Source organism: Helianthus annuus, chromosome 13 (assembly GCF_002127325.2).
Source record: "Helianthus annuus cultivar XRQ/B chromosome 13, HanXRQr2.0-SUNRISE, whole genome shotgun sequence".
NCBI lineage: Eukaryota > Viridiplantae > Streptophyta > Magnoliopsida > Asterales > Asteraceae > Helianthus > Helianthus annuus.
In genome coordinates, this window is record NC_035445.2 from 79,023,589 (window position 1) to 79,095,677 (window position 72,089).

General features: G+C 34.7%; 3 protein-coding genes and 2 long non-coding RNA genes across 7 annotated transcripts; 2 read left to right on the top strand and 3 right to left on the bottom strand.

Moving 5' to 3' along the window:
- Positions 1-3,909: 3,909 nt before the first annotated feature.
- Positions 3,910-8,524, bottom strand: LOC110898283 (R-linalool synthase QH1, chloroplastic). The gene is made up of 7 exons (XM_022145047.2): positions 8,293-8,524; positions 7,912-8,188; positions 5,461-5,833; positions 5,162-5,380; positions 4,932-5,070; positions 4,595-4,843; positions 3,910-4,273 (listed from the first exon to the last, which is right to left on the bottom strand). The coding sequence occupies exons 1-7, from the start codon at positions 8,518-8,520 to the stop codon at positions 3,977-3,979; spliced, it is 1,782 nt and encodes a 593-aa protein (XP_022000739.2). The 5' UTR covers positions 8,521-8,524; the 3' UTR covers positions 3,910-3,976.
- A 2,390-nt stretch (positions 8,525-10,914) lies between these two features.
- Positions 10,915-14,697, top strand: LOC110898284. Of its 3 annotated transcripts, XR_002569299.2 has the most exons (6): positions 10,915-11,293; positions 11,363-11,448; positions 11,589-12,674; positions 13,762-13,877; positions 13,969-14,186; positions 14,324-14,697. It is a non-coding gene; the product is annotated as an uncharacterized LOC110898284 (long non-coding RNA). The 3 variants fall into 3 exon arrangements; XR_004877270.1 differs by having other exon boundaries at positions 11,363-12,674; XR_002569300.2 differs by lacking the exon at positions 11,363-11,448 and having other exon boundaries at positions 10,917-11,293.
- Positions 14,698-19,149: 4,452 nt separating this feature from the next.
- On the bottom strand, positions 19,150-22,360 carry LOC110902855. The gene is made up of 7 exons (XM_022149214.2): positions 21,959-22,360; positions 21,758-21,881; positions 21,100-21,324; positions 20,884-21,015; positions 20,654-20,803; positions 20,344-20,547; positions 19,150-19,249 (listed from the first exon to the last, which is right to left on the bottom strand). The coding sequence occupies exons 1-6, from the start codon at positions 22,096-22,098 to the stop codon at positions 20,467-20,469; spliced, it is 852 nt and encodes a 283-aa protein (XP_022004906.1). The 5' UTR covers positions 22,099-22,360; the 3' UTR covers positions 19,150-19,249; positions 20,344-20,466.
- LOC110901103 lies at positions 22,130-25,840 on the bottom strand. The gene is made up of 5 exons (XM_022147953.1): positions 24,126-25,840; positions 23,613-24,030; positions 22,827-23,530; positions 22,249-22,608; positions 22,130-22,169 (listed from the first exon to the last, which is right to left on the bottom strand). Exons 1-5 carry the CDS (start codon positions 25,838-25,840, stop codon positions 22,130-22,132), a joined length of 3,237 nt encoding a protein of 1,078 aa, XP_022003645.1.
- A 41,139-nt stretch (positions 25,841-66,979) lies between these two features.
- On the top strand, positions 66,980-67,943 carry LOC110901104. The gene is made up of 5 exons (XR_004877271.1): positions 66,980-67,045; positions 67,136-67,204; positions 67,607-67,666; positions 67,751-67,819; positions 67,890-67,943. It is a non-coding gene; the product is annotated as an uncharacterized LOC110901104 (long non-coding RNA).
- Positions 67,944-72,089: the final 4,146 nt, after the last annotated feature.

The following is a 72,089-nucleotide window of genomic DNA, read 5'->3' on the forward strand; positions in this document are numbered from 1 at the left end:
AATATTTACTCCTTAGACCTTTCATAGCATGTTATATATACTATAATTATCAACTTGGTGTGAACAATGATTTAATTTTTTTCTTTTGTCTTTTTGTCTTTTTGTTTTTTTGTTCTTTCGGTTTTTTTATACTTTTACTCCTAAACTTTCAGCATTAACATTTACAACCCTTTAACTTTTAAAGGATTTGTAATCCAGTTTTACATGTTTATGATTATGTACATTTGGGTATAAGTTTAAGTTGGTTTGTGTTTCGACCTAAATTTTTCCCAAGAAATAAATCGGGTCAAATATAATATGTTCTTCTGGTTATTATTATGTACGTTTTGAGATAAATTATATTTATTTATTTTTTTTTAGAAATGAGTCGAGTCAATTATAATATGTTTCCGTGCTTATTTTTATGTATGTTTTCAGTTAGCCTACTTTTGACGTAAACTTTATCGGAAAGTCGTTGCAATGCCCGGGGCAATTTACTATACTTTTCGTGCTTATTTTTTTGTACATTTTCAGAAATGACTGGTGGGTGTGGGCATGGCCAAGGGGCGTTGTTGGCCCTTTAACACCGGGTACACCACCCCAGGTTGGCGTTTTAGTGGGCGTTGTCCGCTTAGCGTGACAATAGTGCTTGGTGTGGGCGTTGGGTTGGCTGGGTGTTGATGACCTTTTGGCTAGCCGTTAGGTATAGTTGTTGGCCAACGACTATTTAAAAAAAATCTTTCAATTTTTTCCTACACAAACCTTTTATTTCTTACTCATTTTTACCATCCAAAAATTGAAAAACCACTTTCAAACTCCAATATATATATATATATATATATAGAGGCCGATTAACGTACAATACCTATTATCCTACATTATGTACGCGATGCCCTCAGCCGTACGATCTTCAATCGATCAAACGCGGGCGAAACTAATTTAAATGATTAAATTAATCATTTTAATATATCTAAATCATACCAGGAAGGTTAGAAACGTCATTGCGAGGTCATAAAACTCTGTAATTGACCGATCATAGTTCAAAATCAAACCCTAAATCAAATTCAAAACCTGAAAAAAATTTCTTCCCCAACCTCCTTTCGTTCCTTTTGGTGCGATATCGATAATAAGAACTACTGATTTGGGGAAGAAGATGAACAGTAACACACACAGATTATACACATGCGATTTGTTTTCTTGAAAAAAACAAAAAAATATTAAGACGTACGTGCGAATTCATTTTGTTTTGGATTGATATTATTAAATTCATTATTAAGTTATTCGCATGTGACTGCATTATGAATTCAATATAGTAGAATTATCATTTTCGCATGATACATGAATTCATTTTATTTGGATTTTCGCATGATATTATCAAATTCATTATTAAATTCGCATGTGACTGCATTTGGAATTCATGTTGGAATTCTCATTTGCTTTGGATTTCGCATGATATTATCAAATTCGCATGTGACCATATGCGAAAATGTTACAAAAAACCAACATGCTATTTCATCAAAATTATCACATGCGAAATTGTTACCAAAAAACAACATGCGATTTCATCAAAATTTATCACATGCGAAAATGTAACAAAAAAAACAACATGCGATTTTCAATGCGGGGAGATGATCTGACGGCTGAGATTGTAGCGTACGTAATGTATGATAAGGGCATTTGTATCGTACTCTTTACCTATATACCTATGTGTGTGTATATATATATATATATATAATGGCTTCTTCAAGTTCAAGCGATTCGTATGAGAAATTTGTTTTGTCATCCTCATTAGACGATGGGGCGGAATTATTATTATTATTATTATCAACCGTGTCGATGGTGGTGAAAGCTATTATTGGCGATGCAAATTAAGGGACTTCCCAATCCAAACGGAGGAGTATATTGTTCGTGAACGCGAAACTGAAAAAGATTTGTTGGTAAGTGATTATTTGTAACGTATGATGAAAGAATGTTTAGGCGTGGTTTTCGTATGAGTAGATATTTATTTTTAAGAATATCAAAGGATTTAGAGGATAATGGTGATTTTTTTCGACAAAGACCCGATGCGCGTGATAATTTAGGATTTACCACGTGGCAAAAGGTCACGGCCGCCCTAAGACAATTGGCTTACGACAATAGTTTCGACAAATGGACGACTATTTAAAAATGTCGGCACGAGTGGCTAGGGTAAGTCTTCACAATTTTTGTGCGAATATCATTGAACTATATATGAAAAGATACTTGAGAAAATCGCTGTTTAGTGATATGCAACAAATTTTGGAATATCACGCTACATATCATGGTCTTCCCAGGATGCTGATCGGTAGTTTAGATTGTATGAAATGGGAGTAGGAAATTTGTCCAACTACATGGCAAGGCTCTCACACAAGTGGATATCATGGAATGCTGGCTGTGATGCTTGAAGCAGTTGCATCACCTATTCATTCTGGTATGCCTGGTTTACATAACGATGCAAACATTATACACCACTCGCCCATTTTCAATGATCGAATAAATGGTACTGGACCGAAAGGAACATTTTTTGTAAATAGGGTTGAATACAAGTATGGGTATTATCTTGTTGACGGAATTTATCCTGAATATGCTGTTTTTGTGAAATCATTTTCAAGAGACAGAACCCTAGATCCTAGAAGAATAAAGTTTAACAAAGTTAAGATCGCGACACACAAAGACATCGAGCGAGCATTTGGTGTTTTGTAGAAAAGGTGGCTCATTTTAAGCATGCCATGTCGATTGTATGAAAAAAATCAAATAAGAAACGTGATGTACGTGTGCATCATTCTACACAACATGATTAAAGAGGATGAAGGCGTGCAATCGTTGAATATTATGGCGAGGAGCCCGAATCAAATAACGAAGACGTTAGTGACGAAGAAAAAACGCAAAACCAATATCAAATCGAGTCAAGACAGATAAATTCAAATCTTCGAGCTAATTTGATAGAACATGTTTCAACACTTCCTAGATTCGACTCCAATGAAGATGAAGATAAAAATGATTGATTTTTTTTTTTTTGATAATGTAATGTATTTTTGTATTGTAGTTATTTAATATGTATTTTTCAAATTACTTTACTACATTCTATGATTAATATAAAAAAAATTAGGTGCCACATGGCACCCCAACGCCGGCCTGGCCAAGCCCCTTACACACCCCACTTTTTTGGGTGTGGACTGATCGGGTTTTACATGTTTATTTTTATGCACATGTGGGGATAAATTCAAGTTGATTTACGTTTCGACGTAAATTTTTTCCCGGAAATTAATCGGATCAAATATCATATGTTCTTATGCCTATTATTATATATGCTTTCGGTTTGCCTACGTTTTGACGTAATTTTTTTTCCGAATGAGTCTGGTCAAACATAACATGTTTTTATGCATATATTTACGTACACTTTTAATTGATCTATGTTTTGACGTAGATTTTTTCGAAATGCAACTCGCCAGGCAATTTACTAGTTAGTATACAAGTTGAAGTTCAAATGGACAAGTAAGACTTAAACTTTAAATACAACCATAATACGATAAATAAAATTGGTTCATGGTGGTTTTAGGAAGTAAAAGAGAGAGACCCATACACATATATGTAAATTGTTAGATTTACATTATCTTTTTTTATTGCTTTTCTTTACACATGGTTTTGCTTAAATCATTTATAGATGCTTTCATCCAAAGATATCAACTTTGTTGGTTACACATACAAGAACTTTAAATTCGTTAGTGGCTTTTAAGTCCTGGATCAGGGCGCATCAACTGGATGGTATGGGACCGTCCGAGGGTTCCCAGGATCTGATGCGGCTGGGCGTGCAACAAGTGTTGCCCGGAATGTTGCTGCTGAGTATCAGTTTGGTGCATTCAGCAGTTACAAAAATGTCATGAATTGAAATGACAATATTGTTCACCACTTAAATCCATTAATTCAACTAAATCTTATTTATTTTATACAACGAAAATACATGTGATCTCTATGACAATTAAATCCCTTGGAGAGGATTAAACAACAATGATAATACATGCGGTTTAATCACATTTGGATGACCATGTCCGTCTCCTTTACCATACATGAACTGTGCCATCCTAACATTCGCCATTGCATAGTCAATAAACCCCCGTAGAAGCTGAGATTTAGCACTAGATCGTTCTTTGTTAAGTTTCTTCCATGTTTCCATGATTAAATTTTTGATATACTTTCTAGCTTCGTCTTCGGTAGCACCATTCTCATACATGTAACACTGGATCGACTTTGGAATATCCCCTCTTTCCATTTCATCCTTAAACAAACAAGAGAAAGAAGAAGTATGTAGAGCTATTAAAATTATCTGGCATTAACAGATTCAAAAAATTTGATTGAAATATTATGAAAGGAAAATATATATATATAAAGGATGCGGGATCCACCATTTATCGTGAGAACCACTTGTGAACACAATCAAAATAAACTTAAAACAAACATTGAACTCCACACCCAACCACCACCCAAAAACCTAAGCGCCCCCACCCCCCCCCCCCCAAAAAAAAAAAAAAAAAAAAAAAAAAACTAAACCCCCCACCCCCCAATAACAATGAGGTTATATACTAACGAAAAGACTTACCGAGGATGTCCCCAAGTCATCAGCGAGTCGGAAGATTAGCGCTGCATGATGAATTATATTCCCAGATTCTTCAAACAATTGCATGATCTCTTCGGTAGAACTGATTGATGTTGAGAAATTATTATGTATCATGACTAATGGAGTTGCTATTGATACACAAGCATTGTCCAAGTACTCTTGGAGTGTTGGCATATGTCCACTATAGTACCACTTTGCTTCTATAAGGTATGACTTGCATAAATCTGTCCACTACAATATTACCAATATCGATCCATCTCACAATAAGAAAATAAGTACACATAATATTGTAGTAATTTAACAAAGATAGATTTAGTACCGCTTTCTTTAGGTACGGAAGGATGAGGACTCCTGAATGCGTCATTGTGTTATACGCGATCTCGTTTATTGTGTTGTATAATCCAAGGAAACATATCTTCATATAATCTGGGAACTCCTGGATTGCATTGACATCCCATCTAAGAATTAGAAACCTTAATTTTCAGTTCTCAAAGGTTTTTGATTCTCATAACTTTTAGCAAAGGAAGTAAGCATATTTTTTTTTTTTACCTGCTGACAACATCTGTAAACTGTTCAAGTTCATTTGGAGTACCATACACATCATAGATATCATCAATAGCAGTAACCATGGCAATGACCTTTGTTACATTTCTCCTTCCAAGACTAAATTGAGGTAGGTAACTGTAACCTACAGTCCACAGAAAACTCTCCACCAATCTGTCACGAGCAAAGGTCAACTTCTTATCCCACCTTGTACTTTTCCACCACCTATTATCAATTTTATCTTTAATTAGTGTATACAAACAAGTTAATATATAGTTTGGGTACACATGTGCTAGAAATCATACCTTGATGCGTGTTTTAGATCTTCAATATGAACAGCTTGGACCATATTAAAATCCAATTTTGCAAGCTCGATCAACGTGGGATTCATGTCAGTTTTTTTCTCGTATAATTCGATAAACCACTTTGACTCTACCCTTGGCACTCTCCAGTGCAATGGAAGCTCCAAAGCATGACTTACCAATGATGATATACTATCATCAATGTTGTCTTGATTTTCTTTGAGATATTTTGTTGTGAAGTCTCTAGCATCATCCAATATGCTTTCATCCTCAAACGAATGATATGAAGCCTCGTACAAATTCAATATTGCCATCGTATCTTTAAGTAAGTGTGGCTTAAGATCTTGAGTCGTGTCCTTGAAGTTGCGAAATATCTCTACATGTATAGCAAAACCAAATAAACGTAATTTTAAATATGTGATTTAATATTGACCAAACTATTAGATAGTAAACTTAATTATCTTAGTTTGTAATTATTATTATTATAGGTCGTAAATATTCGAAACGTTATGATAGTGATAGCGGTTGAGAATGTCACCGGTTGACTGTTATTAACAGTTATTCCCGCTGCAAATAACCGTTGTCAACTGTCGGTTATATTAGTATATAAATAATTGATCATCTGCAACTATGATGATCACCAAGATATTTTCAATACAATATCCATTTCATGTTTCTCTGTTCCCTGTTCAAACACACACGAGTACGATAACGATGTCGATTATGATGACGGCTTCCGCTAACATGTGGTATCAGAGCGCATGGTTAGAAAACGAAGAATTAGGATCAGAATTAAGTGATCCTGGGAAGATACGGATGAAGAAGATGGAAAACAAACACGGGAAGAGGCGAGAAACAAATAGCGACTCCGATTATATGAGTCCCCGATTACACGCGATTGCAATCTTGAAACAAGAGATTGCAATAATGGAATTGCATATGAAATTGCATTAATGGAATACGAATCGGGACGTCACGAAGATAATGAAGATGCAGGCGAAGTAATGACACGGAGAGAGGAAGACGATTCCGAAAGAGATGTTTTGGCCTGTAAAGATGTTCAAAAACTGAACGATAAGATGCAGGAAGACAGGGACGGTTATTACAATAGAGAAGACGACAAGGATACGGAATCAAGAGAGAAATCGGAAATTAACCGAAAGCATCACAAGAGAAAACAAAAGGATGATGAAGATGCAAAGGAAACAGGGAATGATCATAAAGAAGAAGAGGAAGAGAACACAGGGGATAACCGGTCACCGACACCGGTTATGAAAAAAATAGACAAGAATCATAATGGATTGTTCTTCATAGATGATATGAAAATTCATGATACAAAGAAAAGGAAAATTAAAAAAGAATCTTTGATCAAAAGAAGGAAATCGGTAGCCTCTGTTTTTGATAGAAATGAAACAGTGAAACAAGAAAAAGGAATGAGAAGAACAGTGGCACAGATTAGCGACAAGCGAAGAAAAGATATTACGACAGAAACAGGACTTTTAGCGGCGGATGAAAAGATACTAGCAACAACAGATTGGAAATTAAGCGATCCCGATATCGAAAATTTCAGAACTACCTTACTCGGCATCACAAAACAATTCATGGTAGATTCATGGACGCATTATGATAAATTCAAAGAGAAGGCATTTTATCATCGACGAAGACGAGACGAGTCATTACGGATAGTAGCCAAAGACATGGGTTATGATTATGGTGATGGTGAGTTAATGAGAATAATGTATGCTATGTATTTAGATGTTCTCGTGTATTATTACAAGTTCGAGACAACCGAGCAGAATGTTCTTGAAAGAAGAACAGTAAATAGTGGTGAACCCATTAACCAAAGTCGGATTTACTCCGAGAAACAAGATATAGTTGCAGAACAGAGAGAAAGAGAAATGAGCGATGGCTGCATTCCGAAAGAAGAAGGAGAGCATTACGAGTTATTTGCTAAAAATGATTGGCATGGAATGAAGAGGCTGCAGAAAAGGAGACGTTTCGATTTCAAACAAGCAGCAAAAGCTTTGGACGAAGCCAACAAAAGCGTGCTCAAGAACTCTCTTAAACCGAATTAAGTTTAGGGGAGTGTATTAGATAGTAAACTTAATTATCTTAGTTTGTAATTATTATTATTATAGGTCGTAAATATTCGAAACGTTATGATAGTGATAGCGGTTGAGAATGTCACCGGTTGACTGTTATTAACAGTTATTCCCGCTGCAAATAACCGTTGTCAACTGTCGGTTATATTAGTATATAAATAATTGATCATCTGCAACTATGATGATCACCAAGATATTTTCAATACAATATCCATTTCATGTTTCTCTGTTCCCTGTTCAAACACACACGAGTACGATAACGATGTCGATTATGATGACGGCTTCCGCTAACACAAACTTCATGCATGCATGGAAAATAAATGACTACTATACATTCCTTATAATTTTGTACCTTGAGGAACCTGATAGCCATGTTGTCTCAGTAGTCGAAATCCAAGGGCTTTAAGCTTCAAATCCATTCTATTCCACTTGTCAGGAGTTTTGTAGTAATTCTGGTAAATCATCTCCAATAGATCTCTTATTTCATCCTCAAAATGATACGATATTCCGAGTCTTTGCAAATCATCAATCAACTCTAGGCTACTCAATGGACTTCCCACTTTGTGTATGATCATCATCATCTTCACCGCCGTCATCAAAGTGTCTGCTCTTGCCTTGTAATATTCTCCCTAAACAGTTGATCGAATATTAGGAGAAGATTCGTGATACACACACACACTACTAGAAACAGGAATTAGAATAACACATACATCAAATAAGGTTGAAATCTTACTATGTATTCACTGGAAAGTGATTGAATTTCATCCGATGACCATAATGATGGCTTATAATTAGCTGATCGTCTAGTGACGGGTTCAACCTCAGCGACAAACTTTGCATTGACTACATTTGATTTGGATCTTGATGAAAATGTTGGCTTGCGAATGCCAAATTCTCTACTTACATCCTGGCAATTTTTGTAATGGAGAGCTGAATAAGAAAAAAAGCGCATTGAAGCCATCTTGAAAGAGTAATCAAGCTTACAAGGTTTGTTTAAGTTGTTGTTATCATGCATATATGTGTGTATATATAGACAGAGAACTGATCGAGAAAGAGTTAAAACGTTCACACCGGAAACATACAGCATGGCCTGCTAGACCGCGGCATTTTGGCCCGGAAATGTTGACCGAAAGAAAATGATAAGAAAAAGTTATGATAAATAGATCAACAAACAAACTTCATGTTGTTGAGATTTATTTAATATTATATATCAACTGACTTTAAATATAACGTCATGTGTTTTAAAGAATCTCACATGTTTAATTGTGGTTAAATTATTCACTTCACATATACATACTATGTGTGTATATTTGTGTGGGTGTGAAGGATCTATACAAAACAGAAATTATTGTGAGAATACATAACAAAGACGAACCATTTATTTTCCAATCTTAGAAAAGTTTAAAAGTAAACCAACATACGTAATTGTAATGAATATTGTTTTTCCTCTCTTTCCTAAAATTTTCTGTATGTAATAAATAAAAATAATAGAGAACATGTGTGAGTTTTGTATACAAAAGAGAAATTATTGTGAGAATATAACAAAGAGAAACCATTTATTTTCCAATTTTAAAAAAGTTTAAAAGTAAAACAACAAATGTAAATGTAATGAATATTGTTTGGCATGGAGCTTTTATGAGTTTCTAGCTTTAAGCTTTTAAGAAAAATCTCATATTCAATAAAAAGCCTTGTTTGGTTGAAGGAGCCTGAATCTTTTATGTTAAGAACTTTAAGCTTTTATGTTAAGAGCTTGAAGCTTTTGGTTGAACGCTCATACTAGTAGCGTTTAGAAGGAGCTACAAGCTTTTAGTGGAAAATGATTATTTTAGCCTCTAATGATAATAAACTTTTTAATGTACAAGCTTTTTAATTTTTCAGTTATGTCCATTTTGGTCATTTTAAACATTTTATTAAAAGATCCAGCTACTCTCTGCCAAACACCAAATATATCTAAAAAGCTACAGCTACTAGCTACCAGCTACCAGCTACAACCACCAGCTACTTTTGCCAAACGTACCCTATGTGTGAGTTTTGTAGGTGTGTTAGTCTTCCTGCATTTATCTCTTATTAAATATTATTGTTTTTCTTTAAATTGGTAAATAATATGATTACATCATAAGTCATATTCATTATTGTCTTACAAAACGCCTTTGTGCTAATTTGGGTGTACATATGCGCATATTTTATTCTAGTTGCAGGGCATGTGGGATCTGTGTAGTTCGTGTGTGGCGCATGTAACGTTCCGTGTTTTCGTACTTTTTATTTTTTAGAAACTTGTATTCATATTCAATTTCAATTCTTTAATCCCGAAACTTTGATCATAAGGGAAACACATTATATACCATACTTGTTTATTCATGCATACACAATACGCATGCAATCACGAATACGCGCATTTTTATACAAAACGAAGACACATTATGTTTATACGAATTCGGATTATAATCATACTTTTTATTCTAGTTGCAGGGCATGTGGGATCTGTGTAGTTCGTGTGTGGCGCATGTAACGTTCCGTGTTTTCGTACTTTTTATTTTTTAGAAACTTGTATTCATATTCAATTTCAATTCTTTAATCCCGAAACTTTGATCATAAGGGAAACACATTATATACCATACTTGTTTATTCATGCATACACAATACGCATGCAATCACGAATACGCGCATTTTTATACAAAACGAAGACACATTATGTTTATACGAATTCGGATTATAATCATACTTATGTCACACTTATTACATGCCTAAATTGCATCTTGGAACCCTAAAATCATGTTTATCATTAAGTTAAAGGCCCTAAATAGCAAGCAATACAAGTTCAAGGGTGAAAAAAAAATATTGTTTTCTAGAATGCCTTACGGACCGCAAGCACTACGTCAAAAAAGGCCTACGGCCACACATATCTCAAAATTGCCCTGCCACACATTTGAAAAATAGTGTGACGAAAGGTCATTCATAACATTTTATAACACCTTTAGTCACACATTTTATTATTAATGTGACTATTTGATAATAGTTCAAAACCTTTAGCCACAACTTTCGAGAAAAATGTGACATTTACTAGCCAATCTAGCCACAACTTGAAAAGTGTGGCCAAATGTGACCTACTGCCATGTTAAGTTGATCGATTTTTTAACTCACGTGACGAAAACAATTATCTTCCAAACCTTTAGTCACATATTATCTAAAAAATGTGTCAAATACTAGCCATAATAGAAAAGTGTGGCAAAATATTGCTAATTGCCACAGTATAGTTTTAATGACGTAGCTAAAAGATAATACATGTGGTCACTTATGAATTTAGGTGACAAAGAATAATGTTTATTAGCCACTAAGTTTTTGTGTGTGACTAAAAGTTATCAATGGCCATTACAAAACAAAAAAACATGACCGTAACTAGTCTATAACCATTTTTTCACTCCCTGCTCATCCCTCCAGGTCCATCCGTTTCACTCTGCCTACTCATCCATCTGCTCCAGTGACTTCGTCTGCAATCAGGTAACTCTCCCCTACAAAAGAATCATAATTTTGAAATTAAAAACCTTAGGCTTACAGAGGAAGACGATGTAGAACTTTTGTATTTCTCCGAGACCAGCGATTCATGACACAATTTCACTTGCTAAGAATATGAAGATGAAGATGATGAATTATGTAGATCTGACAGCGATGAATTCTATAAAGAGAACGACACTGCATTACCAGCCGCTCTTTTGAGGTACACCGTTATTGTACAGGTTAGTGAGATGTAATTAGGCATTCGTGTTTACATTCGTGTTGTATTCCTTTGTGTAATTTGTTTCTAGGGTGGGGTCTATATAGCAGGTCTACTGATACATCTTGCCTCATATCATATATTTGAGGAATCTGTCATAATTCAACAAATCTATGGGTGTGGTAGTTAGAATATTGTAGATTACATTGAGTTTTTGTTATAATGTCGTTTTGATCTGGTATATTCCAATTCAGTTTATGTTCAATTTGATTTTTTGCATCTGGATCATACCGAATTCGGATCCCAATCTGCTACAGGATTCGCAAATGTTTCAAGATGATGGATGGTGCTGAAATTGTTTGCAGTGAGGTGGTTTATAAGGTGGAGGAGGAGAACTGTGGTTCTAGTATGAATGCAGCTGGTGGTGTTGCTACTGTTGATTATAATGTCATTAGTAATAGTAATTGTAACGGCAATGACGGTTTCGCCTGTGTATGTGAACATGAGTGTCGAGGTGAGTGCTGGTGAGTTTGGTGATGTAGGTGGTGTTAATTTTGATGGTGAATTAGAGCAGTTTAATGGTCATCTTATCTTGACGAGGTCTCGGGGGAACAGAAGACAGATGTTAAGAGCACCGAAGAAGTGGATGATACTGGTTCAGGGCTTACCGAGTCCACTCTGAACATTGTATAAAGCTCTCGTGTGACTAGTTCTGAGTTTGAGTATAACCTGCATGAACTTGATAAACAACATCAACAATTTGGACCCCATTTTTAAAACATTGTTTTCTACATGTGTTCACCCAATTTGTACCCATAGCAAACGTCTAAAGTATTTTTATATATAATTTCTTTATTTTTTCCGTAATTTTATAATTAGTCATTATAACTATTTAAAAATATATTTAATATTAATTAAAAAATTATATAAAAATGGGTTCGTTTAGGATCATGAGCCGGCTCGAGCTCGATAAGCGAAGCTCGGGCTTGGGCTCGTTTACTAAACAAGTTTGTTTTTAGGCTTGGACTCAAACTCATTTAAGCTCGGCTCTTTTCGAGCGAGCTTAAGTAGCTCGCGGGTTAGCTCGACTCGTTTGCACACCCATGGAACCACTCCGGTTTTGTTTTCAGGTTCCATTTCTCATTCATTAGATACTTTTGTTTGTATCTGATTTTTTCTAATTATCTTTTAAAATGTGGGCACCTTTTTACTTGTTGGGATGGATCATTTGGTCAGCTTTGGCTGGGTGATTACATGTGACAAAGTTCTCTGATAAAAGTATCACATTTTGCATCGAGGCATGTTTACCAAATCACGCTGGCAAAAAAAGAAATTACCGTTGAAGGCCGTGATGTGCCGAAACCTATTAAGATTTAAGACTTCCAGTGATGCCAGATTTGCAGGTAAAAAGCATCCTTGTTCTTGTTTTTGCCTAAGCCTATGGAATTGGTTTTAGTGAGTGTTGATTGTAGTCTTCTGAATAGCTTCGATTTTAGGAGATTTCTAATAGCTATTCAGGATCATAAATGAACAATAATAAATTAATATTACATGATACACATTTGAGTCTTGCTATGTTGTCAAAGACGCAAGGCGCAGGCGAGGCGCATCGGCCTCGCCCGGAGCCTAGGCGCAAGGCGCAAAAAAAGCGTGGGCTTTTTTAAGAAAAGCGCACATAGAGAAAAAAATATAAAAAATATGTTATGCTTTGAAAATAAATAAGATTCCACATATAAAATTAAAAAAAACTATTATATATGTCATTTATGATCATGGAGCTAATAGTTAGTAGCAAAAGTTTAGGACTTATATGCTGTAAGTTTTGGGTGTGTGAATAAAAGTCTCAAAAGGTGGTAAATACTTTGTCCCACATTGGTGTGGCAACAAAGTGAGTGGTTGTTTATAAGGTAAAGCCTTTACTACTCTATTGTAGCTTTATGGCATGTTTTACTACAAGTCCTACCTGCGCGCAGGAGGGGTTGCAAAAATGAGTTTTGGAGCTAGAATTTGGTTGAACTCATGTGTGCCCGCACCTGCGGACACGAATGCAGCTCCGAAAAACCCGGGCCCGCGTGAGGCAGTTTTTTATACTCGCTCAGTTTTTCTTTTCGTTTTTCCCTGTTCTTTTGCGCTGCGCCTCAGGCTTTTTGCGCGCCTTTCCTGCGGTCATAGGAGTCTTGAAACAATTTTTATTGCCAAACTTTGGTGGTTGAGTGGTTTATGATGTTTGTTTCGTTCACTTAGTAATGCAGGTGCATATACTGTATTTTAACTTACACCACCTGCTTGCCACTCACCTCATTTCTTTAAGATCAATCCAGATGTTAAAAGGTTTTGGAGCTTCTCCTTTAGTCTTATATGTTAGCCACTTTAGGATATGTTAAGTTTCATGAGTTTTTTTTATAGTTCATTTATTACTGTAAATGTGATCTAAAATAGACTTTCCATCCAAACATTTTGCAAGTGAAATGCTCATAAATTATAATCTAGGTGATACCGCTACACCTGCCCTCTGGTGATACATCAATCGAGAGAACAATACAGATAGATAGAACAAGTGATCAGATCGAGGCTAAAAACCAATGGTTAATGAAATTATGAGTGAGGTATGTCATATCTATATCTATGCATATGCGGAATATTTATTACTGGTGTATTGAAGACGATAAATAGTTAATTATTATATTTATTGTGTAGAATCGTGCAAGAAAGTCAATGGGGGCCGGATATTCTCCGCACGGTTATCAAGCCCAACCGGTGTGCCATAACAGTCGGGTTCTATAGATGAGTACATTGAAGTTGAAGAGAAACTGCTGGCCTAAAAACCAAAACCTTGGACTTTGTGCATGCTGCTAGTCTCCCCTATGCAATTGGGACCATGTATAATGGTCTAGAGCGAGCCAGTTTCTCAAAAGGTAAATCCATTCTTGTCTTAAATGGTGCTGGCAGAGTGGGATCGCTCGTGATTCAGGTTTAACAAAGTCAAGATGTTAAATGCTCATATACAGACATATTAGTGATCTATGTTTGACCCATACTTTGATTCCTTCAGGTTTACTATGCTGCTGATTGTTCATGGGGCTGGTATGTGTTATTGTTGGACACATACATCGCTTGCAAGCATACTTGCTAGCAATAACCCAACTTCTACTGTTGCATAGAATTAAACCCCAGCAGCACTAGTTCCAGCAAAGGTAAACAAGGCTTGATCTATCTTGTTTATCTATTGTCGATGTGGCATTGAGTCAGACAAGGAGCAAGAACAAGAAAGAAGCGTGAAACAGTTTTTAGTTTGTGTATTGTCATTTCCCTTTGCAACTTTTGTAGATAGCTTTTGATTACAAGTTTGTGTTTAAGTATTTAAATTGAAAACGTATGTATGGATTTGGGTTTATTATTGTTAATACTATTTGGTTTTAGGGTTTCCATGTTTGGTGCCGTTTTAATTTTACAAAAAAAAAATTGAAAATAAATTGGCTAATTACACGAAAATGGCCACATAAAATCACAATAAATATGTGTGACAAAAGGTTAGCAAATAGCCACACTTAAAATTATTGAATTTACATGTGACTATACATAATCATTCGCTACACATTTGTCGCTTTTTTAAAATCATGTGTGACTAAATGTTAGACAACAGCCACACCTAAAACTACAAATGTGTGTCTAGAAATAGTTTTTGGCCACATTTCCAGTAAATTCATGTGGCCATTGTCACCCTTTAGCCACATAAATGCTTGATTTTAGCAACCCATTCACCACATTTTTTATAGATTAATGTGGCTAATACCAACATTTTAGTGACTATATAATAGAAACAGTCACACTTACAATAAGTCATGTGGCCGTTGCTAGCCTTTAGCCACACTTAATGGGAAAAATGCTTGATTAGAACAACCATTTTTGCCACACTCTTTTTAATTGATGTGGCTAAAACAATTTTATTTGGTAATTTATGTGACTATATAGTCGTAATGGTCACACTTAAAGTAAATACATGTGACTGTTGTTATCCTTTAGCCACACTTAAGGAGGAAATGTTAGATTTTAACAAAAAATGTTGGTACCCTTTAGCCACACTTTTAAGTTCTACGGCTACTAAAAAGTGTGTGTGGCCGTATGATATCTACGATGACTAGACCTTTGGTCACACTTGACCTGAAAAAAATATGTGTGGCGAAAGACATATCGTCACACTTTTTTTGTGTGGCTGTATCCCTATTTTGGCGTAGTGAAGACAAGGAGTCTTATGGTCCGCAAGAGTGTCTGGGCGGGCAGAATTCCTACTAACTTTCGATTTAAGTCCTGTTTTCACTTTTCCAACCACCCTAACTCACAACTAACTCATTAGATCACTAAACTCTAATACCGCATTATAAATACCCCTCATCTACATATCCTAAACACTTCACACTCTCTGAAATCACTCTCTAAACCTCCCAAATCATCTCAAATCATCAAGTCCAAAACAGTGAGTTTTGGACCTTCTTCCTCTGTTTTTCTTCTAGTTTCCTTCTTCCATCCTACCTACTTGGATAACCTCTAAGAGTGTTACCACAAGTTTCCCATGGTATACCAAGTCAGTAAATCACCATTTTGAGGTCTAAAGTTAGGATTAAATTAGGAGTTTTGTTAGAACATTCATACTTATTATCTTTACTTTGATTTTGTTGATGCACCTTCTCATGTAGATGTGGCACAGTTCGGTTTGTCATGGTTCGGCGAGTTTCAAGACTACATAATTAGCATCCTCCTACTATTATACGTGGACTGCAGATATAAAATTGAACTAGACATAGTGACATCGAAACAGGCTTATTTTGGAAAGTTGTTATACATCGAAACAGAATCCTTACACAAGCCATCGAAATATATCAAAGGATAATTGAAGTGGGTATCAAGCTGTATCGAAATAGGATATATGTGTGGTCATTTATGACCATGGAAATAGACACAAGTCTATTTTGATATAACTCATGTCCATTTATTTCGATATAATGATCAAGTCCTATTTGGATGTCGATGAGTTTATTTCAAGTTTAATTCTATTTCAATCAGATGATGCAAGACTAGTGTCTTTCGATGATGATGAGCTTATTCTTGTTTCGATATGTTTCAATACAAAATGACATGTTTCGTTGTATCTCTATGTTTCGATGTAAAGGGGACCTGATTCGTTGTAAACTCACTGCTATGTGCTATAAATAGTAGTGAATCTCCCCTGTTTCATAGAAAGAGCACAGTTTCAGTAGAGAGAGTATTCTTGTAAAACCCTTTGTAACAACACTCTGCTGAAATATACATTGAGCATTAAACAGGGATATTCTAGTGTTTGTATGTGTTCTTGGCTTGAGTTGCACATAATCAAGGATTCCGCACTTGGTTTTGTGTTAAACAACAAGGATTAGGTGATCTAGATCCTCCTCTAGGGACCTACAAGTGGTATCAGAGCTTTGGCATGATTCCTTGTTGAAAATCAAGCTTTATTGTGAGATTTGAGTGGTTTTAAGTGTTTATTGAGGTGTTCTTGTTCAAAAACTAAAAACCCACTCTTTTTCATGATAAAATGGGCTAAAACTTGTTAAAATGATGTTGTTTTGTGATAGTTTTGGTTGACAACTTATTAAATCGGTTGAAGATTATCAAAATCGGCGTTTTAGTGTGTTTTAGAGGTTGAGTTTTAGAGTTTCATATTTTCCGGCGAAAAATTTGGTCGGAATTCTTGCAGGAATAGTACATTCCGGTGGGTGATTTTCATTGGTTGACCTGTATACTCCATACTGGTGGTGGTGGAGCAAAAATCTTTTTTATCCACCTGCAAGTTTCAGTTCTTGTCTTTCTGTCTTGTTCTTGCATTCTCGAAATAGATATATGTTTCGTAAACACTAAACTTTTAAAATTGAACATTTTACAACGAAACAGAAGCTTTTCAACTTATTAAGTCTATTTCGAACCAACACTCAAGTATTCCAACAAGTTTTCGAAACACACATCGAAATAGAGGTTTTAATTATTGAACTAGAAGTTGTCAAAATAGAAATTAACTTGAAGAAAAAAGACATATCAAATATTTTCAAAACATACCTTTTTTCGAAACAACACTTGCTAAAACATACCTTCTGTTTCGATGCTTTATGGCCCTTCTATTTATTCTCTATTTCGATAGATCATAGTTTTATTTCCAAAAATCAATTTCGATATCTTAATTCTTGTTTTTGTTTCTTTACACTTGAATTATCCATTTATCGAAATAGAGTTACACTTGGAATTATCCATTCTGTTTTGATAACTTTATTTTTCAGGTTCAATTTCGATAAGGATAAGCACTCTCTGGTTCTATCACTTATTTTACTTGTCATCTATTTCGTATCAAACTCAGTTTCGATTCCCACACCACTTTACACTTTGTACTTAACCTTTTTGTTTACAGTAAGTTCACAGAAGCAACACAAATTTTCTGTTCTTAGTTCTTAGTCAAGTTGACTACAAATCCTTGGGGTTGGATTCAAGAGTCAGGCACAAGTAACAATTCTCCACAAAATAGTTCTGCAACATCTTGGGTTCAGTCTCTCATGCCTTCGCAATCCGCAATGATATCCACAAGTCAATGGTCATTTGTGGCAAATCAAAACCAAAGTATACAAAGTCTTCTTTTGAGCGAAAATGAAACTGGTAGCAACACTCACCCACCAAAACTCATGCATATAAATGATTACCCGGGGTGGAAGGGAAGATTTCATACTTACGTTCTTGTTCAAAATACGGAGTTGTGGACGTGTTTTACAACTACATACAATGAAGCTCTTGAGGAAGCCAGATCGGATCCTACTTCTTTGGCTGCGATGAATGAACAAGATAAGAAAGCTTACGATCTAGAGAAGAAAGCATTTGCCATTCTTATGGTCAATGTTTTTATGGTAATAGTCAATGTTTTTAATTGTGGCTAAAAGTTATCAATAGTACTAGTGATGACAATTTAATAAACATATGATTATTAGTAGTGGATTATCACACTTAATTACAAACATGTGGCCAAATTTTACTAAGTGTCATTGTATATTTTTGATTCTTTTATTCATGTCACTACTAAAAAATTGTCTCGTTTACGACCAAGATTTTTGTCAGAGAACTGTCGGAAAACGGCGTTTCCGACCAGTTTCCGACAGAAATACGTTTGTAGGAAAAAGCCTTGTAGGAAAAGATTTCCGACAAGTATCCGACTAAATTGGCGACAAATTTCCGACAAAAAAAAGAGGTTACTATTTTCGACAAAGTACCGACCACAATTTTCCTACAGCTTTCCGAGCACCGTTTCCTACTATTTTCCGACCACCGTGTACCTACTGTTTTCCGACAACCATGTTCCTACGGTTTTCCGACAACCATGTTCCTACGGTTTTCCGACAATGTCCCAACAACAATTTTCTGACAACTTTCCGACTACTGTTTTCCTACTATTTTCCGACTACCATGTACCTACTATTTTCCGACCAGATTTTCTAACTTCTCTTCCTACCAATTTCCGACTAAAAACTTTTTAATAAAAAAAATATAAAAAAAGTAAAAAATCCAGATTTTTTTCTAATAAAAATGCAGAAAAAAATCCAATAAGAATCCTAAATACGATACCATTAGGAACTAAAGTTCGTCCACAAAATACAACATGGTTTTCCAACTACAAGTTCAACCACAATATGACACGGTTGTCAAATTACAAATTCAACCACAAAATATGACACCGTTGTCAAATTACAAGTTCTACTGCAAAAGACAACAAACAGAAACTAAACTATGGTGGAGGATTGCTAGGATTACCAAATTGTTTCATAAACTCGGCCATTTGTCGTTGCATATCTTCTCTCATTATTTGTTGTTGCATCTCTTCGACTCGGTTTTGTAACATGTCAACGTGGGATTGTTGCGCCTCTTCGAATCGTTTATTTAACCTTTCCACCTGGGATTGCAAGTTTCGCACCTATATAATTTTTAACAACAAACATAATATTAGAAAAAAAACATATATATATAGAAGTTTATAATCAAAATGGATAAGAGACCATAATCTTTGTTCGGTACAAAAAAAGAGTTTTATCCAAGTATCATCTTTTACACATCTTTTACACTATACTTACAGTTCAACTATTGTACATATATTTTGTACGGTGATCGGCCACACAAGACAAATATTATAAAAGATAATTTATCAATGTGAGAACATCTTTATTCGTCAGATAAATGATGTAAATCAATAGAATGTTTCAGATCACTTTAATATTTTTCATAATAAATTAAATATTATATATTATATATTATATATTATATATTATATAATATATACAATATGCATCCACCATGCATATATATGTAGTGAGTCCCTGTAAACCCTTTGGGTCTTCTTTCACACTAAAATGGAGTCAAGAAAAGAATCCAGTCAACCTTCCACAAAAGATGATAATTTTTTATATTTCAAGAAATATATATAGATAAATAAACCACACACACATATGTGTGTAATTTGATATCATTCATATTGTGACTTGTGTTGTTTACAAGTATATTGTTTTACATTTCTGTGTGACTTTTGCAAATGCCATTGAAGAAATTTTGTGTTGTTTTTTTTTTCACAGAAGAAAATAAATTTGCTTGTGATAAAATCTTACGAATTAAGAAACTTTTAAATGAAAATATTACCATTTGAAAAATGTTTGTAGTTCTGTTTGTTATTTTTATTTATTTTATTTTTGTTTATTTAACTCTAGTTACAGTAAGAAACGACTTTTGTTGGCCCAAACGGGTTCGGGTCAACAAAAGTAAAAAAACGACTTTTTTTGGAACGAATTTGGGTTCCATCTAACGTTTGTATGCTTTGCGCCTTAGTTCATAAAGCCCCGGCCGCGCAACGGCTTACTATATGAAAACATGTAGTTATTATAACCGTACACCATCATGTCCCGCAACGCGCGACGTTGAATACCCCTAGTTAAATTTAGAAACCCACCCCTATGCATACACATTAATAATAATAATAAATAATGATAAAAAATAAATAATAAATAATATTAATAATACCTCCTCTTGCGAGCACTGGTAGTCAGCATAAGAGGCAGACCAGGATGATGAAGACATTGTGCCGGTAATGACAAAACTACGATCCGAAGACCCGATCCCGAATCCGCTCCCTCCCTGCGCACGCTACCACAAGTCGGCATCTCCCACCGGATGCTGAGTGACGTCTTCCCCGTACTTTTCGATCATGTATCTTGCATATGTCTCCTACCATTTATATAAACAACACGGTTGTTATTATACTAAAAGGCTAATACAATATATATATATATATATATATATATATATATTAAAAATGATGCAAACAACTTACATATGCTTTTTTCGATCGCGCGGTACAAAATTCTGCCCCCGCCAAACTTTCATCATACATCCCTGCCCAAAATTTTTTCTTGGATTCTTTGGTGAGGTGGGTTGCAAGGAAGAGTTCTTTAAAAGTGGGTGGCCGACCCAATGTCCGTTCCTAAAAAAAACATATGTATGATTAATGTAATATGTGTTAAAGAAACAAGTACTAAACTTTATGAACATAATTATCTTTACCAAGATGATGCGATGCTCATCATAGCCCCTAGACCCGCCTGTATGTCGGGATATCACATCGTCGGAATCGGCTTTCTTGCGGTTGCTTTTACCTCTCTCAGACTTCTTTTGCCACTCATCTGTGTTCCAATGCTATAAAAGAATAACAATACATGTATAAATAATATAAAATGCAATAAAATATAACAATGATCACTAATGTATTAACTTGCTTACCATACATAACTCATGCCATATGTCCTCGTGCACGAAGCGCGGCGGATACTCACACATCACGCCAAAATCATATTCATTTTCCGGGATGGTATGCCCAGCAATCCTTGCCTTCTTTGCTGATTCGTCTCGGCAATCCGACATTATGTCTGGGAAACGGCGCTTTAACACATTTTCAAATCCTTCTCTAATGAATTCATCAGTTGCTTGATCCCAACTATATCGAGTCTTTAAAAGATTGAAAGTTAAAAGTGCAAACGTATAACAAATAAGACTTAAAATATAGTGATTATTACATATATCTCCCTATTTAAAACACTAATTACATATTTACCCAACCCCAAAATTAAATTGCAAATTTCCCTTTAAACAAAAAAAAAACCATCAGACCCTTCATTTAAACAAAAAAAAACCATCAGACCTTTTATTTTAGTTTAAAATAGGGATTAAAATATAAGGATTATTACATATATCCTCCTATTTCGGAAATCGAGGGTTTTGATTGGAGATTCTAGTTTAAACAATATCAGTGTCATTTGCAAATTCGATAAAGTTCTCATGTAAATAAAACTTTAGGTTGGGTATATATATAATTTATAAAGTTAACAGGGGATATATGTAATTGCCCTTAAAATATATTAATAACTAACTAATGTATTACCGTAAAGCGATCAAACATACGGTCCACATGTTCCGTAGGGACTTCTCTGTATGTTGACCAAGCTCCATCAAAACATTCATTAAATAACATTCTGATCGCCCTATGAACTTTACCATTTCCAAACCTACAATATTGAAATAATAGAATAAGTATATGTATAACACAAATAAACAACATTGGTTAAAATGTTAAAAAACATACCCCATCCCAACCCGAAAGATAACTTCCTTCTGAGAGCGACCATGAGGAGCGGCTGCAGCATTAGAGGCAAGTTGAGTACCATTTGCGTCCTCCTCTTCATGATAATCACCATCATCGGACTCGGCATGATCTCTAACCATGTTAAACCCATGTTGGGATCCCCCAGAACCCTCATGTTGAAACTCCTCCCTGTGCTGATGTCGAAATACCCCTGCATATCAGCCATAGGATCAGCGTCACCAGCACGGCTACTACTCCCAGCGTATCCGCGGCCTAATGTCCTACTATACCCAGGACTCAACTCTATAGTGTGGACGCGTCCATTACCACGACCAGAGTTTGATGCTCGCTCAGGTCCAATACCGGAGTCCGATGCCCGCCCACGTCCAGCACCGGAGTCCGTTGCCCGCCCACGTCCAGCACCGGAGTCCAATCCCCGTCCACGTCCAACACCAGAGTCCGATGCCCGTCCACGTCCAATACCGGAGTCCGATGCACTCCCACGTCCACCACCCGAGTGTGATGCCCGCCCACGTCCATGTCTGGAGTCAGATGTGCGCCCACGCCCACGCCCACGACCAGATGATACATCTCCCGGGGGAGGGACACGTCCACGACCAGTCATAATATATGATAGCACAGCTAAGACCCTACATTTAAGAAAACAAAAATGGTCAGATGAATAATATAAGAATAACAAACCAAATGATAGCAAGTATTTAGAAAGGACATACCATATGATTAACCAGCAAGTATTTAGAAAGGACATACCATATGATTAACCACAAATAATCTAAAGTGTATAATAACATATAGTGTTCCTAATGATCAAGCCAATCTTCATCCGAAGAATGGTCAGAAAAAAAACATTTCTTCATCATCAGATGTATTTTCTGTATCTTCAAATTCTTCCTCTTCAAATCCTTCATCCTCTTCATTAATCGTTTCTGTTGCCGTATTGGTATTTGTTACAAGACACAAACGTTCACTCCGTGTTACTATATCTGGTAATTCAAACCGTTCATCAATCTGAAGGACCCCATGCTCTTCCATGTTTCCATCGTTTGTGACTTGATTTACAGTTTCAGAGACTTCATATATGTGTCGGGCTTTTGTCTTGACAACCGCCCATAAATCTTTTATATCACTTTTCACGGAGGGGTATGATGTATAAAACACCTGTTCCGCTTGTGATGCCAGAACAAACGGGTCATTAATGAGAAGCCTGGACTTGGATTTCACATCAACAAGTTTATTTTTATTAACTACTACACCACGTTCGACATCAAACCAAGAGCAATAGAACAACACAAAAGTTGAACGCCCGTTTCCATAATATTGAAGCTCTAGGATCTCGTCCAATAAGCCGTAGTAGTCACACTCTTGGGAGTTATAAGCCTCCCCTCTTACGCATACACCACTGTTATTGGTCACACGTCCCTTAGCATATTCTCGGGTATGAAACGTATAACCATTTACAAAATACCCATTGTGAGACAGGGCATAATGCGATGGTTTCCTTGCTAAAACTTCCAAATGTTTAGCGTATCCACCAAATGAGCCCGTCATTACCTATATTGAAGAAGGCATACGACAATGTGTTGGTTAATGATGCATTCATATTTATCATAATGGCTTAAATAGTTTCACTTACACAAGTACTAAACCAGTCAGCAAAGTATTTATCTCTCAGATCTGAAGCCCGCTCATTTGGATATAGTCGTGGCGCCACTCTATCAAACTCAATGACATAAGGGGTAACTTCTTCACAGTTTAGTAGAACATATGTGTGCGCTTTGTGATGTTCAATCGGTGTTAGGATTCTTTGCTTGCCACCCTTTTCGTATAATCTTCTAGATGGAAAAACAAAAACACTTAGTTGAGTGTCTACACTCGAAGAGAAACAATGTTCTGGTGCGAAATTTTGCGGCTCTCGGTTATGGCTTGTCTCAGTCGTCGAGGCAAAGTATAGAGAACAGTAGGTAGCTAGTTCATTCACTAAGTGCTCCCTAACAATTGAACCCTCAACCCTTGCTTTGTTTCTAATTCTTCGTTTGATCAAGCCTAGTTTCCTACATTTAGAAATTATAAAGAATGTGTTAGGAATACCGAATAGATTCTAGAAAAAAAAACGTTTGACCTATATGTTAACAAATAGTGTGATTACCTCTCGTATTGATACATCCATCTATATTGCACCGGACCACCAAGAAAAGCTTCATCAGCTAGATGAATGACTAGGTGTTCCATAGAATCAAAGAAACTAGGAGGGAATATTCTCTCCAGCTTGCAGACAGTTTGAACAATAGTGCACTTCATTTTATACAAGTCATCCAGATGCAATGTTTTCGAGCATAAGACCCGAAAAAACATGCACAACTCTGTGACTGCCTCGTATATATCATTTGAAACAAACCCTCTGATAGCAAGTGGAAGCAACCGTTGCAGAAACACGTGACAATCATGGCTTTTGAAACTATAAAAAACGTTATCCTTTATGTTAACACGGTTCCCAATATTTGACGCATACCCATCCGGAAACTTAAGCTCTTTCATCCATGCACAAACTCGTTTAACGTCGCATTTCTGAAGAGTGTAATCTCCCCTATTTTTGGTCATCTTCCCGTTATTACCATGGATGATGTTTAAAAGAGGTCGGTCACAAAGAAGCTCAATATCTTTCCTTGCCTTTATATTGTCTTTTGATTTGTTGGTGCCCATAATTGTGTGAAATAGATTATCGAATATATTCTTCTCAATATGCATTACGTCGAGGTTGTGTCGGATCAACAATTTACGCCAATATGGAAGTTCCCAAAAAATGCTTCTCTTTACCCAATTATGTGTCTCCCCGAAACCATCGGGTTTTTCATTTTCTTTACGATAAGGGCTACCTTCGTAAACGGTCGGGATATGTCGGACAATCTGCCATATTTCCTCTCCGGTTGGCTCCGGAATAGATTTTACGTCCCTCACAATTACATCTTTCAGAAAGTTAACCCTATCTTTCCTGAAATTGTGTCTTTCTGGAAGATGTTGTCTATGACAGTCAAACCAACACGGTTTGCCTCCAAATTGAAGTTGGAATGAACCTGCTTTATCCGAGCAATAAGGACAAGCTAACTTTCCATGTGTGCTCCATCCAGATAACATTGCATAAGCAGGGAAGTCACTAATTGTCCATAGTAGTACGACTTTCATTTGGAAATTATTCATTCGATAAGCGTCATAAGTTTCAATGCCCTCTATAAACAACAATTTCAGCTCTTCTACCAAAGGTTGTAGAAAAACATCGAGATTGTGTGTAGGATTCTTCGGACCAGGAATGAGCACAGGCATTTGTATGTACTCCTTTTTTAAGGCCAACCAAGGAGGTAGGTTGTAGACTGTAATAAACACGGGCCAACATGAATACGTGGCCCCGTTTGAATTGTTTAAACTGAACCCGTCGGTACACAACCCTATGCGAACATTGCGTGTCTCATGTGCAAAATCAGGATAAAGCGAGTCAAAATGGTTCCAAGCCCGACCTTCACTAGGATGACTCATCTTTTCCGGTTGTGTGTGATGAAGTGCGTGCCAAGTCATATGCTCAGCAGTCTTCTTTGAATAGAACAATCTTTGAAGTCTTGGTCCAATAGGCATGTAAGTCATCACCAACTCAGGCACTTTGTTCCCTCTTCTCTTGTATCTATTCTCATTACATACTATACAATGATCCAGATCAGAAAATTGTCCATTGAATAGCATGCAATGGTTTTTACAAACATGAATTTGTTGTGATGGCAACTCTAGTGGCTTTAACATTTTCTTCGTCTCATAAAAGTTTCGAGGTAGCTTTTCACCATCGGGTAGACAATCTTTGATTATCGGAAGTAGCATATCATAAGACAAGTCAGAAACATTGCACTCTGAATATTCCACTGTCGAGTTTTCCTTCGCGCGGGTGATGTCGGTTCGTCTTAGATGGGAGACGAGGTTTTACTGAATATTCCACTGTCGAGTTTTCCTTCGCGCGGGTGGAGGTCGGGTTTCCGCGCATCTGGGAGAGTCAAGGGGCTGGCGACGGTCGAATAGCGGCCACAGAGCTCGGTGTCATGGTGGTTAGCATGACACATCGTTCCTTGCTATTCAAAAAAAAATTATATTACTATAATCAAATTAATATTAAACTAAATTACTAGATATGACAATTACTCATTGATCCTTGGCTACGGTAAGTTTTTATGAATTAATGTTTTTTCTTTTAACTTTTCTTTTTTATATTGGTACAACATTAATTTCGTCCGAACATTGGTACCGGTATCAATACTCTATGAACCGTTACTATTGTATAGGTGTGTGTATATGTATATGTATGTGTATATGTATGTGTATGCACCGATACAACCACATACTTATACACACATACACATACACATACATATAGACACAAGAAATACGTTTATATATACGGATTAACACCTACGCATAATTAAATATGAAAAGAATAAATGTTTTAGTCGGAAACTGGTCGGAAATTTCCGACAACTTTCCGACCAAATGTCATGTTTCGTCGGTAACTGGTCGGAAATTACCGACCATTTTCCTACACCCACATCCGTTTTTTCGGTTTTTCAACCTTCTAACATGGTTTTCTCATTACTTATTTTGTACACCTTATTTATACATGAAAAGTTCTTACTTTACCAAATCATACGTATAATTATAACCAGTCATACATGCGTGTACGCTATGGGGACCCATTACTTAAACTAGGATTTACTATTGTATAGGTGTGTGTGTATATGTATATGTATATGTATATGTATATGTATGTGTATGCACCGATACAACTACATACTTATACACACATACACATACATATAGACACAAGAAATACGTTTATATATACGGATTAACACCTACGCATAATTAAATATGAAAAGAATAAATGTTTTAGTCGGAAACTGGTCGGAAATTTCCGACAACTTTCCGACCAAATGTCATGTTTCGTCGGTAAGTGGTCGGAAATTTCCGACCATTTTCCGACACCCACATCCGTTTTTTCGGTTTTTCAACCTTCTAACATGGTTTTCTCATTACTTATTTTGTACACCTTATTTATACATGAAAAGTTCTTACTTTACCAAATCATACGTATAATTATAACCAGTCATACATGCGTGTACGCTATGGGGACCCATTACTTAAACTAGGCTTTACTATTGTATAGGTGTGTGTGTATATGTATATGTATATGTATGTGTATGCACCGATACAACTACATACTTATACACACATACACATACATATAGACACAAGAAATACGTTTATATATACGGATTAACACCTACGCATAATTAAATATGAAAAGAATAAATGTTTTAGTCGGAAACTGGTCGGAAATTTCCGACAACTTTCCGACCAAATGTCATGTTTCGTCGATAAGTGGTCGGAAATTTCCGACCATTTTCCGACACCCACATCCGTTTTTTCGGTTTTTCAACATTCTAACATGGTTTTCTCATTACTTATTTTGTACACCTTATTTATACATGAAAAGTTCTTACTTTACCAAATCATACGTATAATTATAACCAGTCATACATGTGTGTACGCTATCGGGACCCATTATTTAAACTAGGCTTTTATTGTATAGGTGTGTGTATATATGTATATGTATGTTTATGCACCGATACAACTACATACTTATACACACATACACATACACACATACACATACATATAGACACAAGAAATACGTTTATATATACGGATTAACACCTACGCATAATTAAATATGAAAAGAATAAATGTTTTAGTCGGAAACTGGTCGGAAATTTCCGACAACTTTCCGACCAAATGTCATGTTTCGTCGGTAAGTGGTCGGAAATTTCCGACCATTTTCCGACACCTACATCCGTTTTTTCGGTTTTTCAACATTCTAACATGGTTTTCTCATTACTTATTTTGTACACCTTATTTATACATGAAAAGTTCTTACTTTACCAAATCATACGTATAATTATAACCAGTCATACATGCGTGTACGCTATCGGGACCCATTACTTAAACTAGGCTTTACTATTGTATAGGTGTGTGTGTATATGTATATGTATGTGTATGCACCGATACAACTACATACTTATACACACATACATATAGACACAAGAAATACGTTTATATATACGGATTAACACCTACGCATAATTAAATATGAAAAGAATAAATGTTTTAGTCGGAAACTGGTCGGAAATTTCCGACAACTTTCCGACCTAATGTCATGTTTTGTCGGTAAGTGGTCGGAAATTTCCGACCATTTTCCGACAACCATATCCATTTTTTCGGTTTTTCAACCTTCTAACATGGTTTTTTAATTACGTATTTTGTACACCTTAGTTATATGTGTGTGTGTATACTCCGTGTCATATACATACACATACATATATATAGACACAAACAAATACATTCACATGTATACATATAGCTCAAGATAATTGAATAAGAAAATAAAGGTTTTTGTCGGAAAATTATCGGAAATTTCCGACAACTTTCCAACCAGTTTTTTTCTTTTTTTTTTATAGTTTTTTTTGTCGGAATTTAGTCGGAACTTTCCTTCAAATTTCCGACGACTATTTTCTTTGTCGGTAAGCGTTTGGAAATTGGTTGCTAATATTTGACTTTTATTCTAGTCGGAAGTTTGTCGGTAATCGGTCGAAATTTCCGACTGAATTTCTTTTGGTCGGTAATTTTGGTAGGAAATCATCAATTTTCTAGTAGTGTGTGACGAAAAACTAACAGACATTTTTAGCCATATTAAAAAGGTGTCGCCAAATATGACCAACTGCAATAGTATTTGTTTGATTTTATATGTGGCTAAATGTGTGAAATGGTGTCTTCGCCATCATCGATCAACTATATACAATCATACATTCCAACTTTCCCTTGCCAAAAATCGATCGATGATCATGGGGCGTAGAATCTGATTAGCCGGTAAAGTAGCTCCAAACTATGGTAAGTAAAATCTGATTATTGATTATGGTCTGTTGCGATATTCAACCTAAATATTAATTGTTATTTTTAAATTTTAAGGCAAAATGAGCAAATGTATTTTACATTCAAATTCCATCATAAGGGAAGCTATAAATCAAGACCAATTAACCAAGAATACGTTGGAGGTCGTGTCGATTATGTGGATTACGTCATCACTGACATCTTATGTAGTTTGCAGATAGATCGAATACTCGATGAACTTGGGTATTCATGACAGTTAAGAGTATACGATAGAGTCCCGGAGTTGTCCGTAAAGTATGACAGTCCATATCAAACTGCTAGTGAAGAGGATGTCACTGTATTGGCATTTTATGTGAATCAGTTTGATGAAATAGATGTCTTCCTAGAGAGGGTGGAGTTTTCAAGATACTATACTCAGGAATGTTTGTTCGGTGAGTGGAGGCCTCATTCCTCAAGTGTGGAATTTGCTTGTGCGAGGTGGTGATACTTTGGCAACCTGACAAATATTTTTTAATTACGTGCACATAGACTTAATTATTTGTTAGTTGAGTCCATAAAGTCTAATAATGTCCGACTAATTTCATGGGTTTGCATTTGATAATTGTTGTATCGTCTTATCCCGTATCGATAAAGGTTTAATTTATGGGCGTTGGTGAATATCCGGTAAACGTTTTTAAGTCGAAATTGTTCCAATATGTATGTTTGGAACATTAAATTGATATTTCATGTTTGGCGTGAAAAGTAGAAAAAAACACATATTACGGATATCAAGTATCAAAGTTGTATGCATATAAATATCTATATTATTATTATATACATATTTATGCCCAAATATCTGAATATCACACTTATAACTTTCACACCTTTTTTTTACAAGTCTTATTCGTTTGTCGGGTCGGGTTCTAAAGTTCGATTCACATTCTATTATTACAAATTAATTACATGTATACAAATTTAAAAAAATCAAACACGTGAATATACCTTTCAACACCCCGTTAGTAACCGAGATACAAACAAAACTGACACGCAAACGCCTCGAATTACACGCTGACCATGTCTGAGCCGTTGACCGTTGTAATTCCTGAACACCATTAGACTAGACTAGAGGGTATGGGGAGGGTCATCCCCATAAGGATGGGCCGCCACGTAGGACGCCACCTCACCATCCTCCATGGGATGGCCCTCCTAGCATTTTAAAGGGGGTGGAGGATGGGCCTACCCCACATAATTATGTTATAATTTTTTAACTTTTTTTATTAACTTGATAAAAACTTCTTAAAAATTAAATAAAATTAAAATATAAAACAACATAATTAAATCCATTTCATAACATAAAAAAATTACATTTCCTAAAAATTAAAATTACTAATCCTAGAAACGAACAACATAAAAGCGAAAAAAAATAACGATACGACTAAAAAATACGAAACAACCTACGACGTCATTCGGAAAACCTCGCGTTCATCATCCGGAACCGAGTCGAGACCAACCTCATAATCCTAAAATCCTCCGGAACCGGCCTCCATTTGTTTTCTTTCTTTAAAACGTTCGATGCTCGGAGGTGTTGGAAAGGCGTTGAATTTTTAGAGTCCCTCTTAGCCAAAGCAAGGTTGAGAATGTCCTTGTCGTTACTCCCATTAGGAGGATTAGTGTAAATTTGGTTATAAAACCCGCTAAAGGTGTTGATGGCCTTGCTCATTTTACGCCACTTGCCTGAGACGGAATCGATATCACGCATCGGGCCTTGCTCCATAATCCCGTTAAATTTTTTCCGTTATCGCCTTCCAAAAACCGATACCCGTTTGGTTGTTCCCTAAATTTAAAAAAAATGCCTTAGTAAAAATAAAAAACAACAACAACAACAACCATACCCAGTAAATCCCACAAATAGCAAAGCTACTTATAGGGTCTGGGGAGGGTGGGATGTAGACAGACCTTGCCTCTATCCATAAGGATAGAGAGGCTGCTTCCAAAGAGACCCTCGGCTCGAAAACGAACAACAAACCAACACACCAAGTCAAAGAATATAGAAATAAGAAGTCCCCCATACCAAGAAATTGATCCGAGTGACACAATATAATGTAAATCATATAATAGCATGCATACAACATCATTTGGGCATACACAGAAGAAGGCAATCATCGGAAAAGTCCCTCAAAGAGTAAGAAAAACCTACCTCCTTAAAATACACCTAAGACTTTACTGAAATATCTTCTAGAAGTCCTTAACCCTAATTCTACGCCTCCACGAAGTCCTATCTTGGACCATGTCCTCAGAAAGATGCAACTCTACTAAATCATGCCTAATATGCTCATCCCATGTCAGTTTGGGTCTGCCTCTTCCTCTCCTCCCCTCGACAGTAAGAGTTTCCACTACTCTAACTAGTGTCGTCGTTTCCCTCCGCTTCACATGCCTAAACCATCTCAATCTCCCCTCTTTAATCTTCTCCGATATACTAGCCACTCCTAATCTTTCCCTAAAAACCTCATTTCTTATCCGATCTAACCTCGTGTGTTCACACATCCACCTCAGCATCCTCATCTCTCCTACCTCCATCTTGCGCGCTTGTGTCAAATAAAAAATAAATCTTTTTAAATTTAAATTAAAAAAATAAATTTGGTTCATACCGACAATCGGGCAAGTTGAGGACTTAACCCACGCAATTGCTAGCACCTCCTCCTCTAGTTTTATCCAAGGTGTCGCCTTTGGTTTCGACTACGGTTTCAACCGCCTTCCCCTTGTTTTTTTGCGCTTTAGATTTTGAGTTGGCGATTCGGGGACGACTTCTTCATCATCGTCAAGTGGAACCGGGGGTTGCGATTGGGATGTTGGCGGTTGCGATTGGAATTGCGCGAGAGATTCAAACGAGTTGCGTTGCATCATTTGTTGGAGTGCTTGGTAATGTTGCATTTGTTGAACTTGAGACATTTATTTGAACGTGTTGGGTGATTGTTGGAAACCCGACAACGTAAATTGCGCAGACACCCATGAATGATCGATAGTCGGAGTGTAAGCGGAAGTCGAAAAAAAGTTAGCTTGATTCGGGTTCGGGTTGGGGTTGTTCGGGTTGGGATTGTTTGGGTTGAATGGATTCACAATTTTATAAAAAATAAGGAGTTTTTTTTTATAAAAAGGGATGAGAGAAGGGAGAAGTTGGAGATTTTGGATATAAAAAATGGATTGAGGTGGGGTATTTATTTAAATTGAAAAAACCTTTTTTTAATAAAGTAGCTGTTTGTAACGCTATAATTTTGAAAATGGGCCCGTTGAGCACGTCGTTGGGGAGACGCTGAAGCGGGGACGAGCCTAAGGGGGCGGTGTGGGGGTGCGGCGCCGGGCCTCGCAGGCCAAGGCCGGCCCCATACCCTCCGGTCTTAAATCACCATGATAGCCACTATCTTCAGCCTTGGTACTAATCGGAACGACCACCGAACACGTCCTAAAGATCAGGTCAATATTTACATGAACAAGGTTTAAACTAAAAAAAAAAACACTCAGTCAACGAGTCACAACGAGTCACTTACTGGAGCCCGAACTCGACAGCTGTCGTGATGTCGTTGTAGAGCCGCCACAAATAACCTCTGCCGCCTCATAGAACCATCACCACCGTAGCCCCTTTTACCTGCTACCCCCGGGGACATCCACCACAACCATCACCTACACCATCCGCCAGCGGACGACCAAGCCGCAGCGCGCCACCGTGGGTTCAAGCGGAACCCTAGATGCGTCGCTGCCCTTTATTGTCATCACAACCACCCGATGCCACCTTGCCCGCCACTAATCGTTGCTGAGTTGGAAGGACGAAATGGAAAGAAGAAGGGTGGGCCACCGGAGTGCACCACCGTGCGCTGCCGCCTACGACTGTTGTGGGTGGCTTGAAACCCATTGGTTTCATCTTCATCTTCATCTCTCGATCTCTCTAATAACCACACACACAAATGTGTGTGATATGTGGTGAAAAAATGGAGCAAAGATGTGTTTGTGTGTTTGGAGGAAATAAGGGTGGGGCTAGGGTCTGTAGAAAATGAACGGAGAATGGAGAATGAGATAGTTTTATACTTGGGTTTCGTGCAGGTGGGTTAGGTGTGTACCGTGTATATACACGACCATGTGTAACGTCATGTGTCTCTCACGTTAAAATAAATCCGATCGAATAAATCATCAAATAAATATACAATTTAAATTATATTTACGAATGTAAATAAAAACGAATATGTATAGCTTATGTATACATATATAGAGAGAGTAAGGTTAACGTACATTACGGCTTAACGTACATCACGTACGACAGGTAATTACGCACGTTCATTTTAAAATCACGCACGTTATTCAAGTCCCAATCGAATAATCAAACACAAGAACAAGAACGAATGGAATAACTCTCCAAGAACTTTTATTATAACCAAGAAAATATAACTCAAAAAACTTGATTACAATAACTCATAAACCATAACTCGGTTTATCTTCTCTTTACTCTTTATAATGTCTAACCCTACCTTAGTTTATATAGGCTTAACCTAACTTGGTGACCAAAACATTATCATATAAGCCTAACTTGGTGACCAAGACATTACCAAATATAATTATAATATAATTAGGAAACTTAACCAATTATGACCAACTTGTCAACATTGATCCCTCAAGTTCACCGACTTGTGACTTGAACTCCTTTGTCACCCTTTCACATCAACGGCTTGTGATGAGTCGGGAATTACCGCCAACAATCACCCCCTTAATTTCCGACTTGAAATAGGTAGGCTCTAACATGTCTTCTTTGTCTTGATTCTCATAGAACTCAACTTGATCTCTAGCTGTGTTTTTCGGCTCCTTCCTAGCTCGAACATTCTTGCGACCTTGTACTCGACTAGTCCTTTTTCCAAGACTCGTCCTTTGGTCATAAGAACTCGCACCACCATTGACTCGGCTGCGATCTTGAGCAAACACTAGCTTTCTTAGATCATAACACGTTCCCTTAGAATTTAGACTTATCTTGACTTGCAACATGGGTAGCGACTTCTTGAAGAAACTCGATCGGACCTGGATCTTCTTACCAATCCTATTGTCTGTCTTGATCCTCCCGATCGGTTCTTCCTTGCCAACTCTAACCTCTGTTTACTCCTCGGTCAAACCCAAACTCGTTCAACCAAAAAAAATATTCGTTGATTAAACCAACTCATTTAACGCAAAGAAAGACATTGAACCTTGTTCAATTCTGTATAAAAAAATCAACCTCCTTGTCGATTTAAAACAAATGCAAACCAATTGGCCCAGACAACCTTTCAGAATCGAACCGTCCACTAACAAATCTAATCGTCAATCCCTCACGTGAATCCGAATAAAAATAAATCTTGAATCGAACCTACTTGTTGAAATCAAATAAAAATCAAACCAAACTCTTTTTTTTTTTTTTTTTTTGTCGTGACCACGTAAAGGAAATCTTCTTATCCAATTTTGAGCAAAGTCACAAAAGTCAAATTAAAAGAAACAAGATTATGTTTCTTCTTTTATATGTGAACCCCAAGAAAAAAAAACAACAAACTGGGTTTCTTGATTTTTGTTATTTTTTCCTTCAATCGATGACAACAAAAAACAATCGAATATTGTTCTTCTTTTACTTTTGCCTTCGGTTGGTTCACTATTGAATTCTGGTACTTAACCACGAACTAACGAACTGGTCTTCGCTAATTACTCTCGTAAAAACACCAAATCCACTGTTGACCACCTCGATCAGAAACCCACTTGTTTCTGAGTTGCCGCCGCATGAACAACCTACTCGCCGCCCGCCGTCTTAACGGTACCACACCGCTGCTCCGACGAATCAGTACCGCCGATCTCGACCTTCCTAATCGCCGACCCGTTAAACTCCTTAGCCGCTGATTAAGAACCAGAGTACCTGTTTGATATCGACGATTAAACTTGGCTCTGATACCAATTCAAGTCCCAATCGAATAATCAAACACAAGAACAGGAACGAATGGAATAACTCTCCAAGAACTTTTATTATAACCAAGAAAATATAACTCAAAAAACTTGATTACAATAACTCATAAACCATAACTCGGTTTATCTTCTCTTTACTCTTTATAATGTCTAACCCTACCTTAGTTTATATAGGCTTAACCTAACTTGGTGACCAAAACATTATCATATAACCCTAACTTGGTGACCAAGACATTACCAAATATAATTATAATATAATTAGGAAACTTAACCAATTATGACCAACTTGTCAACATTGATCCCTCAAGTTCACCGACTTGTGACTTGAACTCCTTTGTCACCCTTTCACATCAACGGCTTGTGATGAGTCAGGAATTACCGCCAACAGTTATAACTCAAAAATCCAAAATCACGCATGTTATAGAACAAATCACGCACGTTGTCATACATGAAGTACGTTAAGTAATTACGATATATATTATCTATATCTTAAAATGAATGTCGGTGGACATCACATCAGTCCATCGACTTTCCTTAGTTTAATAGAGACAGTAGAAAGGCTAAATTGAAATTGAAAAGTGTTCCAGTGGTTTGCATGCTTTTTGGTGAATCTTCCTACCCGTGTTCAATCCTAGCACTCTCCGTTTCATTTCTTTTGTACTATCTTGGGTAAAGCCCAATTCTGTATCCACTAAGCCATTAATATAAGTGTAATGCAATAAATAGTGATACAATCTGTAGTAGTGACTGGTCTATGACAATTTGGGGTGGAGATACAATAGAAAGTTTATTTGGCTAAAAAGGCTAGGAAGTGATCTTGACCATCCATTTAGTTAATCAAGGGCTAAGATTAAATGATGGAAATTGAAGGGAAGAAAAGAGGCGCGTGAGTTTGTTTAGATGCATTCTAGTCAATCCAAAGCAATAGTTTCTCTCTCCTCTAATCCCCCCTCCCATTTTTTAAACGTTAATAACTCTTTCATATGACATTATTTTTTTTATAAAAATTGCACCAAAAAAACGAGTGTTTTTTTTATTTTTAAAACGAGTATACTATTGCTATATTTTCAAAAAAAAAATTAAAAACCCAGTTGCGTAAAACGCAATAGAAAAAACCCCAGTTACGTAAAACGCAATGAAAAAAAACCTAAAAATGACATTTTTCTAAAACGCAATGCACAAAAAACACAAAGAAATGTCTTATTTGTAAAACGCAATGGCCAGAAAACACAAAGAAATGTCTTATTTCTAAAATGCAATAGCCTAAAAACTCAAAAGAAAATGTACTTTCTAAAACACAATGGACTAAAAACACATAAAAATGTGTTTTACCTAAAATGCAATGCACCAAAAACACAAAGAAATGTCTTATTTCTAAAACGCAATGGCCAGAAAACACTTAAAATGTCTGTTTTCTAAAACACACTGGACTGAAAACACATAAAAAGTGTTTTACCTAAAACGCAATGCACCAAAAACACAAAGAAATGTCTTATTTGTAAAACGCAATGGCTAGAAAACACTTAAAAATGACTCACTCTAAAACGTAATTGCCTAAAAAAACAAAAGAAAGTGTTCTCTGTAAAACGCAATAGACTGAAAACACCTAAAAAAGTGTTTTACCTAAAATGCAATGCACCAAAAACACTTCAAGAATGTGTTTTTCTAAAACGCAATGGCCAAAAAACACATAAAAATGGTTTTGTTCTAAAACGCAATTGCCTTAAAACACCAAAGAAAGTGTTCTCTGTAAAACGCATTGAACCATGACAATAGTTTTGCCTGTGCTGTGAATTGTCTGTGCTGTGAACTATCTGAACCAATGCAGTTTACGAATGCAGTTTCCAGAGGCAAATTACAGAAAATTAATTTTTGTGATGCATTTTTATTACAGCTCAACCCCAGCCAGGGGCTCTGCCCCTTGGACCCCCGCGAAGATCGTAAAACGCAATGACTAAATCAAAAACCCAAATCGTAAAAATGAAATTAAAGAATTTCTTACATGGATCGAAGTGATTTCTTCAACAATTGACGAATTTTGAATGATTGAAACACTTATCAGCGCTCGAATCGAACGGATCGAGTGATTATCTTCAAAATCACCGGAAAAAAACGAGATTTTCTATGAAATTAAACTGGGTTTTCTTCAAAAAAAAAAAAAAAAAAAGCTGAAGAACACGTTGATCGGTGTTTGAATCATTGATTGATGATGAAAATCGCACTATAATGTAGTGATTATTGAGATTGAAAGTGAAGAAATGGTTGAAGATGGTGGGTTTTGAAAATGGTGGGTTTGAAAGTTACTGGGTTTTGAAATGAAGAAGAAAGGGTTGGATTGACTAAAATACCATTTTTCTTTATGTTAAATGTTGCCACATGTCCTAATCCTATTGCTTCCTACACTTCCTAGCCAAAATAAACTTCTTATTTGATCCTTTCCCTGACAATTTATTTAGCTTTTTGTTGTTGGCTAATTGTTTTTACTAAACCGTTAAATTATGGAATCAAAATTAAATTTAACTACATAAATGTAACGATTTTTATTGTTCCACTTGAATTCATTATTTAAGGTGGTTGATTTGGGGTTTAGTTTTCGTTTTAAACTTGAATTACAACTAAATAGTATTAGTATTAGTAATTGAATATCTGGGTTGAACATAAATAGAATAATATTTGAAAATTCAATAAAAATGACAGACTAAACATGTGTTGATATTAGAGTGTATATGTGTTGATATAGAGCGTATTTTGTGGTTTTTCCCCTTTGCTACTTCACTTAAATTTAAGTAAATAACCAACACATGTAACACAATTTTTTTTCATCTGCTACAGTGTGCATCAAAACCGACCAAATTCCTGCCCCTGTAACGGGCGGGTTTTATCTCCAAACTTTTCTGCTTAATAATTTGACATATCACTTTGTTTAAATTACTTTTATGACTTTACACCGCAACGTCTAAGGCATACTCTTTTTTAATCTATGTCTAATGATGTTAATATCACGAACATGACGTGTGTAACAAACTCGAAAACACGTAATGTCCCGTGCGGACAACACATCTTAATGTCATCATCGTTACATGTGTAACGAAGCCGTAAACACGATATTGCCGCCGCAACACGCGGCACGTGTCAAAATTCTAGTATATACTATATTATAATGCATGAGAGAGAGAGGGGTTTTAAGATACCCAAAAAATTAGTACTTTTATTCTCTTAATGCATAATGTACAACACTAAAATGAGGGTAAATTTGATCTTTCAAAAACTAATTACATTTTAAATCCCTCATCTTTAATAAAATATGGATGTTAAATTAGTAATTACACTTTATTACCCTATATTAAAACTAACTACCCCACGTTTATTAAACGACAATAACTTTACGTAGGTTAATTCATTTATTTTTTAAATTAGACCATAACAACGAGTATTTTATTATCTTTAATTTAAGTATGGTATTGTTATAATTGTTTTAAATAAAAAAATGATTTATTACGTAATTAACAGTGTCTTGGGCGAACAATAACTAAATCGTTAACCAAAATCAAACTGAAAACATAGAAATCGAACCGAAATCGATAATTAACTAAAAACCGATTAATGGAAAACTGAATTAACCAAACCCCAATTATCAGTTTTTTGGTACCCGATACAACTCTTTATGCATTTGGTACAACTTCATTAAGCTTTGAACCCCATCCACACTTCAAAGTTCTTAAACAGGCGGCGTACATTTAAAAATTCGAAAGTACATTTCAAATTTCAAAAGCTGCTTTACTTCCTTCTTTCTCTTTCTTTCTCAGGCCATCCGCAGTTATAAAGCCCCTTTGTGGGCGTTATGCGACACGTGTCATGCCACGTCACACAGGGGCTTTATGGGGAGTTATGTCACTAGAGCCCGTAGTCATAAAGCCTCTACCTCATCGTTACTCAATTAATTAATTTTCAATTTTTTTAATTAATTTCTAACTTTTTTAAATTAAAAACCAAGTTTTCTTCTCCAAAACTTTCAGGGACCAAATGTGTTTTAAAAACTTTAAAGGACCAAATGTGTTTTAAAAACCAAGTTTTAAAAACCAATTTAGATATTTGAGAAAATGCAGGGACCAAATGTGTCTAACTCAAAAACTTTCAAAATCAAAAACCGCTTCCTGTCTTTTTCTCCGATTTTCCGGCCAACTTTCCTGTTTTCTTCTCCGATTTTTCCAGCCAATACCGCCTTCAATTATACATACATATGTATGTATGTATATATATGTGTGTGAGTGAGCGGAAAAACTAAAAAAAATAAAATCAAACTTATCGTTCTGGCGCCACCCACCCATTTGACCCCCTAGCGCCACCCGTCGTGGTGTTAGGGGCGCTATAGGGCGCGACCAGAGAAAAAAAGCCAAACATCACGCCCCACTATAGAGGGGCTCAAGGGGAGGGTCCCGTGTTCCAAGGGGAGTGCCCCTGCTGAGCCTAAACAAGTTAAAAAAAGGTTTGGCTCAGAACTGTAAAAAATGACCTGCCTGCTGTCACTTTTAGCACTATTCTATTCTGATAATCCCTCTATTCTCATGATTCAAAATGCAGTTATTTGTGATGTTGATGAGGATGTTATTATCTATGATCGTGAAATGGAGATGACTGTTCCCATTCATGAAAAGATGTTTGACTTTGAGTAAAGTCAACAAGTTCACATGATTCGAGAGCTTCTTTCAATAATCTCAAAGATGAATCAAGAAAATATAATCAAATTAGATATTGAAGCTCAAAAGAAAGGTATATGATGGCAAAATTGGTAACTTTTAGTTTGGTCATAACCCGTAACATGCAAAATTGGTATCTTTAGAAGAACAATGCGAAAAAGTTTTGAAAGGTAAAAAAAAAAAAAAAAAAAAAAAAAAAAAAAAAAAAAAAATATTTATTTATTTTATAAATAGTTAATGTGTATATGAACAATTGCTTAAATTAACATTTAGAACAGAATGGGATGCAAGTGAAAGGGTGTGTATCTGGGATTAACTAGAAAGAAACTTTTCATCCTCACAAAAAGAGGCCATAATTTGGTTTTTACAGGTTGCATGTTTTCATTGGCTCCTTATTTGTTGATATATGTTGATGGATATGCTTGAGTGTGACTTAATTTGTGAGGAAAGCCTTTTTAAAAGTGATTGCAATTTGGATGATTTATTTTGCAAAATAATATAAAAAATAATTAATCAGTAGTTTGTTTCTTCTCTTAATATAGAGGAGGAACATAATAAGTTACATATAAGTAACTAGAGATAGAAAATGGGTGGGTTATCGTGTTGGGTAATGGGTTCGAGTTAAAATGGATAATTTATAGAGTTCTGGGAAATCTTTGGTACTAGAGAGCATTGTTGGGGGAGATTTTCTTTCTAGGGGTCTGGTTAGGTGTTTGTTTGATTTTGCTTGCAACTGTTTTTCCTCTTATTTTACATTTTTTATAATGCTGAATGCATGGATTTTTCAGGGATTGTTACAAGGAGACCTGTGGTGTTGCAGTTGCATAAGACAGGGCAGGCGATGATTATGCAGAATTTGGATACATGTAAACACATTTATTAAGTTGTTATACTATACTAAATAATAATACATATTATATTTTCACGGGTAACTTTACTAGTCAACCAGGCTCGAAAATACAGATTGTCACAGGATGTTTAAATTATTAAGGCTTAGTTTTTACGAAAGATACATTATGATTCACTCACAAAGAAACCAGTTCGATGATAAAAATGGAAATTACCGAACTTTTTAAAAACACCATATTTAAAAGGTTTTAAAAGGAGAATATATATGCAAAAAAGAACAAGAGATTCCTATGTTAGGGTAATATAAAACACCGATATGTCTAATGGTGAGAATTAAATAGGAAGTTTATTTTGACTAGGAAGGATAGAAAGCAATAGGATTATGACATGTGGCAAAATTTAAAATAAAGAGGAATGGTATTTTAGTCAATCGTATCCTTTCTTCTTTCTTCTTCTCCCCAGTAACTTCAAAACCCACCATTTTCAAAACTCGCCATCTTCAACCATTTCTTCACTTTCTATCTCAATAATCACAACATTATAGTGCGATTTTCGTCACCAATCAATGATTTAAACACCCGGTCAACGTGTTCTTCAGCTTTTTTTTTTTTTAAGAAACCCAGTTTAATTTCATACAATATCTCATTTTTTCCTGTGATGTGATTTTGAAGCAAATCACTCGATTCGTTTGATTCGATCGCTGATAAGTGTTTCTAACATTCAAATTTCGTCAATCGTTGAAGAAATCTGAAGAAATCGGCTTCGATCTATGTTAGAAATTTTTTAATTGCATTTTTACGATTTAGGTTTTTGAATTGAGTCATTGCGTTTTACGATCTTGGCGGGGGTCTGGGGCAGCGCCCCTAGGAGCAGGGTCCAAGGGACGGCAGCCCCTGTCGGGGTCCAAGGGGCAGAGCCACAGTTTTAATTTTCCAGAAATTGCCTCATTTCGAAGACAAAAATTCGTAGAAAGTTTTTGATTTCCTACTCCCTGGTTCAGACAATTCACATACAGTTTTATGTGTCCATTGCGTTTTAGGTAAACACATTTTTATGTGTTTTCAGTCCATTGCGTTTTAGAAAATACACTTTCTTTTTTGTTTTAGTCCATTGCGTTTTAGAAAAAAGACATTGTTATGTGTTTTCTGGCCATTGCGTTTTAGATAAACACATTTTTGAAGTGTTTTTAGTCCATTGCGTTTTAGGTAAAACACATTTTTATGCTTTTTCAGTCCATTGCGTTTTAGAAAATACACTTTTTTTTGTGTTTTTAAGCCATTGCGTTTTAGAAATAAGACACTTATAAGTGTTTTCTTGCCATTGCGTTTTAGAAAAAGACATTTTTGAAGTGTTTTTAGTCCATTGCGTTTTAGGTAAACACATTTTTATGTGTTTTCAGTCCATTGCGTTTTAGAAAAGTACACTTTCTTTTGTGTTTTTAGGCCATTGCGTTTTAGAAATAAGACATTTTTAAGTGTTTTCTGGCTATTGCGTTTTACAAATAAGAAATTTCTTTGTGTTTTTTGTGCATTGCGTTTTAAAAAAAGTCATTTTTTAATGTTTTTTGTCTATTGCGTTTTACGCAACTGGGTTTCTTTCCATTGCGTTTTACGCAACTGGGTTTTCAATTTTTTTTTTTTTTGAAAATATAGCAATAGTATACTCGTTTTAAAGATAAAAAAACGCTCTTTTTTATACAATTTTTATAAAAAAATAATGTCGTATGAAAAAATTATTAACGTTTAAAAAATCATGGGAAGGATCTAGATTCCTACTTTGGCCGTCTACGAGACTTGCTGTTGACGAAGGGCACAAGTCAAGATATTCAATACATCTAGGATCCGATGAAATATATCAAGATCTAAAAGAATACTATTGATGGCCTAATCTGAAGGGAGATATTGTGAGCTATGTTGGGAAATGACTAACTTGTGCAAAGGTCAAGGTTGAATACCAAAAGCCGTCTGGCTTATTACAGCAACCCGAGATCCCCATTTTGAAATGGGAACATATATCAATGGATTTCATCACAAAAACTACCACGGACCTCTCGAGGTCATGACATGATTTGGGTTATCGTCGATCGATTAACCAAGTCAGCTCACTTCTTGCCAATTCGCAAGAAAGACAGTACAGAGAAGTTAGCTGAGCTTTATCTCAAAGAAATAATAGCACGTCAAGGAGTAACTATTTCAATAATCTCGGAATCGCGATGGTCGCTTTGTGTCAAGAATATGGCAATCATTTCAGGAATCGCTTGGATCTCGTTTGGATCTAAGCACATCATTTCATCCGCAAACCGATGGACAAAGCGAACGAACCATCCAAACGTTGGAGGACATGCTTCGCGCCTGTGTGATGGATTTGGGCGGAAACTGGGATACTCATTTACCGCTGGTGGAGTTTTCCTACAATAACAGTTATCACACAAGCATTAAAGCCGCCCCATACGAAGCACTATACGGACGGAAGTGCCGATCACCGCTGTATTGGGCGGAAGCAGGAGACAAACAATTCATTGGCCCTGAACTAGTCCAAGAGACTACTGACAAGAGAGCAAAGATACTAGACCGTATCAAAGCGGCTCGTGACAGATAAAAGAGCTACACGGACAGAAGACGTAAACCATTATCCTTCAAGGTTGGAGACAAAGTCTTACTGAAAGTCTCGCCTTGGAAAGGCGTAGCTAGATTCGGGAAACGCGGAAAACTAAACCCGGGATACATTGGGCCATTCGAGATTCTAGAAAAGATCGGTACCGTCGCGTACAAGTTGAAACTGCCAGAAGAACTCAGTAATGTAGACGACACATTTCATGTGTCAAATCTCAAGAAAAGTCCGACCGTTGATACAGTTATCATTCAAGCGGATGAAATTCATGTAGACGACACACTCCAGTTTACCGAAGAACCCGTTGAGGTAGGACTGGAAATTCCACAAGACAAGGAGAAGTCGTATCAAACTAGCCAAGGTCCGCTGTAATTCACGTCACGGACCCGAGTATACCTGGGAACGTGAAGATCAGATCAACGCAAATTATCCCCACTTGTTCGAGAAGACTCCTGCAAAGGACGGCTCAACTTCAATTTCGGGACGAAATTCTTTTTAACAGGGGGAGAATGTGACAACTGGCAAATAACCAATAATTCCGTACAAACTAATCACTATTTTATTTACATAATCTCATGCATTTAGCGTAATTTAATTACGTAACTGTGTCATAAAACAGATAACAGTGTTAGGACAGGAAAACAATGCTAAAACATATGTTGGTTTTCATCGTATTGCGAAACCAATCAAACAATGTCCTAAAAAAATTGTTGGTAGAAAGTGCCACGTGCACTATTCACGGTTACACTATTCATGCCAGCAAACCGTGAAATCAGACCGAAACACTGAAAAACGACACTCGGATAACATAACTGAGTCCATTTATATAAGAAAACATTATTATGAAAACACATCTTGCAAAGAAACGAGACTTTCTGGTATAACGCCCTAACCTCAAAAATGTCCGTTTCGGCTTAAAATATAGCATTTTTAACGCGTCTGAACCTATAACAAATCATTTCCGGGACTTAGGAATAACGTTAATTGATGAAAAACATACTAAAACAATAAGATGATATCAACGGAATGTTCATAATCACAAGTTTCCGGCGTTACGTCGCTATGCACTAAACTAGTCCGGTAGCGACTCGACGAACTAGTAGGCGACATTTTTGGTCACGAAATAAGCAAACGAAGAATCTAGCGAGCTAGTTAAGCTAAATTTGGGACTCGGAATCACTTCATACAACTTTCGGATGCAAGAAAACAACTTACGGAAAATCCTTATCGGTACGACATAAAAACATCGTAGGTGAACCGGCGCTTAACCGGGAACCGTTTAAACTAGTTAAACACTATTTTTACTAGTTTAGTGAACTAATTAATAATAATTTTGGTTCCGAATCACTAATTACCCTCTAATGGCGTAATTAAACCCCTAATCACCGAACTCCGCTTAATGACTAAAACATCTATTTTTTAGTAACTTTTTATAAAAAAAAATAATGATATACCCCCCCCCCCCATGTATGGGGATTTGAAGTGGGTCCCACCCACAAGATTTTTGTTGAAAAACTAAGGATTTTATGTATGGTGAGTATGATGGAAGTAATGTTGCAACACTTGAAAAGATGTAAAGACCATCTTATCATTTCACCATTTTTCATAACAACATTCAACAACCAAAAACCTTCTTGTGAACCTCTTAACTCACGGCCACAAGAACACCCACAAGTCTCCCCATTTTCAACCAATAAACTCCACATTTTTACCCTACTCTAGCCATTACAAGAACATATAAGCATGGGTTAAGCATGAGGAGCATTTAGGGAGTTCTTGGAGGCCTAATTTTTCTCTCAATCTTCTTAAACATCAAGTGCAAAGTTGTAAGCTCTAAAACCATCATATTTAAGCTTCTTAATACTAGTATTTATTAGAAGTACAAGTTGATCATCTTGTAAATAAAAAAAAAATAATCAAAAACCCTAATCTCAAAGCTAATAATCTACTAATCTAAACTTATTATGTGGTTATTTGAGTAGATTAGTGTATCTAGTTGATGAAATCATGTTCATTACATTAATTTTATTAATATTAGTGATTTAAAGTTTATGTTTATGATGATCTTGTTAGTAGATTAATGTAGTGTTCAAGACTAGTGTTCATCTTGCCATGATGAACCAAAAAAAAATGTGATTTAAACATGGTTATGTTTAAATCTTGAAAGATCATCATCCTCACTTTCATGAACTAAATACATAATTTTTTTATTACATGAAGAAGCAAGTGTTTAAATGGATTTAAAACCTAGTTTTAAAAGTTTAGTAAAGTTTGATTTCACAAAGTTAAATGAAAAAAAAGACTTGTTTGTTATAAAAAGACACCATAAAAAGGTCTCATCTTTGTGTGAAAAGCATATATATGTAAGTTCATGAAATGTGGAGGTTATGTTGTTAAAGTTACATATTTGGAGGAAACTTGATCGATAATGGTGATTTGGTAAATTGATTATTGATTTAAACGCGTTTTTATAACGTGGGAAACGTCATAGTTTTAGGGGAAACTATGGCGAATTTTTCTAAAAATCTAATCGCGATTAAGGAGGGGATTAAAGGGTGATTAACAATGTTAAACGCGATTAGTGGTCATAAACGTCATTTTGGAAACTCTAATGAGGATATTTAAGTCTTAAATATTTAATAAGTTTATGGACTAAAACTTACTCTTTTACAAAAATAAATGGTTAAAAGTGTAACCATATATGTATATATAATTTTTGGTGAAAAAATTATATATTTTCGGAAACTTGCTAAGTGCATGTAATATGTGCTATATATGTGTATGTATTAGATACCTATAGGGTGATCAAAATAAATACACAAACATGTTCCTACATGGTCCAAGAAATGCTAGTAAAATCGGACAATTAAATAAAATGGCCGAAATGGAAATACATAACACTTGATGACGACAAATTGGGCGTATCGACATCGTGAACAAAATACTAAAAAGTCGAGTCTAAAATAACATATTTGAGACATTAAAACGAGCACATATCTAAACGATTGATAACAAGAATCCGGAAAGTCGAAAACTAAACAAATTACCAAGTATTTTTCATAGGAAAATGAACTTATTTAAAGTTTACTACTTGGTAACATTTTGGTAAAATTTGAAAGATCATGTTAATGGACTCATAAAGTTAGAATTGGGCGTATCAAAGCTAGTAATGGGCTAGGCCCAAATTCCTTAATACATGGGCTCGGCCCAATAACAATAAAACATGGGTTAGGCCCAATAACATAGATGACATGGGCTCGGCCCAATGACATGAGCAAAGGCTCAGTGACATGCGTGCACTACACGAGAACGTGTGAAGAACGAAGCCGATCACACATAAGTCAATACACATAGAATACATGAATACGCTTATGAATTCAATATGTATAGAATATATGTATATACATAACAATCGAGCGAGTGACTATCAACGCTCTAAAATACAAAGTTGTTCCAAAGATAACAAATGTGAACATAATAAAGAATTCAAGATGAACAACTTGTACGAGGTCCGAAAAACCTAGTGTCTAAAGAGATTAGTACACATGTAGGTTATTGACACGTACGGACGCTCACTTCGATATCATAGTACACGGAACGCAAACTTGTGAGTTCATGACCCCTTTTCTCTTAACTGTTTTCGGATTTATAAATCTCGGGGGTGAAATACATGTTACATATGTTTCAATGGTATGATTTGGCTATGAAATGAACTATTAGATCATGTGAGCATAGGCTGAAACTGAAATGCCAATAACTCTCATAAGAAACATGGACAAAGGTTAGATCTAACGGGTACGGCCGAGCCCCACTCATGGTCCATTTGTGACTACTTAGAGTGCTTTTGTGTCCCAGTCGAGGTGATTCGACAACGGTCAAGGGGATTTGACACAGTCAAGGTGATTTGACACTGTTAAGGTGATTTGACACAGTCAAGGTGATTTGATACAGTCGAGGGGATTCGACACAGCCGAGGGGATTCGACACTAATAATAGCCCACTCGGGTTGGGTACTCCCTATGTTTTCACATATATTAATGTCCTTGCAAAACATTAATTGATCTATTCATAGACGCTTTACATACTTGTTTTCAAAGGAATCTCTCAAATGTTTACAAGTTAATTGGAACTCATATAAAACGCATGAACTCGCTCAACTTTTGTTGACTTTTTAAAACTACATGTATTTCAGGAAACAAGTCTTGAGCCGGTGATACATGATTCGATGCAATGATTACCTTTCTTACGTCACACGCAACACGCTTCCGCAACTAGCAGGGTGTGACATCAAGATCCTACATACTAGTGTTTAATACGTTGGAGATGGAAGTTTAGATAGTTAAAACTGATTAAGTAAGAATTTTGGCAGCATAAGGCTTAGTCAACACAATTTTATTTATACTAAAAGAGTTTATATTGTTAATCACAGGAAGACAACGAGTGTGTTTGATCTCCTCTAAAATCTAACTATTCTAAAACTTATCTATCCTAATGCTAACGCATGTAACTTCTATATAGAGTCTAAAATTCATACGTTGGGAGCTTCAACGCATGACACAAGCATTAGTCAATAATTAACGTGTGATTCATACGTTGTACATCACACAACGTATGTCACATGTCAAACTCAACACTCGTCGGTTTCCTATCTAACATGTACATATATAACACACACTCTGTCTAGCCTATTCGCACAGTAATAAACACACACATATGCACTAAAAGGAGAAAAAGAGTATAAAAATGAAACCTTACAGGAACTTTGAGGGCTTCTACATTCGTGCTTCAGTTACTTGTATAACACACAACTCGGTTTTAAATAAATTTATGTCAAAACATTGTTAAAAAAAAACAAGTCGCAATTGTACATTCGAAATTTTATAAAACAATATATTTTAATAGTTTCTAGATGAAAAAAAGGTAAACGTGCCACGTTTGATAGCCTGGTTGGCCTAAAAACCAAATGGAAAGTTTAGAGTGTTTTTTTATATAATCTATATAAAGCAATATTTTCATGACCGGACCGAACGACGAACCGGTGTCCTTACCGGCCCACTGGTCGAACCGGTTGAACCGGATTTAGAACTGGATGGCGTGGTAGGTCCGAAACGATCCGGTTTCAGTTTCGGTTCGGTAAATAATAATGAGACGGGTGATTTTGAGCCAAGAATAAAGATGAACAATGAAAGATAGATAAACATAAGTTTAAAAAAAGATATTTTCATTGAATGTGAATAAACAAACTACAAGATTATCATCCACCCCGGGTGAGCTCCCCCGGGGTGGTGGCTCACAAAATGCACACTCTTAACAAATGAGGTGTAGTTCCTTATATATAGACCCTTGAGCCTTGTCCTCCAAGCAAGCCGCCTCTTGCTTAGAAAACATACTAAAATCGCTAAAACATCTGACTATTACAAATAAAAACGTCACATAATATAAACAATAAAGTCGCTAAATAACGTCGCGTTAATTGATAACATCATTCTCCATTTTGACCCAAAAATATTCCCCCGAGAATGATGCTATCAATTCTTCAAATGATCTTCAAAAATAAATCTGATGTCGTCTTCGAATCTTCACAAATCGGCTAAATACCCAAAATCTTTATTGTCGTGTTCCCCCGCAAATGTAGACCCTCCTATATCTTGTCAATCAAAGCCCGTATCTTATCAAAGATAAAATTGTAATAGGCATGTGATTGAGTTCAAACTTCAATGATAAAAATTAAATAATTAGCTTCCTTGTGAGAATCTTTAACTCTGTAAGATTGCATTGAGCTCCTGATCCACAGCTAAAGTCACCCAAGACCATAAAAATCAACGGTCCAAAAATATCATAAAATCCTTGGCCCAGTCTTTTTCGCAACCCAAAAAAATAATGAATCCCGGCCCAAACTGATCACCACTCTATGCCCACTAATACACTTTTAAAATCTGGCCCATAAAAATAATCTTGTACTCCCAGCCCAATCTTGTTTAATTTTCTAGGCCCATGAATAAAAATTTAAGATCCAGCCCATTAAAAATCTCAACCAACTCATAGCCCAAAATTTTTAATTCCCAAGCTCCAATCGAGCGTAGCAGATTCAATAAAGACTTAAAAGTGGCCTATGAGAAAATTGGATCCGTAACATGCCAGCATAAACCCAAAACAAATAACTCATACCTCATTGTTGTGGGGGGCAATTTCAAACACCAAATAAAAGAACTCTCGGATAGAAGCAAAACATGTGGCCCTAGAAAAATAAATCCAATCTCCAAACATTTGGGAAAGTTCAAACCATATGCAGCTAGAAATGATGTAATGCAATGGGGCCCATGCTCAAGCATCATCCAAATTGCTGAAAAGAAAACACACAACAACACAAAGCCCAAGAAATGCAATTATGGCCCAATCATGTATGCATCTCAACCCTAGCCCATGCAAACACAAACCTGGCCGCCATCACCCTCTTCGGAAATCAAATTCCGATCATCTTCGTTGTCGGTGTCGAGCGGCTAGCCGATTGCGATTATTTGCGGTGACCCATGTATTTTAACCCTAATTTCTTTTTAGATCTGTGGATAAATAATTCTCTGGATGAACAAAAACATCACCAGATCTGAAATAACATCAAAACACACATATTTCAATCCGTTTTACGTCTCCGGCGGTTTTCCGGTGAAGCTCCGACCAAACCGAAAACTGAAACGAGCCACCGAGGCTCTGATACCAAATGATAGGTCCATAACGATCCGATTTCAGCTTCGGTTTGGTAAAAATAATGAGACGGGTGATTTTGAGCCAAGAACAAAGATAAACAATAGAAAGATAGATAAAGATAGATTGAAAGAAAGATATTTTCATGAGAAAAATGCTCGGATAGTCCCTCTGGTTTGCTCATTTTTCACCTTTAGTCTCTCACTTTCTAAAATTACAGCTATAGTCCCCAACTTTTCCAATTTCGTTCTCGGATAGTCCCTGACGTGGATAGGGGTTAGTTTTTGGTGTTAAGTGAATGTAAAATTACTAAAATGCCCTTATTATTAAAAAAATAACGTAAATGTAAAAAAAAGAAATATATTTAAATCAAGTGGGGTCCACCTCTTCTTCGTTACAACACCACCTACAACCATCCACCTCCACCATCATCTTCAACCTCATCCACCACAACTGCCACCATCACCCTTCTAACAATTATAACCTAGCAGAACTAACAGAAGCGTTCATAAAATTTCACACCAAAAATCATAAACAAATATATAGTATAACGTTGAAATTAGGGTTGAAAAAGTCAATAAACAAGAAACATCCCGTCAAAATCCACACATTTTCGCACCTACAACACCAGAAACCTCCAAATTTGTCAATGCAAACAACTATTGGACCTCACAAAATGATTGGAACTTGTTATTTCTTTATGACTGTTAATGAAGATAAAGATGAGATTGTTGAACGATTAGATGATCGAACAAACCCAACAAATAAATTAGTTCCATCGATGAAATTGTTCCAAGAAACTTCATTCTGGTCCTAGAAACTTCGTTCTAGAAACATCAGAAGTGGTGAGATTTCAACTGGAATGGACATCTGGTACATCTGGTGAAACGAAGAATGAGAACTGGTAGAAATGAGGAACGAGCTCTTGTCGGAAAAGGAGAAAAGAGATCTAGCCGGAAACCTGCAACTCGATGGTTTCAGGTGGTGGGTTTCCAGATTTTTCCTTCAGGTGATGTGTTTTCAGGCCATGATGGGGCGGTTGTAGTAGTGGTGTGGTGATCGTGTTAGTTTTGAGCTGAAAATCGAAGAGAGGGGAGGAGATGGTAGGGTCGCTGGTTTGTGTGTGAGAGGAGTGAATGAGGTGGGGGTCGTCGGAAAACGCTAGAAGAACGATGCGAGTGGGGACGCCAGAAAATACATACGAAGGCGGTGGATAAGTGTTTTGGACCTAAATGTGATTAATTTTGGATGAAGATGAAACAAGTGGAGAGTGTAAATGAAGTTGTGGTTGCCCTTTTGTAACAGGACTAATTTGTTTTGTTTTACGTTAAGGGAATATTGGTCATTCCACACTCACTTAACTAAGAAAACTAACCTCCATTTGTGTCAGGGATCATCCGGGAACGAAATTGGAAAAGATGGGGACTATATCTGTAATTTTAGAAAGTTAAGGACTAAAGGTGAAAAATGGACAAACGACATGGACTATCCGTGCATTTTTCTCTATTTTCATTGAATGTGAATAGACAAACTACAAGATTATCATCCACCCTGGGTGAGCTCCCCCGGGGTGGTGGCTCACAAAATGCACACTCTTAACAAATGAGGTGTAGTTCCCTATATATAGACCCTTGAGCCTTATCCTCCAAGCAAGCCGCCTCTTGCTTGGAAAACATACTAAAATCGCTAAAACATCTGACTGATACAAATAAAAACGTCACATAATATAAACAATAAAGTCGCTAAATAACGTCGCGTTAATTGATAACATCATTCTCCATTTTGACCCAACATGGCGTCATATATATTATAACAATTAAATATCAAATATAAAATAAAAATTATAGAAAATTACAACTATAAAAATAAAAGGTGAAGGTGCATCTATCAATACTAATGCCAAATTATTCTACCTATCTTGTATAACTAGTTTAATACCCGTCCGGTGGACGGGTTACGTTGATGTATTATAGTAACAACATGAATAAAACTATTAAGCAAGCTGATTTGAATGATACTTGTATGCCACTATCAAAGATATTTTAGAGGCTAATCATGTAGTAGCAGGTACCATTCAAAATGAGCAATGAAAAAAACGATCCCAAACATACTCTTAGCTAACAATTACAACTCTTAGAGGTTGTTTGTTTACTTCTTAATTAAGCTCTTAATGATTCAGACCTCTTACCTCTTACTGATTCAACACTTAATGGTTCAAACTGTTTGTTTCACAAGCAGACGTCTGAATGGTTTAGACATTTGCCTCTGAACGGTTAAGGATTATACTGCCTCTTAATGATTCAGACCTCTTGTTAGTTCAACACTTAATGGTTCAAAAGTTTCCAAACAACCCCTTAGTCGCAAATTCATCCAAATAACCAATGGTTTGGTAAATTTTAATCAAGGGCAGTCCACACACAAAGTGTGTTCTATATGGAATATATTGATAAAAGTGCAGAAAACAAAATGAATATGAACATTGTAAATGAACCTGCAGGCGAATATCTCAACATAAAAGACAGGGGCCACCTTCAATAATAGGAAAACAATTGTCTTTATTAAGTAAGGCTCTGTATCATGTTACTGAGAGACAACCTCAATATGACTCCCTTCGTTTTCTTGTAATTTAGGATAAACTCTTGTATTAGATATCTTAGTTGATACAACACAAAATTTGTTCAATAGAAGTAAGATTAATAAAGATAGTCAATTGAATTTCAAAAACAAATCATATATTTAATACAAATACAAAAAATACAAGTGAAGTTGACTACACCTTTAACAACAATTGGAAGAACCATCTGCTAGAAAAATGCAAAAGAGGGTTTAATATCAACATTATAAATTTTCGGTGATGCTAAGAATATAAATCGCAAATCAAATAACCGTTGACACACAACTCTTCACGGTATTGATGTAGTCTACAAAACGTACCTGATCCCATATATGGTATTTGGAACCCATGAGATTGGCAGTTACACTCCCTACATAACTGTCAGTTGCACATCCTAATATGCATATTGTATTCTGAGCAACTATGAACTGAGGTCTTCAGTTGTGTTGTCTATGACAAGCTACAGAAGTTTCATATTGTGTCCCCTTGACCCTCACATGCTCCACAACCAAATAATTAAGCACAAAAGACACATATAAAGATATCATTATAAAAATCAAAACTTTGAAGCTTACATTAGTGTAGAGAGTGAAAAGACTTCCACTTAGCCCATTAAGATATTTTTCCTTCACAATAATACAGATACATTTTCCTATATCCACCTGAAAAGGTCCACACAATAAAGACCTGGAAAAAAAGTAACACTTTGTTTACTGTTTTCTAGAAATAAAATGATTAGCTTTGAATAATTAGGTTCTTAACACACCTGTTGGGAATTGTAGAGCATGGGGAAGCAGGTACAGATTTGGTATTTGAATAGTCCCAAATATAGTTTAGAATTGTTTTATGCAAGGTGATAAAATAGGTAATTAATCTGGATTTGCTACTGTTGTTGATATGCATATAAGTTATAAGTTGAACTTTTCCTAGACCACAACTTACCCATAAACATGTGCACACATAATTAGATTACTCAATCAACTCGTTCTAAGACCAAGTGGTATGGGGGCCGGCTTAGGCCCGGCGAGGCCCGGCGCCAGTCCCCCACACCGCTCCCCTGCTTCCGTCTCGTCCTTTCCGGCTCCCCACAGACGATTACGACGGGCCCATTTTCAAACAATATAGCCGTTGTAATGGCTAGAATTATTAAAAAAAAAAAAAAAACTTTTTCACTTTAAATATATACCCATTCTTCTTCCATTTTTATACCATTTCCTCAATATTTCTCCCATTCTCATCCATTTTTATAAAAAAAACACTCCCATTTTTATACCATTCTTTTATAAAAAAATATCTTTTCATCCACAATGGCATCTAATTCTTGGTGGTCCTCGTCTTCTTCGGACGAAGAGGAGATGTTTTTCGCAAACGCTGTGGTAAAGGCGACGCAGATTCTTTTGGAACAATGTAAACGACGGGGACGGTGACGGAGATGAAGACGAAGACGAGTAGTGTAATTTTTAAAAATTTTTAAATTATGTAGTTTTTATTTATGTTATGTAATGTATTTTATTATCTTCTTTTATGTCTTATTTTTATTTAAATTTTGAATTGTTTTTATAAAGTTAAACAAATAAAAAAGTTAAACAATAAAAATTAAACATTAAACAATAAAAGTTAAACAAATAAATAAATTAAACAATAAAAAAATATGTGGGGTAACCCCATCCTCCACCCCCCTCAAAAATGGAGGAGGCCCATCCTCCATGGGATGGTGATGTGGCGCCTACATGCCGGCCCATCCTCATGGGGATGAGCCTCCCCTTACCCACTAGTCTAAAAAATTAGATGAATGTAGGAAAAACACAATACTTCTTCCCAAACTGTACCCCAAGATTGCATACATAGGCAGCCTGTTAGTTAAAAAAGTAACAATATGAAGAGCTTATACAGGACACACCTCTGATATAACATGTATCTTCTGTGAGAAGGCCAACATTGTCTTCACCAAATGCATCCCTATAAAACAAAAATCAAATGTACCGTATAAGTAATGCCCAGTCATAAGCAATATCCTACATACCACCACTGTTTGAGAGTGGCTACCGCATTTGTTCTGTTAACACAAGCATCAATAAAAATAAATTAATTTAAGTTCTACTATATACATCCAATTAAACACAAAGTAAACAATAATTCAACATAAATACGTACACACTGAAACAACCTTAGCAGTTAATATCCTGAATAGATATAACTGAACATGATTAGGACGTAAAATTATATCATGTAATATAATAAATATTGAACAAATGTGCTAAATGAAAAAAAAAAAAACAATAGCATGAACAAAGAGTTTGGAGTCTTGATGAGTTGCTGACTTGCTTCACCTCGTGTTCTTCTTCAAAATAGCTAGTACGTGGATTAGGTAGATGACCATCACTTGGCAAAACCTTCTATTTTCATTAGATCGACTGCATAAGTCAACAACAGTTAGAACATTTCCATCATTCCATGTAGAGAAAATGAAGCCATATATAAAAATAGCTCAATCATTTAAGTAATAATGATAAGTAATAAATAAATAAATAATATATCATATTTATTCCTTTAAGTGTCTACATCGTTCACTCTTCAAATTATCAAAGTGAACATCATAATCTAACTTCGAAATTGATACTGAAAATTGAAAAACGATTTAGATTGGAAATAAACTCACCCTTGAATGATCACATCATTGGGGGAGTCATTTTTCTCATCAATCGACCATTATTTGCTAACCTCATCAATCGGCTCAAGTCTGTAATCGTATTGAGTTTGTCTTTTTACAAAAAAAAAAAAAAAAGATATTCAGTCAAGGTGTAAATAATTAAGTAAGCGACACAAACTCAACAAAAAACCTCAGATATATATATACAGACAGGAATCTTAACTTCGAATTAGATGAATTGAAACATGTATATAAAAGATTAACCTAGATCAGTGGAAGAATCGGGTTTTTTTATGTCAGTGAAAACTTACTCGGCTTTAGCGGCAGTGGAATGGAAGGTCGTCCGGGATTTAGAGACAAATCTAGTTGAAGACGTATCCATTTTCTGCAAATTTGGCTACGAATATGTGGGCATATTTGGAGAGAAATCGTGTGGTGTTTTCGCCTAATTGATTAAAGAAGAAATTGTGTGGTGTTATACAAAATTCCTGTGTAGTCTTTAGCGAGATCTTCCATCATTCTTCTACACTGTTTCAGATGCTTCTATGTGAACTAAAATCCAAATTTAGATGTGTGTGGGAGGGAGGGTAACAACTTATAACTGACCTAAAAGGCAACCCAACCCACGATCAATTTCTGTAGGAAATGTGATTTGTGGACTTGTGGAGAACATGGGCGGGAAAAAGCGGAGGCTGGGAAACTGCCCTGAACTTCCATGTCAGCAGTTTTAAAAATGGAGTTTAAATGGTGGTGGAGAATGATTTAGAAAGTGGTTATGCTTACCATAAATATATATAATACCTCCCAACTCAACTGAATTCAGAGCATTATCCAGGTTTGTAGGAGGATTGAGTTGTGGAGATCATGGTAGGAATTGATGGAGCTAACCACCCATAAGGAAACCGCTAATAACCGCTCAGAACCGCCACAATAGCGGTTAATTTTGTGAGTTTAAGTGGCTGAGATTTAATCTCAGCATGATCCGACGGTAGAGATTGATTTAAAAAGTGGTTAGACTTAATGGGAACCATATATATATGACGTATCCATTTTCTGCAAATTTGGCTACGAATATGTGGGCATATTTGGAGAGAAATCGTGTGGTGTTTTCGCCTAATTGATTAAAGAAGAAATTGTGTGGTGTTATACAAAATTCCTGTGTAGTCTTTAGCGAGATCTTCCATCATTCTTCTACACTGTTTCAGATGCTTCTATGTGAACTAAAATCCAAATTTAGATGTGTGTGGGAGGGAGGGTAACAACTTATAACTGACCTAAAAGGCAACCCAACCCACGATCAATTTCTGTAGGAAATGTGATTTGTGGACTTGTGGAGAACATGGGCGGGAAAAAGCGGAGGCTGGGAAACTGCCCTGAACTTCCATGTCAGCAGTTTTAAAAATGGAGTTTAAATGGTGGTGGAGAATGATTTAGAAAGTGGTTATGCTTACCATAAATATATATAATACCTCCCAACTCAACTGAATTCAGAGCATTATCCAGGTTTGTAGGAGGATTGAGTTGTGGAGATCATGGTAGGAATTGATGGAGCTAACCACCCATAAGGAAACCGCTAATAACCGCTCAGAACCGCCACAATAGCGGTTAATTTTGTGAGTTTAAGTGGCTGAGATTTAATCTCAGCATGATCCGACGGTAGAGATTGATTTAAAAAGTGGTTAGACTTAATGGGAACCATATATATATATAATTATAAAACAATTATAAAACAATCTTGGATGACAACAAACAAATCAAATTTGAAATTTAAATAAACTGAATTCAGCACCACAAAATGTGGTCTTCAATCCCAACGACCCACTTTCAATTGTGGGCCTTGGTCTAAACCCCTTTTAATTAAAAAATAGGGTTAGTTCATCAGTTACATGGAACGCAGCATATTTACAGCAATATTTCTTCCTCATCTCAGTGTCTCTTGTAAGCATAGTTCTTTCTTCCTCATCTCAGTGTCTCTTGTAAACATAGATCTCAGATTTGCAACCGTTGACGATTAAAGATGAAGAAGAATGGTGCAATCTGAGCCCTGTGATTTGCTGTTGATGAAGTTAATTACCATTATTTTCCGGCCCGACCTCACCTTTCACCGGATTTACGGTCTGGCCGCCGGCCACCGGTCTAGCCGGCCGGCCACTTGCTGAACGGCTTTAGCACCTTAAACCGGACCGCCTAGGACTCCGGTCGCCGGTCAAACCGGTTCGGTCCGGCCTTGAAAACACTGATATAAAGCAAATGTGATTAAGACTGTGGGGTATGGTGGGCTTGGGTTGGGGCATTTGTTGACACGTGGAATGGGAAAAAAATGGAAAAAAAAAAACTCACGCCCATGGGGTATGGTGGGGCTTGAGTTGGGAGCTTGGGTTGGGGGCATGAGTTGACACATAGCCATTGAGAGCCTGCCATGTCACCTTGCTAGCCCGCCCCACGCCCGGCTTCAAACCCACGAAAAAGGGGCCACGCCCAAACCCATGCCCACCCGGGGTGGTGGCTTGGGCGTTTTCAGCCCACCCACGCCCAAACCCCCGCCCCATACCCCGCAGTCAATTTATGAGGGATATGATAGTAAATTGCACTAACTTTTAAGACACTTAAGGGGTAAGATAGGTAATTTATTAGGCTCCTCTTTGCAATCTGAAATTCAATTCCCATCTTTGCTGTTGTTGACAACAAAGACGTGAAGATAGAAAGTCAGGATACCAACCAATGATCTCTAGATCAAGTGGTGGAAGACTTGGTCTCTTGGGAGATGCAAGTTCAACTCTCACTTGGTGCAGAGTGATGCATTGATGGGCAATGATAGGAGACCTAGAGAAACCTGTGTTAAATCCTTGAGCCAAACGGGTTTTACCAGTAACTTCATCGTGGTGCCTACGGGCGGGTGGCTTACCGGGTTTTCCCCGGAATTGGTGGTGGACCCGGGTTACTCTCGGGGTGCTCCGTTTGGTCAAGTGGGTGCCCGAGAGTGCTCGGAATTGATTATGTTGGCCGTTAAAAAAAAGAAAGTCAGGATGCCAATTGAATGGTGTGAGGAAGTTGAAACGTTCTTTGCGCGAAGAAAAGAGATGGGGTTTCAAAAACCATGGTTGTTCATGTTTGTTACATAAATGTACTGGAAAATTCAGTGGCATGTTCTTGATCTTTGAGTCCCGAATTGAAACACGGTTTTTGTCGTTTGTTAATTGGAAGTTTAAACACCCGAATTGAAACACCGTTTTTGTTGTTTGGAGCACCATTTCGAGGACTCGTATCCTCGTTTTGATCAAAAGGCGTCAATTTGTAATTCGGAAAAAGACTTAACTCCGTTAGAGATTTTTAAATAAGGACCGGTAGAGAAAAAATAGTTGAAAAGTGGGACTGCCAGGGAGAATAAAAAAGATGGGACTGACAATGGCAAATGACGTCTATTTTAGATTTTTTTGATGAAGATGTTGGACTCAACTCGTGGGTTTGTGATCTTGAACCTTGAATTAAGATATATTTGATGATATGAAAATGTGTCATCTAAAATATTAATGAAGCGCATTCAGGTATGCTCTGTCTCTTACGATCATATTGCACTACTATTATTGGACCCAATTTTTCTTTTGAACGGTAAATTTGGATCACTGACGGACCACTGGAGTATCCTCGTGCCACCAGCAGAACCACCCGATCATATCCATCTCCACTAGGCAATGCCTATACACCAATTCAGTAGGAAACCCAATAAATATGGGAGATGCCACTAGACTATAAAGCCATGTGCTTATTGGACCCAAATTGATAATTGATAATTCATTTAAAATCTTAATTTATTGTCTTTTTTGCTTTGAACTTGTAAAGCCCCTTTTCTTTTTCATGAGTGGTAAAAAAATCTTGATTATTTTGGTTTCTTTCTGTTTAGAAAAGAATATATTTTTTCGATTATCGATTAATTGCCGTATATTCTACATGAGTTTTACAACACTGATTTAGAATGAGCAATTTATTAACCGTCGTGTTTGAGTGACGGGTTGGTTTTTGCAAGTAACAAACTTCATGCTTTAACGTCTAACATTTGTCTGATAATATTAATGGAGACACTCGTCGCAATGCGCAGGCATTACCACAAGTATCTATATATAATAAAAATTTGAGATACCACCAACTTTATATTTTATAATCAAATAAAAAGTTAGTGTGATTTAAAAACAACCAAGACCCGTCTACCTTTCTTAGGGGACTAATACGTTCTTAGAAAGTAGTGTTTTATGCATATTATAAAAGAAATTGTTAGCATCTTATTTTAATATCAACTAGTATACGAAATCCGCGTGTTGTTATAGCTATGTTAAAATTTCTAAGGATAAATTTTGACAATGTGTAATAAGTATGCACCTTGCATTAAAAATTTCACATTGAGATAAAAATAAACATGCATAAATGAAAATTTCTGAATTTTAATTATAAAACATCATATTTCAAAGATTGTAAAAGGAAAACAAAACTATAAAAAACAAAACCTTAAAGTAGTTTTGACGAATTGCACATTCGTACTTCGATTACTTGTACATTATCACAAAACTTTGTTTTGACTGAAAGTTACACATGAACGCAAACACGTCACAAGGGTACTATTAGAATTTTATAAACATAATATTTTACATTTTATAACAGAAAAAAAAACAAAACAAAAAATATGAGTTGACCACGTATAATAAACATAAACCTGGTTGCTGAAAAAATGAAAAAAATAAAGGGAAAAGTTTAGAGTGTAAAAAAGAAAGTTTAACTAAATATGTAGGTCCATTTTGTAACTTGATTTCTATATGTTTTTGTATACGATTGATTATAAGTTGAACCGTTATCAAACCCTTATCAAGTGTGCAAAGAACCCATGATTATTGTTACAAGATAAGTGTAAGACATGGTCCCTAATTTGGTATTGACTTACATATCTATTGCACTTAGACTTCAAAGAATTTAAATGCCAAAAATTAACAAGAGATTCCCAAGTTAATGTAAGTTAAAACAACGGTCTAAATGATTTTTTTTACCATACATTCAAGGATATTTTGCAATTAGGGATATTCCGAATACCGCAGACCGCTTAATAGATCCTATCCTAATTTAGAAAATAAGATAAGACTCCCGAATAAAGAGTTAGTGTAATATAAAAACAACATGAGACTCCGAGTTAAAATGTTAATTTTAATTTAAATTAAAACCTAATACTTCAAAGTACTATCTAACTTTTTAAAAAATAAAATAAAAAGTTGTTTGAAATAAAAAGTTAAAGTCACGTGGAATACTATGAAGAAATAGTTGTCATTTTATTTAATATTAGTATTAACTAGTGGGCAAAACATGTTTGTATCGGTAAGGTAGGGATGTTAAAATTTGTAAGGATCGGTTTTGATGAACTGTACATTAGTATTTACCAAGAGAAAAAAAAACAGTTGAAAAACGTTGATAAAAATAAGCACGTAGAAATGGAAAATCTTGATATTTAACAGGATTTATAATCAAATAGAAAGTTAGAATAGTTTAAAAACAACCAAGTCCCATCTACCTTTCTTAGAGAGTAATATGTTTTTAAAACGTATTGTATTATGCAGATTATAGAAGAAACAATTAGCATCTTATTTTAATATCTACTAGTATATGAAATCCGGTAGTTGTTATAGAGATGTTAAAATTTCTAAGGATCAATTTTGACAACCTGTACATTAGAAATGAAAATTTATTAATTTTAATTATAAAATGTAATATTCCAATGGTTGTAAAAGGAAACAAAACTATAAAAAAAATGAAACCTGAAAGTAGTTTTGACGATTCCTTGTACATTATCACAAAACTTTGTTTTGAATGAAAATTAAACATGAACGCAAACACGTCACAAGGGTACATCTAATATTTTATAAAACATCATATTTTATATTATATAACGGAAAAAATAAACAAAACAGAAAAATGTGAGTTGACCACGTATCATAACCTCGCTGGTTAAAAAATGAAAAAAAAAATCAATGTGAAAAATGTAGTACGTAAAAAGGAAGGTTTAACTAAATCTATAGGTGGCACATTGTAACTTGATTTCTATACGTTATTGTATATAATTGAATATAAGCTTACCCATTGTCAAGTGTGCCAAGAACCCATTACCATGGTTACAAGATAAGTGTAAAGCAAGGTCCCTAATTTGGTATTGATTTACATATCTGTTGCTCCTAAACTTTAAAGAGTTTATAGGCCAAAAAAGAACATAAGACTCCCAAGTTAATGTAATTTAAAACAGTGACAGATTAAAAAAACCTTACAGTAAATACATAAAATTGAGAATTTTTTTAACCATACATTCAAAGATATTTTGTAATTTATCAAAGTTGATGGATATCACGCACACCCTAGAACCCTTAATAGATCTGCTCCATGTTTAAAATCAAGATGGGACTTCCAATTAAAAAGTTAGTGTAATTTAAAAACATGATACGCACATATACCATTTTTTTAACAACTAAAAAAATCACATCTGCCCCTTTGTGGATTTGAACCCACAACTATTTGGTTGAGGATTAGACAACTTTACCACCAAGCTATCCCCTTAGGGACACTCACATGTACACTTTAACTTTTGTTTAAAATAAAAAGTTTCCAATTAAAAAGTTAATATAATTTAAAAACATGATAATCACATGTATCATTTAACATTTGTTTAAAATAAAAAGTTAATGTTAAATGGAGTACTATGTACCACAAAAGTAGTGTTTTATGGAAAATATAAAATATGGAACAAATAACTGTTAATTTATTTAATACTAACTAGTGGGCGAAACCTGTTTGTTTGGGCGATGATGTTAAAACTTGTAAGTTTCGGTTTGACGAACTGTACATTTCATAAAAATAAGCACGTTGAAACGGAAAATCCTGACTTTTTAAGAAACATCACATTTAAAAGGTTTTAAAAGGAGATAAAATCACGTTATAGGGATCAAGATCCTACAGATTAGTGTATTAATACATTTGAGACGGAAGTTTAGATAGTTAAAAGTGATTAAGTAAGAATCTCGATAGCACAAGGTTTAGTCAACACAATTTATTCATGTTGAAATAGTTTACATCGTTAATCAGATGATGAGATTCCCAAGTTAATGTAATTTAAAGAACTTATATGCCAAAAAAGAACATAAGATTCCCAAGTTAATCTAATTTAAAACAGTGGCGATTAAAAAGAAAAATTAACGGGCATTTAAAAAAACCTTACAGTAAATTCATAAAATTGAGAATTTTTTTCACGGCAAATCTATATATATATATAAATGAGATGGATTTGGGCTATGTGTCCTTTCTCTTTGGCCATCTAGGCTGATGTGGCAATTTGGTTTAGGAGGGAAATCCCAATTAGCTTTCAACAATCACGATTCCAAGGAAAAAGGCGGGATCCGAATTGAGTTGGGTCGGGTCAACAGAAAATGGATCCTATATGTTATTTTCCAAAACCCTAGACACCACATTCATCTCCATTTTCCTTTCATCTCCCTTCTGGTTCAAGCATACGATTCAAGCATTGCTATTTCGAGTCAATAATCTTCATTCTCCTTCATCTTTATTATAAGGTATCTTCGATCTCCCTAAAATAATACCGCAAAAATGGCCAAAATTGTTCACCGAAATCATACCTACCGAATCTCCCTTCTCTATCTTCTTTTTCTTCTACAATTGTTCATCGTCTCATCGGATCTTCAAGATTTTATCAAGATCAAAGGTAAATATACCTAATCGAACCTAGATCTGCGTTGTTTATGTTATTGTATATACAAAGTTGTTTTTATAAAGATTGTTTCGATTGCTAAAAACCATTTGTTTTCTCATTTCTATAGATCCGATAAAAGAAATTAAAGGTGTGTTGTTATTTATGTTATTCGATTGTATTATACAAAGTTGTTTTTATGAATATTGTTTTGATTGCTAAAAACCATTTTTGTTCTGATTTCTGTAGATCTGATTAAAGAAATTAAAGGTATGTTGTTATTTATGTTGTTCAATTGTATATAAAGTTCATTTTATAAAGATTCTTTCGATTTCTAATAACGTTTTCTTTGTTCTGATTTCAGTAGATCCGATCAAACTTTATCTTTTTCTTTCTTTGGATTTCTAATAATCTTTGTTCTGATTTGTAATAACTTTTTCTTTGTTCTGATTTCTGTAGATCTGATTTCGGACTCCGATAATTCGTCAATCAAAAGAGGTTAGTTAAGTGTTATAGTTTTTTTTATCTTTTTTAAGTTTGTAATATGTAATTTTATATCCTTTCTGTTCATTATTTTTTTACTTATTAATATATGTTCTGAATGATTTATGGTTTGTATTTTCTCATGGTGAACCCTCAATCTTTTTTGAAATTCGGACTCGGATTGTTAGTCTACCAAAATAAGTTATGTTGTTCTGAATTTTGTAGATCCGATCATAAAATTGAAGGTATGTTGTTTTAGTTTGTTGTTTATCTACTGTGCATCTTTAATCTAAGCGATTGAACATTTATATTTTTTTTGCAAACAATATCAAGATCAGAGGTTTTGTTATCATCATCTACATTCTCTGATTTATGTAGTGTCTATGAACGTTAATCATGTATTGGACATTTATCAAACTCATGTATTGGACATTTATCAAACTTACTGATTTTTGTTTATTTTGATTTTCATGTGAATCCCTAAATCTTGGATAACAATCGGACTCCGATCATTCAATAAGCAACAGAGGTTAGTTGAATGTTATATTTGTTTTCTCTTTTTTAAGTTTGTAATATTGTTTTGTCAGAATCTTTGCTCCACGTTTCTATTGTTTTGTTTGAAGCTTGATTGAATATCATATTTGTTCTTGGAGTTTAATGGTTTGATCCTTGATGTTTGACAATTGAATTTCGGATCATGATAACGGTTCGGTGCTATCCATCCGTTTGTTCCAAAATTATTACTGTTAATTTTTATTTCCTTATTTAGAGGATATATAATAACTTGATTTTAAATTCAAATTTTTGATTTGGAGTATAATTTGGAAGTAAACGATTTGGAGTTAATAACATTAATTGGATTTCCTTTTTAGGTGAGTTCAATGTACCTAGACATGTTAATGGTTTAAAATTTAGAGTTTTATATATAATTTTGATTAAATTCTTCCAACATATTATAGTAATTTTAAATTTAAATTATATTTGATTTATTTTTAAATAAAGTTACCTGAAATAGAAGTTGACTACATTCATTTTTTATAATTGCTAATTATCCTAATTTTTAATAACCTCTAATCGACAATTATTGGTTTCTATATAACTAATTAGATTCAAATTATTCAACAATCATATTAAAAAATTTATTGGTTTTTACCGTATATGCTTTAAATCATTAAAATAATAGATACGGAATTGAGTTTTGAACTTTCACTGTATTTTAGATGATTATGTCCTTCAAGATGCTAACATTTATATGTTTTCTAATATCGTTTTAATTATTAGAAGCCTGTTTTAAGAATATATTAATATTTTTTAAAAGTGTCAACAAATGTGTTTTTAGTATATTTCGCTGATAATTTCCTTATTTAGATGATAGATAATAACTTGATTTAAAATTCAAAATTTTGATTTGGAGGATATTATGGAAGTAAACGATTTGGAGTTAATAACATTAATTGGATTTCCTTTTTAAGTGGGTTCAATGTACAAAGACATGTTAGTGGTTTAAAATTTAAAATTCTATATATAATTTTGATTAAATCTTCCAACATATTATAGTAATTTTAAATTTAAATTATATTTGGCTTATTTTTAAATAAAGTTACCTAAAATAGAAGTTGACTATATTCATTTTGTATAATTGTTAATTATCCTAATTTTTAATAAACTTTAATCAACAATTATTGGTTTCTATATAGCTAATTAGATTCAAATTATTCAACAATCATATTAAAAATATTTATTGGTTGTTACATATAAGTTTTACATCATTAAAATTAAATTTTAAGCTTATATGTTTTTTGTTTCGATTCATAGGAAATACCGTATGATTTTGCAAGCTTATTGTGGGAAGGAAAATTTCCATATGGTCAATGTCTTGAACTTATTGATGATAACTTATGCAACTGCATGAGTCTGAATCTTTTTCGAACACAAGAGGTAAGTTTAATTTTATCGTTTTTTAGTGTTTTTTGATCCGGTATAATGATAGTCAATTATTATTTTAAATTTATATTTTGAAGTAAACCATTATTGTGTGTGATTTTAAATTTTTAATTTCGAAGTCAATCATTATCTTAAATTTAAATTTTGAAGTTTGTCATTAATGTGTTTGATTTTAAATTTGGAAGTCAATCATTTTTTTAAATTTAAATTTGGAAGTAAACCATTAATGTGTTTCATCCATTTAGCCATTCCTTTTTCAATTAACTTAATTCATCTTTAATGTGACAGAATTGATGGAGTGATATAAGAAGGTTTCTTTGTTAATTGATTATTTTCTTCCGCTTACAGGGGATAACGCTAAGGTAATTAACATCAAAATTCAATATTTCTATTACTTGAATTCTCTTGCTTTATAATTTCTTTCAATGTATTATTTTGTGTTTTAACTTGGATATAAAACATAATGTGAAGGTATATTTTAAACTTATTTTACCGAGTTTTTTTATTTGGATTGCAGAATAAGTGCTTTGATGAACTAATAGGTGTTTGAATTTTGTGTTTACTTTGCTCTGCATAGGGCTCCTTCAGTTTTTTGTATTCTTTTACTTCGCTCAGTAATTATTCTATTTTCAAGATAAGAATACAAGCTGCATTTGCATTGGCTACCCTACCAACAATAGTGGGTGAATCAGTAATAACAAAACTATTGAGATAAGTTTTAAAGCTTATTGAGAAATATTGATTGTGTTTCTATAAATACTTTACCGTTTAATTTTGTAAAAAACCTTCATATTTAATTTTCAGATATGGATCCAATGAACAACAGTCTTTCATTTTTAAAGCTTATTCAGGAAGATGACCAGATATTTTTGGTACGGTTATTGGTATTCTAAATACTAATCATATTTTTAGTAAACTGATGTTTGTCTTTTTTTTATTTTTTTTAAACTCATAGCAAATACCTAATGACTTTGCTTCAATGATTTGGGGAGACCAACCACCTTACAAAGATTCAGTTAAGATTGTTGATGGCAACAAGTTATGGTTTGTAAGACTGAAAAAAACTGATGTTGGCCATGTTCTTGCTGATGGCTTCACCAAAGTTGTTCGGGATAGTTGTATAAGAAAAAATAACTATCTTATGTTTCAGTCATTTGGACAATCATCATTCTTTCTAATGGTTTTTAAATCATTTGTTCATCAATACTGCTTTATATCCAAAATCACACCTGACAAAGACGTTATTGTAAGTAGTATATTATACAATCAGTATGATGAATAATGTTTTCTTTCTATATATTGGTTTTTAAATTAATTTTTAATTATCACCGCCTATGCAGGTCATGGCTGATGAATTTTGGAGGCAATTTTATGGGAAAAATTTCAAAGGTGGTCAATCAACTCTTTATTTAGGAGATAGATTTTGGAACGTTAAGATGGACGGATTAACTGACAACTGTGTTTTTACTCATGGATGTTCTAAGATGGTAAACGATCTTGCCTTAGACAGCCGATCTATCTTTGTCTTTTCAATGGTTGGAAATAAAATTTTCGAGCTTTCAGTCTTTAATCATCAAACCAGTACTCAAATTCAGAACAACAAGGTTGAGTTAGTTGTTTTGGATGACTCCATCTATGGTGATGATGGTGATGATTTGGTTATTGCGGTTAGAATTATACATCTATACTATTATTTAGTTATTAATGCGAGCTTACAAGTAGATCTTGAATTTCACACATTGTTATTTTTTATCTTTTTTTGTAGTCCGAACATAAGGAGAAGTGTGGTACTGCCGAAACTGACTTTCAAGAAAGTGTTGTTGTGGAATGTGAAGACGACAAATTTCAGTTGGCAAGTTTTGAGTCTGTGTTCAATGTAAACCCCTATATTTTAATCTAATTTATTAAAACTTATCATAAATATTTTTTTTTGTATTTATACATTTGTTTATTGTTAATTGTGTAGGATATTGATGATTCGAAGTTTGATAACTTTTTCTCATCTCTACTTGAAATGGAAGACCTTAAGAAGAAGGTAATTTTTTGACATTGTTTTTTTTTTTCGTATTTTATTAAATTTAATTATTATTCTTATTATATTGTTAAACACTTTTCCCTTATATGTAGTTCAAAGATGATTGAGATAAAAAAAACCGATCCGATATGCAAAGCAAGTGTTGTTTGTGATAAAAATCAAAGTTTAAAAGTTTGTGTTAATTTATAGGAGTTTGTAATTAACTGAATTGTTTTACCTATATTTTTTCATTTTAAACCGTTAATGTTTTATGTTTCTTACGATGATCCGAAGGGGAAAACAAATGTTGCTGTTGATGAAAATATAAGTTTAAAGGTTTTGGTTCAGTTACTTAATTATATTTTTATGAATTTAAGTTGATTACTTTACATTTTTTTTATTTATACGTTTACCTTTTTTCAGGACAAAAGCAACTTTGAGATGGACCTGGACAAATTTTTGATACCGAAGAATAACTCCCATGTATATCTGATTACTTAAGTATTATATAATTCAATGTATTAATTCATTCTATATTAATAATTTTTATACTCTTTTGTTTTATAGGTTGATCCTACACGAAAAACAAATATTTTTATTTCTGAACCGAGTCTGTCCTCCATAGTTGTTTCTGATGTGAGTATTTCTGATTCGATATTTTGTTCGAATTATGTTAGTTACTTATGTATTTATTTACCTGTTTTAGACCATTCCGAAATATAAAGTTGATGTTGGTCAAATTGTTTTGCCGATAAAGAGGACGGTATGGTATCATATATAACTTTTTTACTTTTAATTTTATTTCTTAAAAAAGAACTAATTATTATTTTATTTGAACTTTTTAGGCCACTCAGAAATGTAAAGCAGTTATGTTGGTGTCCGATGAGTCTCTTATTGTTCATCGTACACGTTCAAAGTTTAGAAACAAAAATGAATCTGTGGTTGTTGATAAGTTTATGGCTGCTGAAACCACATCTGTTAGCCGTAAACGTTGTACATTGAAAAGGTCGAAAACAATTTCAATCATTGAGTTCACCAAAGTCGTCGAGAACAGAATGGTATGTGTTTTCATATTATTAAAATTTATATATTTTATTCAAGTAATAAGCATATGTTTTAGATTACTTTGACAATTTTTTGTTTTGTGACTTTCAGCGTTTATCGTCTGCTATTTCCGATGAGTTGTCTCTTTCTTTTCACAACCACCGTGATGTTTCAATCCAAAACATTAGATGTGAGGTAACAAACATGAAGACGATAGCGGAAAAGAATGGAGATGGTTACAGGTATGGTTTTTCCAAGTGGTCGGCCTTTTTGAAATCAAATCAAATACACATGGCGCAGCTCTTTTCTTTAAATATGTCAAGTCTTCGCAGCTTTTGATTTTGACCAAATTTGTACACAAGACGACAAAGAAAAGAGGCCGTCCGCGACTGTTTGCATTTGTGGTTGTTAGTTGGTTTTGTATATGTTTTCGTGTAAACTGGTAGTTATTAGTTGATGGTGGGTTTACAGTTGTTTGCATAGTTTCTACTTGATCTTCGTATGGCCCAAGTTGGATGTCAGTTATGTTTTCTGTTTGGACAATTAGTACTTAAACATGCCCTCTTTTGTAAGAAAGTTTACAAGTTAATTTTTGTTTTAATTTAGAACATAATTTTGGTACTACTCTTTTTTCCAATTTTATTATTAGCTTTGCACAACCAATCATATTACTTTTTTAATATCCAAGTATCCAACGCAAACATCCGAACCTCTACATATATTATTTTAATACGAATATATAATTTTTTTCAATACGAATGTTAGTTTTATATATTTTTATTAAAAAATATAACAATTGAATAGTATATCTTACACACGATAAAACATAACAGTCAAATTACCAAATAAGTTGATGTTTGAATTTGTATGTTGACTTATTTCTAGATGTATATCTTATATTTTTATTAACTTATTATTTATTTTAGGAGACTTATAAATATTTATAATAATTAACAAAACAATGATAATTTATTTATGTTAAATTATTTGGTCGATTTTGTCTATTCGTAATTTCCAAAGTTTTGTAAATTAATATTTCCATTTATAATGCAATAACATATCCAAATTAATTTTAGATAAATTTGTTTCTTTATTAATTGACAATCATTTTTAAGTAAAATGGAAACTACAATAGAATGACAAATAATTTTGATGTAGATATTTTATTTTTTATCAAAATAAATATAATATTTGTTTTGTTCTATGGTATTACACTTTTAGTTAATTATTTAACCATCATTTGTTGAGTACTAATAAAAAAATCCTTATTTTTATTGTCACAGTTTTCTATTTGAAAATGAGGTTTTGTTTTGATCAAAGTTGGGTTATGCAGGTAAGTGTTAAATCTCATGTTAATTTGAAAACGCCTCAATCTTAAGCTTCAAGATCTCGAGTAATACATTTTACATTTTTTTTCTTTATATTTTATAAATATTACCTAATTTTGTTAATCTGAAATTAATTGCCTATATTCTTTTTTTAGAGATGTTGAGGTTGATTTAACTCTTTGGGATGATTATGCGAAGGACATGTGTTCGTACATGCTTAGTCAAGATCTTGAAGCCCATGTTGTCAAATCTGTTCATTTTGGTGCTGTTAAAACCTAAAAAGGTATCTTATTAAGTCCAGGATTTAAAAATGTATCTTATTAAATTTCTCATCATAAAAGAACATTCCATTTATAATATCATTTTATATAAATTACAACATACATCTCCATTACATATCAACTTTCAATCTATTCTTTAGTTTCTTCAACCAGGTACTTTGCAAAATTTTTAAGTAATACACAATCTCTTTTTCATGTATCAATACAAACTAATATCATTTATGTTTTATTATACGTTTCCATTTTACTAGGTGTTTCGGTATAATGGATCAAATTCCGTTTGATGTTGTGATCATGGAAATTTTTGTATCAATACAAACTAATATCATTTATATTTTATTATACAAAAACAAGTCATTTGGATACAACGTTTTATTTGATCAATACATGAATATTTTTTTACACAAACAATTTGAATTTCCAAATTAATTTATTTTTAAAAACAAACAAATTGAATTTAAAACCATCAATAACGTAACCGTGAGTACTTTCTTATATTTTTAAAATCAAAGTAGGTAAAAATTTAAGGTTTCGAATTTGTTAATAAACTAAACATTAATAATTTATATTTTATCTTTATTTTTTCCCGTTTGTTAATATCAATTTATAAAATATTTTGCAAATCAAACAAACTATTGAAATTTGTCTCTGTAATTTTGAGAATGTCGTGTATGTTTACCAATGCATACTCCATAGATAGATTTATTTTATAATTTTGAGTTAATAATTTTGTTTACAAATTGACAATCTATTATTATGAAGTAAGATTTTACCTCATATGTTTAACTTTTAAAGTTTCAAAAACCACTTTTAGTATGTTTTGTAAATAATAATTAATAGGTCAAATATAGTTACGTAAATAATATTATAACAATAATAAATACATTTGAAAACTATGCATTTGAAATTTGGATTGAACTACAGTCAACTTTCAACCTGTTTGGCCTATATGTGTGGTACTCAACCAATGTGATTGTGCATATCAAAAGATATTGTGTTTGTGTGTTTCAAAGGTTGGTGACAATGGTGGTGTTAAAGGCTTGGAGACTTCATTATAGTTTTTTTTTTTTTTTTTTTTTTTGTACATGTTAAGTGTTATAATAAAGAACGGACAAAATATTAATAAAGTTCTAATAATCTGTTATAATAAATAAAAGTTTTTTTTTTTTGTCGTGGGTCATTCAGTGAGGCAAATTTCTGCCTCCGGTTCTTGCCCAAAGTTTCTAACCTTACTCGCAAGCCTAACGACTACAACTTTCAATTCAAAACAATTAAAAAACAAGTTTGTTCGCAACCCTAATGACTACAACTTTCAATTCAAAACAATTATAAAACAACTTTCTGACATAGTTTGATTAATATAAAGTAAATTTTCCTACCCGCGAAGTTCGCGGGTGATAACCTAGTTCAAATATATATGCAATTCACCAAAAAGGTTTATGAATATCTCGCACACCCTAGAGCCCTTAATAGATCTGCTCCATATTTAAAATCAAGATGAGGATCCAAAATAAAAAGTTAGTGTAATTCAAAAACAACATGGACTTTAAATTAAAAAGTTAATATAATTTAAAAACATGATACTCACATGTATATTTAACTTTTGTTTAAAATAAAAAAGTTTCCAATTAAAAAGCTAATATAATTTAAAAACATGATACTCACATGTATCATTTAACTTTTGTTTAAAATAAAAAGTTAACGTTAAGTGGAGTACCTATGTACCACAAAGTAAACCTTATCTATCGCATGTTTATTATATATATTATCTAAGACTCTTACGTTGGAAGCTTCTACGCGTGATAGATGCGTTAGGCAATACTTAACGTGTGACTCATACGTTACGTTGTGCATCACACAACGTACGTCATATAACAAACACAACACTCTTACATTCACAATCTAACATATACATATATAACACAAACTCTATTTAGCCAATTCGCACAGTAACGAACACACAAATATACACTAACAGGAGAAAAAAAAAGTATAAAAGTAAGACCTTGAAGGAACTTTGACAACTTGTACTTTTGTGCTTCAGTTACTTGTATATTATCAGGACAACTTGGTTTTTAATAAATTTACGTCCGAACATTGAAAAAAATAAACAAGTCGCAATTGTATATTCGAAATTTTATAAAACAATATATTTTATTAGTTTCTCGACGAAAAAATGTAAATGCGCCACGTGTGATAACCTGGTTGGCTAAAAAACAAACGGAAATTTTAGAGTGTTATATTTATATATAA

Bases quoted from the DNA above. Each gene is read 5' to 3' on its own strand.
- LOC110898283 (XM_022145047.2), bottom strand. From the start codon at position 8,520: ATGGCTTCAATGCGCTTTTTTTCTTATTCAGCTCTCCATTACAAAAAT. The intron at 5,381-5,460 runs GTATGATTTCTA...AATTGATAATAG, and splicing joins GATCTAAAACACGCATCAAG to GTGGTGGAAAAGTACAAGGT. The intron at 5,071-5,161 runs GTAAAAAAAAAA...TCTAATTCTTAG, and splicing joins TTTACAGATGTTGTCAGCAG to ATGGGATGTCAATGCAATCC.
- LOC110902855 (XM_022149214.2), bottom strand. From the start codon at position 22,098: ATGGTTAGAGATCATGCCGAGTCCGATGATGGTGATTATCATGAAGAG. The intron at 21,882-21,958 runs GTATGTTTTTTA...TCAATATTGTAG, and splicing joins ATCTTTCGGGTTGGGATGGG to GTTTGGAAATGGTAAAGTTC. The intron at 21,325-21,757 runs GTAATACATTAG...AATCTTTTAAAG, and splicing joins GTATGTTTGATCGCTTTACG to ACTCGATATAGTTGGGATCA.
- LOC110901103 (XM_022147953.1), bottom strand. From the start codon at position 25,840: ATGCTACTTCCGATAATCAAAGATTGTCTACCCGATGGTGAAAAGCTA. The intron at 23,531-23,612 runs GTAAGTGAAACT...TCTTCAATATAG, and splicing joins CTGACTGGTTTAGTACTTGT to GTAATGACGGGCTCATTTGG. The intron at 22,609-22,826 runs GTTTTTTTTCTG...TCTTAAATGTAG, and splicing joins ACATCTGATGATGAAGAAAT to GGTCTTAGCTGTGCTATCAT.